At 30.9% G+C, this 72089-nt stretch overlaps 1 protein-coding gene across 1 annotated transcript; it reads right to left on the bottom strand.

Moving 5' to 3' along the window:
* Positions 1-22378: 22378 nt before the first annotated feature.
* Positions 22379-69035, bottom strand: LOC129216832 (transcriptional repressor scratch 2-like). The gene is made up of 2 exons (XM_054851052.1): positions 68879-69035; positions 22379-23325 (listed from the first exon to the last, which is right to left on the bottom strand). Exons 1-2 carry the CDS (start codon positions 69033-69035, stop codon positions 22379-22381), a joined length of 1104 nt encoding a protein of 367 aa, XP_054707027.1.
* Positions 69036-72089: the final 3054 nt, after the last annotated feature.

Genomic DNA, 72089 nt, shown 5'->3' with positions numbered 1-72089 from the left:
AAAATGAAACCAAATTCAAAAAATACTTTTTTCCCCCGAATTGGTCGCCAACTTAGTGATGTATTGCCAAGTAAGCGAGAAAATGGCTACCTAAAGCTTGGCAACTAATCGTCAAGTGCTCGCGAAATAATAATATCATTTGAGTTTGCATTGAAATGAACACTGATTTTCCCAAAAAATAGTGTAAAAGACACATTTTGGAACATCCGAATGCAACCAAAACAGAAGGTGCACAACTAGACCGAAGAGAGAGAGTGAGATTACTCGAAACAAGGAGTAAAAATATTAGTGTCTTAAATGATTTGATAGCGACAGCGTGATTATTTTTTCCCATACTAATAAGATTACATACTATGTGGGGAAGAAAGGTTGTATTAATAGCGTAAGTGGTCATGGACAAAAAAAAGAAAAAAAAAATCACGAAATATCTGCAGATTAAGCTAAATGTTTTGAAATATTTTTATACTTTTTGATGACTACACAAATAAATAAAAAAGATTAATCAATATAGTTTTAATATTCTTATATTGAAATCTAAAATATATTTATTATAAAAATAAATTGAGCCAAAATAAATTCTTAGCTCAGTTCCAGGATTAATACAAAGTTTTATTCGCCTGAAATTGAGACCAATATTCGTCACACATAATAGCACACATGAAGGAAATACTACCATTTTACAACAAATTTACCTATTAACAAATTCTACTAGGAATTGCATTAGACTGCTCTTAGATTCTGACTGTAATGAAAACCATGCTCTATATTAATACAAATCGCTGTTATAGCATTATAGTAATGAATCTGATTATGGTCTAGGGTGAATAAGATTAGTGTAACAACAGTGATAGCAAAAACAACAAAGTGAAGACTCTTGGGTAGACGAGGTGATAAATGATCTACAATTGCTATTTTCTCACACTTTAATATATGTAACAAAAGAAAAGCCGCTTACTTTGTTTAGGTTTTACCGCATACTTTTAAAATTTGTTTGCCAGGATTAATAATTCGATAATATTTTTAACTTAATAGTTACAGAAAGCTTTACAGTAAATTAAATGTTTTTCGTTCAGTAATATAAAGTGGATTTTATATTACTATTAAAGTTACTAAGTTCAAATCATTATTGTGCAGATGAAAGCATGGAAATTTCTAATGTAGTTGAATTGAAATCAATTGACATTTAATAATCACTTGAGGTGGAAAAAATGCTGTTAAATAGTAAGTCGAAATATCCTTATCTTACATAAAAACTTGTCACTTGGTGTTACTTTTTTGCAACAATTCCCAATCTTGCTAACCATACAGCACACATCATTTTTCACTGGTTTCACTGTTTCTTAAAAATGACAGCTGAAAATCATATTAAAATGTCATATAAATTCTTTTTAAAATGTAAAAGTAATAATAGCATTTGCTTTTTTCCAGAACAAAAATTACTAAAAGGAAAACAAAAATATGCACGAGTTTTTTACTAATGGCATCCCAACAAAATAAGTGCCAACATTTAGCTGATTGTTTCTAAAATATTTTCAATAAATGTAATGCCTTGACTTTTATATCCATGTGCTACATTAATTTTATAGAGCATATGAAAAACGGAAAATAATAACTTTTTTAGCAAAAAACCTCTTTTCCTTAACAAAAAAAGTATATAATGCGCTCCCAAATGTAGCTTTAAGTTATGAGGCAATTTATTGAAAATCCAAAAGCTACAACTTTTTCACATGTTGATTTATAAACAACCACATCACAGATAAAACGCTTTTAATCGGAATTTCACATCTTTCATTCCTCAACTTGGCATGCGCTTTATAATTGGAATCATAACGTTTTCTTTCTTGTCTCGGATCATCTCTTCAAAATGCATCTTGGGAAAAGCACGAAACTGTGAATAATGGTAAAGAAAGGAAAAGAAAAAAAAAAAAAAAACAATTCTTGAGCAGAAAAATAAATCACCTCCCTCAATACCTTTTGCAACTGATCATTTGTGTTCAAGCGCTCAATTAATTTCTTCTTGACAGCAGGATTTTACCTTCAGAATCCTTTTTACTTCGCGAAGCAGTTGGAGTAGAGGAGGCAGGTTTCTTCAACGATATCTATTTATTTTGGGGTCGTATGCATTCCCCAGCGTTTTGTGCGATTGTCAAGGGGGTATGGATCGATAAATGACTCTTCAAGACGACTAACAGGTAGTTTTCTTACGGCAAAATACCTCAAAAAAGTCAGTTTTGCTGGTAAAATAAGGGATCTTGCACAAAATGAGATTTTTGAGCAAACTAAGAGAAAGGGAAATATTATGCACTGCTTAATTATGTTAACTGTTTTCTGTGATTTTTAGGGCTAAATATATTAGGACGTAATAAAAAGGAAACGAGTGAAATTAGTGTACTTTTTTTTATATTTTTGGTTAAAAATGGTCCAGTTAATAATCTAAAATGCTTAAAAATATTGTGACTTTAATTTTCATTTTCAGCAGAACATTTATGAGAAATTTATTTATATAGTTTGATACAATGCAAATAAATGGTGCACAAACATATATAATTCTTTTTCTAATTCAACAAACACCGTAAAAAGAGCAAATATAAGTATTATACTTACAAGTGCGTAGCAAAGTAATCGTTTCGTGTTACATTTTTAAAAATTAATTAAACAATATTGCAAGAACTATTCACAAAATTTATCACTTTGCACACTGTAAAATATTGGGAAATTAACAACACTACCGTGTTAAGCACCAAAGTCGTCACTGCACTTTTTAACAAAATAGAGTTATGGCTACCAGTCTTTGCCATATATTTCACCTAAATACAATGTTTTATGGTTAATAGGAAATATTTTTTGAAAAAATCTGAAATGTTTTGTATGAATCAAATACTTGGAAGCATAGAACATTAAACGGAATTTCTCATTTTGTACTCGGCAGCAAATATGACGTTTGCGCTTATTACGGCAGCACAGTTATGGCATTTTGCCTGAAAAAAATACAAAATGCATCCTTACTTTTTGTTTGCAACTGATCGGAAGATCCTTTCTTAAACAGCACACACTTTAAAACAAAGTGATCAGTTTTTAAGTAATAGTTTTTATGTGACAAAAAAAGCTCTGATATATGTGTCGCAGCTGGATTTTTTGCATTGAAAAATTAGTTAAAAATGGATGACAAAGGCTTGAGGTAACACGATGAGAAACCTGATTTTTCAAAAAATAGTTGTAGAATAACTTCACCAACTTTGAAATTTGCCTTTAAAAATAATAGTAATATACTGAAAAAATAAATAAATACAAAACGCAGAGGCAACCAAGACGCAGAAGTTAAAAAAAAATGAGGTTTTCCCGCAAATATAGAAGGAGAAAGGAAAAACCACATTTACAGAAAAGTTTCGGCCAAGGTTTCTTCTATTTAACTGCGGGTTTTACATCATTGATTCACTTTATATAAGGTTTGTTTTACAAGATAAACTGTCACATTATCCATTATATGTAATGCGTTTTTAAGTTAATGCTAATATTTCATAGATTTAGAAACCTATCTGTAATTGCTTGAAACGGGTTCTACATTTTATTTGCCGGTAAAAGTTCGCGAATTTTTACGTAAAATTTTATATGTATAATGAACAATGCAGCTATACTGATAGTTGAAAAAAAAAAAAAAACTACTAGTTCTGTTAACAATTGTCGTTTTTAGCTGCTCTCATGAACTAATTATAATATGGTTAGCAATATTCATTTCTCCTTTTAATGGAAAATTGAGGTAAATAATACATATAAGCATATTTAATTTCATCTTTAATCTTAATGATCTATGTATAACTTAACTAAATATAAATAGTGCGTGCCGTTTCATTTTTGAAGACTTGCTGTGAGGCCCGTAAGCATTGAGCAGTGTTCCCAAGACATATTAAATTTTCTTTTCAACGAGAGCATTTTTTCCGACATGAGGCTCAGTTCGATGTTCTAGATTTACATCGCTAAATAAGTAAAAAAATTGAAAAACAAATCCCTAGAAAAAGGTTGATTTAATGATTTTTTTTTAGTATTTTGGAGAAAAATTCACGCAAAGTCTCCCAACTTGCTGCAAATGTTCATGCCTTTGAATTTTTATTTTTTTAGCTCCAAAAAAGAGTCTTAATGGTTAATATAATGCTCCGTTCTACTCTAAATAAAATTAATGGTTAGAAAGCTGAAGAAAACTGGAAACAATGGTAGGGGGGGAATAAGGGGATTGGAGGTGGTGTAGGGGTAAAATGGTGGTAATATTTGAATTCAGAAGTTCAATTTGCATAAAAATCCGCAAGAATGGTGTCAGAAGCATTTTTTTTTTCAATCTTTTGCCGCACAGTGTTCTTTTAGTATTATCAATACACTCCTACTTATATATTTAAAAGAAAAAGAAAAAAAAAACGTGTACGCAACTATATAATTTTACCTTAGGAAAAGTATAAATAAATAAGGTAACAACCGTTTTGATGGTAATTATTATCATAAACACAACTCCAATACTATAAAAATAAGGAATTTTTAGTTCAATAAAAAAATCTAAACACTGTCAAAAATTTACCTATATGTTCATTCCATGGCTAGCAAGGCAACCGTTAAGTTGATCTCATTAGTTTAAAATGCGTTTTCACTTGAAGAAGAATGTCAACGAATATGCATACAGCAACTGCCAAAAGAGACATTCTCACCACGGAAACACAAAATGGCCCATGGCTGTAAAAGTTTTGTCAAGAAGAAGGATTGGTATTACCATCACTTGAAAATTGTTCAAGATATTTCGCTCAAGTTATCTTAGTAAAACACGCAGTGTTCACATGTGATCCATTTTCCACTGCATGTAGTAACACTTCAAAAACAGTTCAAGGAATTAAATCATACTAAAATGCGACATATTTTACGATATTAAAATTGTTTTAAAAGTTCAGATTATTTCCTTTGATTCAAAGCTTTTATTTTTAACTTTTCAAAGCATACAAGAAATGACATGATCCTTATGCTCCAGAAATGTAAATGAGTGGATGCCCCCTTCAAGCCTGGAGGCTCTTTTTTTTCCTGTGGGAGTTGCACGTGAAAAGAGCATGGTGTGACGTTTCTAATTCCTCTTTTTAAAAGCTCTTTCTTTTGTTCTTTCAAGCATTCCTGTGTATTTGAATATATTTCTTTATTTGTTTGGGGTTTTTTCCATCCCTTTTTAACTTCTTGTTCGTTTCTGTGCAATTCTCTCTATAGGCCAGTTTAAAACTTCAGGGAGAAAAAAACAGTATGGGATTATTTTTCTTAGAGGGCCACTTAGTCAATCAAGTGATGACCTGCAATAAGGGATGGTCTCGAAATTAACTTTGATCTTAGAATGCTTGAAAGATATTTAAAGAAAAATTTCAAGTGGAATATTTTTTTAATGCTCAGAACGTTCTTTTGCTGCAATTATAAAACTCTTAAAAGTTTAGATTCTTTTGCGACGATGATAGAGTTGAGTTCGAGTATTTACTTACGTAGTCGAAAATAATTTTGATATTGTAGAGAACTATGCACTTGAAATATTTTAAAGATATTTTTGGAGTTTATATTCTTTGAATGATTTAAAGAGATCAAATAAAATTTTCTCATTAATATTTTTTTCAAAATGAATTAATAAACTATGTTTATTGATAAAAACATGAATCTAATCTTTTTTGAATATTTCGACTTACGACAAGTTATTTAACAAAATTTTTGACGCTTTATAAAACTTTTTTTTTACCGAAATAGAATAAACAAGTATTTATTTTTTACTTGTGCGTTTTTTTTTTGGAATAAAAATTTAAAAACTTTAATTATAGTAGAAAAGTCACGAAATGACTTTTAATATGTACCGCAAATGATACAAAATTTTAAACATGCTTACATTTTATCGAAGCTTAAAACATAACAAAAGTGTTTAATGTTTTTAAATGTCATGGAACTAAAAAGTAAGATTTATATATTAAAATCTCACTTAAAAGTTATTAAATTAAAATTGGTATAAACATTGCACCTCATGTGAGAATGTTGTGCACAAATTGTTGCGTGTAGAACTAAAATCGCTGAAGAAAGACACGAGTGTCAATCAATAATTAGAGAAAGAAATTTTTATAGAGAAAATACTGTTGGCCTTACTAATTTGATACATTTGGGATCTTAAGCTTACATTTGGTATTTGGGATGAGATCTAACTAGCAGATGGATCAAAATTGTTCTGTTTAAAATAACAAAATTAAAATTACCGATGTTGGGTCTTTTAGAAATTTTCACATTGGTTGAACAACGTTCTGTGATTAATTTTTTGATTGTTTTGATATGCGTGACCGTGGGAATATTTACAAGTTGGTAGAGCAGTTCAAAGTTTTTAAAGATACGGTGTCTGACGGTATTGAAGTTTTAACTTTTTCACTTCAAACTCGAATTGCCGGTATTGAACGTACAAATTGACAGGTCATAGTAAAAATGATTGCAGAAAAATTACAAGTTAATGTACGTACAGTTCATACTCAGAAGAGAGGTGTGATACTCTTGCATGACGATGCCCGTCCTCACGCTGCTGAGTTCACTTATAGAACCATTGCTTATGGCCCTAATTATCCACCCTCTAATTTTAATTTGTTTGGCCTTAGTTTTGACCTTTTTTGAGCTATTAAGGATAGATGTCGAGGGGACTCCCCCCTCAAAAAAAAAACATCTTTAAGCAATAGTATCCATGATACTGCGATTTATTATGCTGAAATAAACATTTTTCTCCCTTGTTTTAATTTAACTCTACAACTGTGGTTCAAAATTATACAATGACTTTAAACTATACAGGGTGTATCAGTGCAGCATTTAAAGACTTCCAGGGCAGATAGAGTACACCTATACGATAGGAATTCACATAGCAATGCATGGTCGGAAACGTTTTCCTGACGCGGTATTGATGAAACAAATCATAAGAAAGACAGGACAAGAATAAAAATAGAACCAGGTTTAGTATTTTTAATGCAGCAAAAAATTGCTGGTAAGTTTTTGTCTGGTGTACACGATAGATGCCGCTACGTAAACTAAAGCATCAGATGACGATGCGTACACGCGGTTTTTGTTGCCGCGCTCGCTCATTTCACTTGCCGACAAATTGGTAGTAGGATGCATCACGGCCCAGGGTCGTAATTTCGAACACCTTGCTTTGATGACAATCTTTGCCTCCTTAATGTTCTTTTCTCTTAGTTTTTTGTCTGCCCTGAAAGTCCGTAAACGCTGTCCTGATACACCCTGTATATTTGGATCATAATTATTCCGAGGAAATAAAGTCACTCAAAACGAAAAAACCTATGGCGGGATCGAGCTCACAAGTTTTACATTTTTAGCACAACGTTCTAACCAACTGAGCTATAAGCTCAATCTGAGTGCGTTCACATTTAAGCAATGACTATTAAAAACCAGAATAAATCGATTTTTGTAAAATCCGCCACAATGTGAGTGAGTTTGCCCTCTTTGTTTTTTACTGAGAATGGTGAAAAATATCTTGAATTTGATGCCTTTCGTATGAATTGTGATGATTATTTATGAAATTTGGCTCTGTCACAAAAAATACTTTTAAGAGACATTATGTAGAATTATATCATTATTGTTCGTACAATAATAGTAAGAATTATAGGAATTATATAAATATCGATAAGTGTGTGCCTGTGTGTGTGTATGTGCACGCAATAAATATACTTAAAAGTAATATTTTTTATATCATAAATTCATAACAAGAGTTTAAAACTTGCTTTTTTAAAATCTGAAATGTAGGTTATCTTAAAAAATAAAAATAAAAAATCCAACACACAACCTCTAACATACAGCACCCAACACACAACATCTAGCATTCAGCACCAAATATTAATTTGAATTTTGACGTCTTGAATTTAAATTATGTTTTTTGCAATCTTGAACTCCGAGAAAACTCGACTCGTTGGGTTTCTTGTTTCAAGAAAAGGCTCTTATCGCAATCCTAACTGCGGAAAAAAAGAATGCTTGTTGTTGTGTGTTCAATGCTGGTTTTGTCTAAAAATAATTTTCTAAATTCGGGAGGTTCAGGTTTAAATAAAGTCAATTCCGGGGGACATGGGCGCCATCTTAAAGGATGAGTTACACGTTTGCGGAGGCCAGTGGACCAGAGAAGTTCGATTTATTAGCTTAGAAATGTAAAACCTAAAGAAATTTAACTACGGTCAAGTGAGAGCAATAAGTGATTGTTTTAAAAAATATACATATTTTTGACCAGTTACAACTATTTGCTTTTCATGAAACTGTACCGTAAATTGCAAAAGATATATTTTTTCTAAGCAATAAAATTTCCTAATGATTAAACTGTTTTGATTCTCATTCGCATTTTCCATAAAAAAAATAATGTTTTATGTACCACAATGAAGAAAGGCAACTTTATATGACGTAGATTATAATGTCATTTTTGTACACATTAGTCGTCAATAGGTCGTAATTAGGTTATGCTTTCTTTAGTTATTTTAGGTAAAGTTTAGGAAATAAAAATTGTATTTGTTAAATGTAAGATGTAAGTAGAAATTTCTATGAATGATGGTATTAGCCAGTTTTTGGTTGCAGATATTCCAGATACTATTATATAATTGTTGGAGCATTAATTGTAAGTAGACAAAACTGGTTTATTCACGAAGCCAGAAGTCACTGTCGACAAATATAATCTCTGTATATTGCAATACACGTGTGAAAATTTAAGAATCCAGTTTTAAGCTAAACTATTAAACTTCTTTTTTTTAATTATTTTAAATGTCATTAAGTTTTACATAATTTTGCAAAATAAATGCAATGTCAGTATACATTTTTTAAAATGCTGGTTACGAGTGCGTTTTAAACTTTTGATTTACAAATGCCTTTCAACAAAATATTTTGTTTCAAATCAATATAAATTCTGTTGAATTTTTTTCTTTCGCATATTTTTAAGCACGTAACTTGAATGCTTTTCAGTTTGGATCCACAATCAACGATAACAGCTTTATGCAGGTAGAGAAACATTTGAGTACAGGAATACAAAAAAAAAGAAGATTAAAATACTTTAAAAGGAAAAAAGACATAAAAGCTTAAATACGAAAAATTAAAAAAAAAAACTAACTGCAATAAAGTGTACAACCATGAAAGCGTGCTCACTGTTCACAACGTAATTGACCACTTAAGAAGAAAACGGTTTTAGAAAGAAAACTACAGAACTTAAGGGATTAGATCTTCTAATTAAAAGGAAAGAATTGAATTGAGAATTGAGACCTTTTTAAATGCATCTTTTTAGATGTTCGGAACTTTTTTTATGCAAATAAAGAGGAAGAAGGATAGTGTGGTAAAAATTTTCTCGTTTCTTTCTTTCAGAAAAATTTCGCGGATCCTGTTTTCTAATCAGTTTAAACTTTTCAGACTTCTGGTGATTAAAATGTTACAACTTTGAAGGCAGAACTTTGCATATTCATTTAATACTTGTATGTAAGATTCTTTTTCAACTAAAAACTATATCCGTTTCAGAAGTTATAAACAGTATTTAAAGTTTTTTTTTTCTTCAATGGCTTTTTAAATGTTACTAAGCATATGTGCAGTAGAAGTTCTTAAAATTTATTCACTTTCAAAAATTGTCTCTTTATGGTTGATGCAGTGAATGCATTTCATTAGTAACAGTTATTAATTATTGTACTTGCTTTTCAAGTATATTTCGGTGTCCTAAATGGGAGAGGAAAAGTTTTTTTACAGATTCATTCTGTTTTAAGTTTTCAAGATTTTTTTTATAATGTCGTTTAGCTTAAAAAAAGAGAGAAAGCAGAAAGATTGAAGGTAAAATCATGATGTGTATAAGAAATTAGTAAAAACAACTTTTGGAATTAAAACTAAAAACAATAAAGCAAATTTTTAAAAATAGCATCTTTCAATACCGCATAATGTTCTGAGATATTCTGTGCTAATTTTTTTTGAATTTTAATGAAATGTTCGATGCACTAAATGAGTATTACATGTATACTTTTATCAAATCAGTTATACAGACGAATATACGTATTTAATTTCTTAGCAATAGTTTAAGCACTTAGCTTTTCAAATTCCGCATTCTCATATTTACTCACATAATATCTAGATACGAAAAGCAATCATACCAATCCATTTTAAAATCTCATGATCAAAATGAAATGTCAAACGTTCTCCTCGCATACTTCATGCCAAAATTTGATAAGGCCATGAATCATCAGGCTTAAAGTCAAGTTCAGATAAAAATGTTATGCCCAAGTTCCAAACCAAGTCAAACGCTAGTATTCTTTAATTTACCAAAAAGTTAAGATTTTCTTTTTCTGTTTTATCTGCCTTTTCCTCTACGGCATTTCTAAATAAAAATAAAATAGGCGACAGCAATTCATAAATTGCATTTTCAGTTTATCTCAAACAATTTCAAAGATTGTCCCCGGTCCGCGATCCATCATAAAAATGTATATAAAGTTTTTTTTATATATTATTTCGAGTTCTTAAATTTTATTATTGGAAACAACAGTTTGCTCAAACTCTAACAGGAGAGTACGAAAGAAAAGAAATAGATTTTATTTATAAAAGATGGGTAAAAGCAGGGCACAAATACAGATATATTACCATTACAAAATGAAATATGAATATAGATGTTTTCTTTTGTGGTGAAATGCTATCAAATCATATATGCTTTCCTTACGTCCGCGATCTTTCAAAGCTACATTATCAGCGTTTTAAACAATGATGTTGAAGTGATTTTTGTTTTATTATTATCTGGATCGTAAAATGTTGCCGCCAACGTCAAATTCCGTAAGTTTACGAGCAAAGAATTGTTGAATTTATAGAAGTATGGGAGATGAATAAAATAGGGAAACTTTTTCAGTGAAATATTAGAGTAAAAGTTTAAATGCGTGTTAGAACTTAAGATCGCATTTAACCAAATTAAATCGTATTATTTTTAAAAAATCATAAATTTATGTCTTATTTCGAAAAATAAAACACTTTTGCGCAAATAGCATTGTGCCTTCTAAATGATTTGGTATTGCTCGTGATTTTGATAAAACGAGTGTGTCGTTAAATACAAAAGGATATTCTAAGAAATGTGGCTCAAAAGAAACGGTGCACTGCCCACCGCTGGTCAAGGAAAAATTTTAATTAAAAAAAATTAATGAAAATTGTGTGCTATTCATGCTATTATTTCTATAAAAGCGTTTGAAACAAACATTCAAGGTAGGTCTTCCTAAAATAGTTTATCAGTAGTGCATGAGAAGCCTGAATAAGCATGGGCCTTTTATTTTAATTGTTATTGACTTTAGGTTCCTTGAAATGGGAAAGGACAGGAAAGCATTACAGTCTCAAACATCACTCTAAAACCTGCAGTTAATACATTACACCAGGGTGGTGACCTCAGGGACTATTTCCGGTTCTTCTTTTCAGTATCGACAAAATTAAATCATTAGTTGTGAGTTTTATAAATCCCAGGGGAAACTATTTTGCTGTCAATTAAAGTAACTTTGCTGCTGACCTGTGTGAAGGCTTCGCATTTTACACTAGCAATTCAAAAACCCGACTATATTACCATTATTATTTATTTATTTATTTTTTGGAAAAACAGTCATAATGTGAACTACCTATTTCTTTTTCGCCGATGGCGGTGAAAAATAAAATAAAATAATGCATTACTTTGGTAGTTTTGTAAAGCATAAAGGTTGTACCCACACACACAAGAAAGACTTAGTCAACACACTGGAATTTACCATCCTAAAACATACGTTATCTTTTCTGTATTTTAATGTCACAGTACAACTGCAGTTCAGATCATGCAATGATATCAGATTATATAATCTTGGAAATATGGATCAAACTAACCCGAGGAGGAAAAGTAATAGAAATACGACACATCATATGGTGGGTCTTCGCGTATTAAACACAACGCTCTAATCAACGGAGCCCCATGGCCACACTCGTAGTGCACTACAAATCAAAGCAATGTTTAATAAAAATAGAATGAACCGTGTTTTTTTTTTTTTTTGAAAAACCGTGACGATGTACGTTTTCTGTTATTTTTTGACGATATTTGCCAGTCGATACGGATGTAGGAAGATTTATATGTAAACCATATATAATATCAACAAAAAAAGAAAAAAAAAACATATTAATGAAAACGAAAGTTGAATTATGCTGATACGATTTTAAGATGGCATCGCAATTGCCAGGTGGACGATATGTAAAATGATTTATTTCGTAAGTAAACCAAATTCAGTTTACGCATAGTAAAGACAGTTGTCCTAACATAAACGCACGTCAGCAGAATGTGTTCCCAATCCAGTCTTAGTGATAACGCTGAAATACACAACATTTGAAAAGGCAAAATCTGAATAAGTAAAATTTGAAAATGTTTAATACGGATTTAAAATTTAGTTCCCACATGTTTTGGAAGTAATTTAATTTCAAATGTTGCATGAAGATGATTTCTGATTGCTACAATATTCATATAATTTGTGTTGGTATAAAGTGAGATATGTAAGATGAAACTGTGTACTAAGTAGCGTCCTGATAATGAAATATATATATAACTTTTTATTATATACTCAGTCATCTTTTTTTGTTTCGGACTTTCTTAAAACAGTAGTACGAGCTTGAAATATTTATTTAAAAATTGATATTGAATATCAAAAAGTTTTTCGATGCTACACGGGTAATTCTATGAATTAATTTAGGCTGACATTCAGTGCCTGCAGAAATACAATGATTAACTAAATTCGCATTTATTCAGCACAGTAAGCAAAACGTCGTATATGTTAAAAAATTCTAAAACAAGCTAAATCTGCCATAATCCCTGAAATCCTAAAATAGATAAAAATGCATGTGATACTAGTCTCAAGAAGGTTTATCTCCCGTGACAATGACGATTATTTATCTTTTTTACTTCATTTTACAAAAAAGGAAGTATTGTATTTGCGAACAAATTTTTACTCAAAAATCGGTCTTAATTTTCTCTTTACTCACCCCCAAATGAATGTTGAGTTTTTTTTTTTCGACTTGACCACACATGCATAACTGTCTAAGACCGTATAAACACGCGAAATATCCATTTTGACGATTTCCGAGTTAATTATAACCAGTTTTCTTGTGACGTCTGTATGTACCTATGGGGGGATTTATGTCGCATAACTCAAGAACGGTATGTCCTAGAAAGTTGAAATTTGGTACGTAGACTCTTAGTCGAGTCTAGCTGTGCACCTCACCTTTTGGTTGCACTCGGGTGTTTCTAAAGGGGTCTTTTACCCCTTTTTGGGGGAAATCATTGTTGATTTCGATGTAAACTCAAGTGGTGTTGTAATTTGGCGGACACTTGGCGATATATCGCCAGTCTGTTGGTCGCCAAGTTTTGTCGCCAACTTGGTGAAAATTTGGTCTTTTTTAAAAATCTGGTTTCAGTTTGGTCACTGTTGGTGATATTTAGAGAGTGTAAAATACAAAAATGCCAATAATGGGGAAACGACATTACATTGGAGTAAAAGGAAGTCATGTGATGCACACATCAGCTCGTTTTAATAAGAATTTTATGTAAACTTATTTTGGTAAGAGTTAGTCACGTAACGAATGTATGAAATCCCACCCGTTAACACTGTATGAAACTTTGAAACCATATTACGTATGCTTACGCAGGCATGTCACCTTCCATATTGGAAGATGTGCAGTGGGAACTGCAGTCCTGTCTGCAGATTTGTATTTGTGATGAAATGCCTCATATTTTACCGAACAGACAGATGTGATAAATGTCTGGTAAGTTTAGTTTTTTTTTCAATACGATCAAACAAAAGTGTATTTTATAATTATTATGTTTAAAAATAATATTTATAAATTATCTTTTCTATCTTAATTTGATGATGCCGCAAAACTTTGTAGTTGACTTTCTTTCTTGTATCTCTTACTCATTCTGAGATAAGAACGCTTGTTCCGAGTTTTAATACTAAGTGGCGCTGTAAGGAGGAGCTTCATTGTGTCGTACACGGTAATTTACCTAGTACCTAGAATCTACTTTTATGACTACAGCTCCTGCCGCTCAGAAATTTTCGGGGCGGCAAAGAACTTTAGCGAGCGTTCTGTGCTTGTTCATTAAAAATACATGAAATGCAGTCTTTTTACAAGAAATTTCATTTCTCTCACAAAACTACAATAACTGTTCACCTTGCTTTCTTCAAAACTTTCAATGTAAAATTGTGGTTTTTGAACTAGTTCCATCAAAAGTGAAAAATAAAAAAATAAAACTTCTTTTACTTTATTCAGGAAAAGATCATGCATAAGCGTAGAAGTGCTGAGGATCCTTTAACAATCCCCAGCAGTCCACGTCGGGAAGCTGTTGCACAGGCCCGGTTGGACATGATAGTCTGGTGGAGCATCTCAATCGAATAAGAGCTTTTTCAAGAGCTTCGTCGATGTTCATCTCTTTTCGGCAACTCAGAAACAACTCTCTACTGGTGAGCTCGAGAACTTTTGAGGCAATGACTGCAGTCACTTTTTTCCTTTTGTTCTTTTTGTCCTGTTATTTTTTTGTACTTTTAACCTTTTTGTTCTTTTGTTCTTTGCCTTGGCATTGGAAATTAAAAAAAAAAACCCTTAAGTACCAGAAATTTTGCAACAGTTATAAGTCTTCACAATTATTTTCTTTATCTTAATGGAAGTATGTATGATAGGTTCTACATAACCACAGTTCAAATTTAGATTAGTGAGACCGTGGTTAAATTTGCGAATCACCGGAGATTAAGTTATAAATCGTTTTTCAATGCGTTTGGATGTTTATACTGCTAGCTCGCAGGCTAAAAGCTGGGTTAGCTCTAAAAACGTTGATGATTAAAAAATTGGACCATATTAAAAAATAACAAGTAACACATGAAGAAATGTATTAGTACAATTCAACACCGTAAAAAAAGCAAGGAGATTCTCTTTAAAAGCATTTATTGCAGAAAATGAGCATATAATTACATAAATGTCTTTGTTTTTATTATTATTTTATGATTTTTTTTTTTTTTTTTTTGTATTTTTACACTTAGAAATTGCTGATGTTCGTGATATACATTACGTAAAAAAGCATAAAATCTTGGAAATTTTACTGATTCAGTAAGCTATAAAATAAAAAATAATAATTAAAAAAAACTACTTACAAACTTTTAATTTTTAATGCCTCTCCCTTCCTTCTCCCGAAAAAAAAACTGGCGTAAAGACGGATTTTATTTAAAAATTAATCAAAAACTTTATCTTAAATTGACTAAATAATTTTTAAAAACTAGCAATGTCTGATAGTTCACATAGAATTAAATACTTTAAATACTTTTAAATTGTTTCCCATGAATTTGTAATAAATAGATTTTCTCGATATTCTCCCCCTATATGATGAAAAATCAGTTACCTATATTTTTTTCATGAATTACTTTATTTTATAAAGTGCAAATCAGTAGAAATTTAAGTCAAATTACAAGCAAAGCTTTAATAATATTCAAAAAATTAGAAAAAACAATAATGATTTAAAAAAAAACACTCATAGAGAAAAATTCGTATTATCTATGTTGATTTTTAGTTATTTTTTCAAAGTTTAGCTCCCCCCACCCCCCAAAGAAACTGATTGTAAATAAAGAAAGTAACTTTTGTCACATATAATTCAGTTGAGTTTTTTTAAAAAACAATTTTAATTATTATTGCCTTACTATGTGTTTTTAAAATTCTTTAGGCAATTTATCCTAAAATAAATATGAAATAGATTTCTTAGAAGATAAATATATGTTTAAAATAGTTACAAAATCTATCATCACTCATTGTCTACACCAAATTCCAAATATTATTGAGCCCATAATTCACATCTTCTCTTTTCTGAAAGTAAGAATAAAGAAGATTATTCGTAAAATTAAAGTTCCTGGTGAAAGTATAAAAGATTACAAAAAAATTACTGAATGAGAATTTGCCAAACGACTTATATTTATGTGTTTTTAACTTAAAATGAAATATTTGATCCAATATCCATTCCGCATTTTACAGAGCAGTTTCTTTCCTCATGAATATGGAAATTAATTTATGAAACAAACGTACATGTTGCAAACAATTTTTATTCCATAATATTATTTGGGAGCATTTGAATAAACGTATTTTATTTAGTTTATTAAATGAATATATAGTAATAATTAGCTACAGTAACTTACTGTGTTTTATAACATTTTTAATACTTTTTTAATCTATTTAGTTTAGAAGCACTTGACTTTTTTTTGGTACTTGATTAAAGTAAAATCTTTGAATCGATGCATCGAATGTTGGATCAGTAATTTATTTTAATCTTTGGTTAAAAAAAATGCGCCAAACTAAATAAATTCTGAATTGGTATTAACATGTACAGATGAGCTGTAAACTTTCATTCACATAGGCATTTAGGAGAAAGACCTTGCTTCACAAAAGAGAAGTGTAATTATAGGCTGAAAATTATGGATTTCTAACTTAACTGTCAGTCCATCATCATCAAATGGCAGATCTGAAGAACGCTGTATTGCATAGACATTTTCTTCGCAACATTCTTCATATTATTGCTTTGTGATACACTTATTGCTCTAGGTTACTATTATTGCTTTTTACAGAGTTCACAGTCTCTCATTTTTCACTTGAAAGGCATCTAGCAACTATATGATACAATGGAATGTCAGAATACAATACCCATTTCAAACTGGGTATAAGTAATTTACAATAGTAAAGACAAGTCAAAGCATACTGTATCAAGTTTACTAACAAGTTACTTTGAGTTTATATACAAATATTTTCTGGCTGAGATTTTAAAATAATTGTAAATCCCAGACTACTCTTTTAAAGTGCCATGTAATATTTTTTAACTAAATAACGGTATTATTCGTTTAATAAACCTTTAGGTAAATTCACAAATTAAAATATTATTCTGTGATTCAAACTGTAATGCTGAGAAGAAAGTATGAGGTGTAATATGTTTGGAAATCTTGATTAAATATTGTTAAATGTTCTTTCATTTTCTGGTTATGAGTAAGTTTAAACGTGAAAAAATAGTTATTAAACTAAATAAAACGCAACTGAAGAAAAATTTATTTTGACTTTTACTAAAATCGATGTTTTGTTTCGATTTGCTAGTACATTTAATAAAATGAGTGTACATTTTAAAAAACAATAGAATATAACAAATAGCTCATGAGTCTAACTTTTGAACAAAGAAATATTTGAGTAGCATTTTTGCTAAAGACGTATCCTTTCGAGCAGAAGATAATACTATGGGTGTCAATTTATTATACCAAAAATGTGAGCCGATTCTTTTATTTTAGAAATGAATCGGCAATTAGCTATGAAATACATCAATAATTTTTAAAGAAAAGTTTCATGAAACAACGACAAATCAAGCAAAATTCCCAATCAACTTTAGAGCTCAAATACTTGATGTTGTTTTTTAGAATAAAATAGAAGATTTAAACGAAATTTTTTAGGATAACGTGATATTATGTTCTAAATAACTGTTATACGATATGTAACCTGCAATAAGATGCTATAAATAGCTGAACCTCATACGAAAAAAGTTTATACTGTCAGAAACTTGGTGATGAGAAACGAAATATCAACTGACTAATGTCATGTTATATATATATATATAGGTAAACATGAAATTTATGTACGTTATAAACGTGGTTTAGTAAAAATGATTACATGGCATTTTAAAAACAGATTTTATGTTTCCAAACAATCACCGAAAATGTGAAATTATAATTTCCTTTACGTTATTGTATATACATACTCACTAAAATTTGTAATATATTGAAATGAGTCATGTGCTTATGTGTTAAGAAGAAAACAAATCTTAAATAATTTTTATACCCATTTTTATAGTTCGATGCAAACTTTGTTATTAAATTATGATCACAACACAAAGTATGTTAGACATTAATTTAACATTTTGCTTTTTAAAAACAAACACAAATAATTGCAATATTGTGGCATTTCAATTCTTATGGATTTAAAATCAAAGAAAGAAAAACTAAACTTCAAAAGCGTTTTACAGAATGTTTTTAAGCGCAATTGAAAGACAAACACTAAAAATCATCAAGATTAATCGCAAAATATAGCACGAAATGGTTACGTAAATCATCTTTTTCAGAAAGATTAAGAAATGTTTAAGGCACTGGAAAAGTTTACTTGAATGAAGAAATGTTTAGAAAGACGTTAAGGTCTACAAAAAAAAAAAAAAAAAGTTTCAGCTGTAGCAGTGAATACGAGTTGTATGCTTGTACTTTTATGCAAATTCTGAAGTATTTTGAAACTCGCGGTTTTTGTACAATTTAATTTCTGCTCACGATAATTTATGTTTTGCTACTTGAATCTTGGAAAACAGAGCTTGTTATTAAAATATTAATATATTTTAGACACACTATTGCTATTTTTATTAAGTTATTCTTAATTGTCATATTTACTTGCATTTTATTACTACTGTTTGACCATGGATTGTATGTAATTTGGCAATCTGCCAAGTAAAGATGATTCCATCTGAATGAATCTAGCAGGGGAGAAGGGAAAATAACGATGGGATTTAGATGCGCGCGTTTTATAGTGTCACTAGTTCCTTATTCATTTATTGCATTCTCTAAAATAAAATAAGTGGAAACAAAAATAGTTTCCATGGAAACAACAAAAAGAAAATAAAATATTTTAATTTCGTTCAAGAACGTAAAAGCAAAATGATAAGCTCAAAACTTTGTTGTAAATAAATAAATCAATTAGTTTTTGGCGTGAGAATATAGATGAAATATACTTTAGATTTAAAAAATGTTGCTGTGAGCAAATTTTCATTTTTCCAAAACTAAGGCTAAAAAATAGAGAGGCAAAAGTGCTCATCTAAAACAAACCAACTAACATCTCTGTAAACTAATAGATGTGTCTATTTCCGCCTATAAATCAGACATTAGCTTTTCGATGCAAACGATGGTCAAACAGTGATGAAATTATTTACAAAGCATATAATACAAATGTTATAATTGACATAGAAAAAACATTGAGCTGTTAATTATTCTTTATGTATAATTTGGAAATTAATTGTCATAGTATATTAGTATAACATAAGTAGAAAAACATTAAACAGTGTTAAGCAGAATAAGCTTTATGAATGCATAAGAAATTTAGTTGTAACAAATGATTGATTACATTAAAGTTTTTATACATAAATATCAAACAACTAAGTCCTATACAACTAAAAACAATACTTCCAATGATTTGCAGAAAGGTTATTGCGTGGCTAAAGTATTTTTTTCCACAGATTAAAATATATTGGACAAAATATAAAATTTATATCGGAAAAATAATGATAAAATGACTTCTGCAAAATGCAAAGCAGTGTAGTTCATAAAGTGACACATTGAAAATAATGAAAGTGTGTCTCCTTCCTCTAGTAAATTTCGTGTTTTTTTTTAGGTTAAATAGTTTATTTTTTTGTAACTTTTTATCTGTAGAGACAGCAGAAAATTCGTTTCACTTATAGAACTTCACATAATATTACAATTCTCGAAATTATATCTTATTGCAAAATTTTCCCAGCAAATCTAGATTTATTCTAGATTCCGATTATTTATTCACAAGAGTTTAATTTACATTAACAATTTAATGTACTTATTTTCTAAATAATTCCTGCTTCTAATCAGAATATCTACTAAGTATCAATATTTACAAATTTATACAAAGATTTTCTCACTTCAATTCTTTATAAGCACAATAACTATCATTAAAATTGTAGCTTTTTTTAAGATAAAAGGAATTTTAATCTTTAACAAAACTTGGTACAGATGATTATAAATATCTTTCAAATGATAGATTTATTAAAATACACTATTTTTTTTTCATAAAGGTTGTACTTGAAGTAAATAAATGTTGGATATTTACACTCATAGAGGTTGTAATTTTAAACGTTTTAGCGATTTCGATGAATTATGAAAAAAAATTTATTAAATAAGTCAGACAGTATGATTTTTTCCCTGTAATTTTTAAAAATAATCTACAATTTTTTTTGTGATTAGTATTTTTCATAAAAACAAATTTGAATGCATATATATAATTAATTAATTAGTTAATATTTTTTTGACTTCATTTTGTTTGACAATATGACTTATTTCTCAAAATTCTTTTGTGATTGTTAAAATTTTTTGTAGAGCGATTTTCATCTATTTTTAGTTTAGCATGAGGAATCGCTAATGTCCTCTTTTACAGCATTAAACTTTAACGGTTCGTCAGCATTTTTACTAAAAGACCACTTTTTTTTTACGAGTTTATAATTTTTAAAATTCAAACTCGATTCAAAGGGAAATAAAACGTAAAAGCGCGAATAACTTTACAAAGTTTACACAGTATATTTTTAACCTGTTTAACAATACATTTCTATTTTTAACCTTTATGCATAAATACATTATTTTTTTGATGCAACTGCTTGAGAATAAAATTTCAATTTTAATGGCGACAAAGATAAAACCTCACATGACCGTGTATTATTGCTGATACGAGAAATATCTCACAAACATCAATTAAAGGGAAAATAGTTCGATCTTTTAAAAGTAATGACTCATGTAAGAGAAGCATGTTTGGAAGCTTATGAAGAAGTATACAAAATATTATTCTTAATAAATTCTAAAAATATTTTTTTTTTCAAATAAGATCAATATTATTGCTTGTGAACTAGCTTACTTTAATCTACAAGTATTTAAAGAAATATCTCACTATCTATTCCTCATTCACCATTCCCTTATTCTTATGCATCACTGAATCTAGGCATCTTTCGTTTAAAAGAGTCCTTTATTGCTATTCTATGCTCTGGAGTTATCAGCAGTTTCGCATACGCATCGGCTTTTATGTTGACTACGTTTAATAAAACTATAAAGTTTCTACTCTACAAGTCAGTTTTTCTAGGAAATATAAACAGTTTGTTTCGTTGTGACTGTTACAAAGCCTATCAAAATTGAAAAGTTTCATTTTCTTAAATTATATATAGATATTACAGCCATAGAAATGGCATTTAGTGATTGCACGCCGAAACAAAAAACAAAAAAACTAAGCAATATATTGAAAAATTAACATACATGGAGAAATACACACATTGTAAAGAACACTAAATACAAAAGTGGTAAGGTGATTATTTCAAAAATATTACTATTTTGCACTGGATATTATGTTTTAAAAATTTAATTCTGTGTATCACGAAGTTACACGTAAAATAAAAATGAAATATCAAAATTTACTAACTCTGGTAACTGTGAAGTAATTTATATGTTAAAAAAATAAAACAAACAGGATATGGGCATTTAAGCAATGTTCATACCCTAGTGTACTTGTTCTAAACCAATGTGACTAAGTCCATCAGAGTTACTGAAAAATAGCCTTGTTAGGAAGTAATTGCTTAATAATAAGTAAACTTAAAAGCATATATTTTGCATTTTGGAACTTATTACAAATGACAAAAAATAAACTTTAATCATATTTTGTAAGTTTTTGATCGGATAGATATCGTAGAGAGACCCTGCCAGTTCTATCAAAGGAATTATTGAATAGCTGTAAATTTGCGTTTAAAATTCACATATTACGCAATTATGCCAAGCTACACTATTAATATGTGATATTTTTAAGCGTCATACTTATTTAGGATAAATTTTACTATAATAAATCATAACGATTTTAATTGTAATAGTACATTGATTATCTTCTCTCTGATCTATTTATATGCGGTCTATTTCTTAAAATTATTGCTTTTTCGTTACCCTCTGATGTTACAATCAGGCACTTTTCATTGACTTATTTGCGTGACAAACCCTTCTTTACCACACACATATATTTTTTTGACTAGACATGTAAAATTCCTGCAGAAAAACATAATCTAAAAGAAGTAAAAATTTAACATTATAAGATTAGACTTATTAAAGTATTAATTAAAGCAAAAGTGTATCAAGTTATCATTGAAAATATGCTTTTTAAAATGGAATCTTTAAAAAAATGTTTTTCAGTTCATTGTTAAGCTTGACGGTTATTTCACAAAGGTGACAAATAAACAAAAGTACATATCTGTATCTCAGAGTCAGACTAACGGAAGACTAAAATGGTAATTTTCAGTTATTAGGGCTTCATATGTAGAATCTTCTTTCGAGTAATCACAACGTAATTTTATAAGATAAATTATTTTATAATTATTCACCAGTAAAAAGAGCGCGAGCGCCATCCTTTGTATGTACCTGACCAAAGTATTTTCACTCTCCTGAAAAGTAGATCAATGTGATTTACGTTAGTCAGGCTCTGAGGTGCAGACATTACGTATGGTAAAAATAATGCATAAAAAGTCATAAACAGAAATTAGGCAGTTTCAAGGGCTTTGTGCTGTTCCTATTTCCATCAAATCAGAGGAATTATCGCTGGTGTCAAAGACATGATGACAACCATCAACCCCATCATCAGCCGATGAATCTTTGTTACCGCCCTCTTTGAAGCAAGAAGACTCGTAATGCTTGTTGAGGTAGGACTTGAGGGCGAAAGACTTGTTGCATCGGGCACACGCGTAATGTTTGAAAGCAGAGTGAGTCTGCATGTGTGCCCTTAGGTTTGACCTGTCGGCGAAAGCTTTCCCACAGTGTGCACAACCAAATGGCTTCTCGCCGGTGTGCGAACGCATGTGACCTTGCAGCAGCCAAGGCCTCGAGAATGCCTTGCCGCACACGGCACATTTGTGGTTCAGATTGTGTGTCAATAAATGCATGGCCAGAGCAGGCATGCTCACGTACACCTTCCCACAGGTTTCGCATTTTTTCGCTTGCTGGGAATCTGGGCTGCGGTGAGTTTGTTTGTGTCTGGAGAGATTCGAGGATGTAGCATAGTGCTTTCCACACTCTCCGCAAGTGTACCTAGGTCTGTCTTGCGAATTCACAGATACAGTGTGTCCTATTTCGTCTTGCTTTGGAGGATTTTTTCTCCTCCTAGAGCGGCCGTCTGTGATGAAGAAGGCTTCGTATGTGTATCCCACGGTAGGAGTGTGACTCCCATCTCCTTGATCGTAGAGATAATGTGGCGTACTCACAGTTCTCGCGTCGTCACTGCTGACGTCACTCACACTGGCGTCACTGAGGCTTCCGGATGGGCTTGGGCCGGAACGCTCCATAGTGATAACGTGGTGTTTAGTTGCTGCTTGGGGCATCTGGGTGTCGGGTTCGACTGTGGTCTTGATCTCAATACCTCCGACAACATCATCGCCAACCACCTTGTCAATGTAGACATAGTCTCGAGAAGATTCAGGGGAGGATAAGTCGCACACATATCCTAAAGAAAAGAAAAAGTAGTATAATTTTATGATGAACATTCTGTCCTTTTTTCGTGCGTAGTTAAAGATCTTATAGAAATTAATACTAGAAAGACGGGTGGGCCAGTGTGTCCCCTCGCGTAGTTTGTCGTCCCATAACTCGAATAATTACTATGGGAACTTAATGATACTTTAAGACTTTAACATTATGTGACTTTATTTAAATGCTTAATTAATCATTTAATCATTCGCTTCAAAGTACTGTAAAAATTTATCTTTATTCCTAGAAAGACGGGAGGGGCAAAAATGACCCCCAAGTTGTTTCAAGCCAAAAAAAAAAAAAAGATTTTTTTTTTCATTTCTCCCAATTGCTGTAGATTAAAAAAAATACTATTCACTCTAGTTTAACCTATGACTTCCTCTTTGTGAAGCCGGTTAGATACCCAAATGCTATAAACAGTATACAGTACGTATTGCTTACCAACCAAACGGCAGCCATTGCTCTTGGAAATATAAACTAACTGTACCTTTTGGCGAGTAAAGACAGAAAAACTGAAAATATTTACGTACTATTTTTTTATTAGTCATAAAAAAAGGTGCATTGAGCAAGTACACCCACTCAGGAAGAATTTTCAAAAGATTTTACCATACAAATGAGTAGGGGTCACACTGGTCCCTTCAGTCTTTCTAGGTATACAGAAAGTTTCAGTCTTTCTGGTGTTAAAACACAATTCTTTCTAAACACAATTTAGCATTCCTTTTTTTTCCTATTAGATAAAATCAGAATTCAACGTTAGGATGGCTTCCAAGTATCTTTTAATAGGTAACTACACCACTTGCAACACATATTACTTATCAGAAAAACATTACCTTTAACTCGCGATTCATCTGAGCATCTCTCAACATTTATTTTCATAAACTTTATTTTGTTTGTTGTTTTTTAATTAAAAAAAAAATCTTTAATGTTCAACTGTGCATCTTGAAATTCTTTTGTTTCATTTATAATTTCAATATTAAATATTATAATATATTTTTGACTAAATGCATGTTATTTTAGTTCTTTATAATCCTAAAATAACAAAGTATAAAGCTACTTAAAAACTAATTGAGTAATTGTTGAACACAATTAATTCAAACGCTTTTTAATTTAAGTAATTATCTTACTTGTGATGTACATGAAACTGCATTTTATATTTCTAGCAAAATTTTCATTTCGTTTCATTTCATTTATTTATTTTTTTTTCAAGTTTGTTATTTTTACATAAATTTTGCATATCACACACACATTGAAAAAAAAATCATTTTGAGTTTTTACGCGTTCATCATTACTTTAGATTGCCACAAAACTATCATTATTTAAATTTTTTTTCGACGAAAAAATGATCTACCGTTCTGCAGCCAAGAATTTGAATAAGTTAATAGATACAGGAAATAAACTTTTTATCTACGTTTATTTTTTTTATTTTTTTTTTTTTTGGTTGAGTTATTGCAAAAGCAAAGTTTGAAAAAACATTACACTGCTTCAAAAATTATTTAAAGCTTAAATAAATGATAATAAATTATCCATGTATTTTAATTAAAAATTTTATTTCATAAAAGAGGAGCCCCCTCCCTATTTTTGGAAAACTGTACGACCGTGATGTTTACTTAAACATTAAAAGATTTTTTTGGAGAGGGGGGGGGGGGTTGACACCACACATTTCCATCCTGGGTGAAACGCATTTTAAGAACGCCACTGAAAAGAGTCATAAATGAAAATGTTAAGAACTAGAAATTAACTCACTATATTTATATTATTTCAACTAAAAATACTTAATTTTACAACGATACAAGAAATAATTAAGATTTAAAAAAAAACATAAAAAAAAATAAAAAAAACTCGTCACGATAAAAGGAAAATTTCTTCATTCTGAAAACAAAACGAACTGGTGCTGTTATGATAAATGCAAACAACATTTCAGTTCAATTTGGGTTCTAGGAAGATATTTTTTTTAAATGTAAGTTTGTAAGTGGTTACCATTCAAAATCAGAACACTCAGAAAAGCATCTTTTGAAGAGGTGCTTTTTCTTAGTCGTGACTTTTCGTACTGTTGTTCTCCGTAGTATCACACATTTTAAAGCTTTGTTTTATGCGTCTAAACTTCGTTTGGGGAAGTAGCTGAAGACTTGTCGAGTAGATTAGATATCTACCGTGGCTCTCAATACGATTGAAACAGTAAAACTATAATATTGATCGTACGTTCTTTCTTAGAAACTCTATCAAACCTTTATTTGCTCATTAAAAATATTTCTAAATAATTCAATTAAACAACTGTAGCTTTCCCAATGTAATGAAAAACGTGCTTTTTCGGGAAAAATTAGGCTTATTTACACCTCATATTTGATATAATCTACATCAAACTTTCAAATAAATAAAAAAATATAAATGAAATAACATTAAAAATAAAGTGATTAGTATAGTTGCATCAAATTTATTATGTCTCTGTATGGCATTTCCAGGCTGCCATAATAGAGGATTCTTGTGGTAAGTGTACGTATAGAATAAAAATGCGTGAGAGTTTTTAGCATGTTGTGGAATGAACGCTGCTCTTTTCTACCTTACTTTCTCTTAAAAAATGAAAATCATTAAAACAATTTGAACATTCTTCGGATACTGCTCAGACCAAGAAAGAAAAATGCCGGAGATTTAATTATTTTTTACACGAGTAGCAGACTCTAAGTTATTTTACATTTTGTGGAAAAACAGTTATTAGTTACGGATATGTGACTACTTTAATAAATGACTAAACAAGGAAATAAAGGATAAGCATCCGATACGTTCTACCTGTCTCTCAATGTGAGTAACTTGCACCAGATCGAAAATTCAAATATTTTTTTTAAATAGTTTATTTTCTGCATTCCAGCGCTCACTCATCCTCGATAAAGAGGGCATCCTTGAGCGTGTACTTTTATTACAATGAACAGAGTAATTAAAGAAATAGTAGCATGTGGTTTAAAATAATGTTACATACGTATAATTCAAACATTTGAGAATGATTCTTGAAAATAAAAGTTGCCTTTATTTTTACGGATTACTCACAGTAATAAATCATTATCTCGTGTGTCGAGTGTTTCCATCTTCAGGTTATGATAGAGGAAGATACCGTGGCTCCCAAAAGTGTTCGAAACACTTACAACTTTCAATGAAATACGCCCGCCCCTATCCATTGGTGAAAATGATTACTTTGGAATGGGTATTTAATTATAAGATCTATGATGTATTTTCTACAAAATCTACATGAAAATAGTTAGCAATCTAATGAACTTGATTTTTAAGAAATAAATTATCCAAAAGTGCCAGAAACTTTATTTCACAAAAATCTTCGTACACTTTGAAAAAATATCAAAAAATTAGTAAAAAATCTAACTTTTTACTGAGCTATGTTTGAAAAAATGGGTTCAAAATCTAACTTACTTCTTTTTCGTTATAATAGGGTAAGCGTCAGCTTAATATTCGCATAAATTTACCGTTTTAACCCTTTATCATATTTCAGGTAGATTCTACGAAAACAGTTCTTACTGAAAACGTATTTTCATGACAAACAAAACATTGTAATGTTTTACGACATTTCTGATTATTTTAAGAAATATTAGAAATGTTATTTAACTATATGTTGATTTTTAGAAACGTAGGTAAAATGCCCTTACAATTTTTTTCATAGTACGGGTATTTTTTATTTTTTAATGTACAGAAAACTAAAATTTGATTATTATTAAAAAGATGGTTTAAATTTGTATTTCTAAGAATCGATTGTGTATTTTTGTTAATAAAACGTTGTTAGCTATTTCAAAAATATGTATGGTTCATTAGTATTTTATTGTCTAATATTTGATAAATTTCTAAAATCAAGCAGTAACAAGCAGGGAAAATAAATTATTGTCACCAAGCCATAAAACAATGCATCTATGTTAACAGAATGATAACAACGGGATTAAGTTAAATACAAAAACAGCGGTAATAAACAGCGAAATTTGCAAATAATTGCATACACGTGTTTCACATTTACAAGTGGCGTTCTTACAATATGGAAAACGTGAGCATTTAAATTTCTAAAATATCCAACTTAAATTTCTGTCGAAGGATCTTTCATGCAATGATTTGCTGATTATGTATTTTATTAACGTTGTATTTATCACTTTTATGGATTGTACATTTTAAAATTATATTTTTTTTTTTGTGGGGGGCACAACAACTTTAAAAGTGAAAAATTGGAACTTCAGTGCTATGGCAACACAAGTAACTGTAATATTTTGTATTTTTAGCAATATCAAGACCGAAAGCAAATGTCCCTAGAAGATAATAAATCAACAGTATGAAAATCATTGCTACTTTACTAGCCATCATTACGGCAAATGGTATCCAAAATCATTCTAAAACGCAATCGTATTCTCTTCACGTGCGCCCAAGTTCCACAAAAGGACTTGTTACATTACTCAAACAGTTTATGGATGTAATAACACACTGCCATTAGACGCAATAAATCATTTTTCCCTTTTAAATCTAAAAATATCGTCCTAGCACTGCAAGGAAGGACATGCTCTCGGCTTGAGCAACTAAACGTAGTGAACCATGAAACCACAACCTGCTGCAACAGCACCGAAGCGTTAAGGGCTCCACGCTGTAACATACGAGCCTGAGGTAGAGAATGGCTATTAATTCGATAAGCCCTTTCGCGCATGTACGCCGATGTTGCGCTGTGATTAATACAGTATTGCACGAACTGCATAATGATTGGATAATAGACAGCCTTTGTGTGATGGAATTGCACAAGATTCAAGGTGTTTTCATTCTTTTTATTTTTTGCCTTTTTTTCATGTTTCATGCTGATTCTAAAAGTTAATCAAAGTAATTGACCAATAAAGCATCGTGTGTATCTTCATGTTATGACACTATCTATTTCATTAAAACTATGTCACGTTTATGCCCCTTTTTTGATTATTTATTCACCCTCAGGATTTTAATCACATTGAAATCGTAGGGAGATAAAAACCTTTTAAGGGAAAGAAAGTTTGTTTTAAAATGTTTAATAAAATTCTCTGACAATATTAAAGCTTTTTTTATTTTCGAAAATACAGCATTGAGTCTTAAATAGAATTCATAAAGAATGATAAGAAAGATGGTCTCTCTTAAATATTCCAAGGCAAATCGAAAACTACCGATGATATTTGAAAACATCATTCAACCATTGTTGAAAGTTACAACTGTCGCTAAAAAGCTTAACTCTATCGACAGAATTGATTTTTTCAACTGAAACACTGAAAAACATAACTGGCATATGTTGTATTAAAAGTAGGAAAAAAGCTCATATATTAGTAAGAAAAGGATTTTTTTTTTAATTTTCTCGTTTGCAACTAGTATAGGGCTTAAAATATTTTGGTCATCAACAAATGTAAATGTTATACCTATTTTTACTTCCTTTTACAAAAAAGGAAGTATTGTATTCGCGTAAAAATTTTCACTCAAAAATTGGCCTTAATTTCCATTTTGCTCACCCCCGAATGAATGTTGAGTTTTTTTTATCATCCCGACCACACGTGGACATATGCCTAAAAACGTACAGACACCCGAAATATTCATTTTGAAGATCCCCGAGTTAATTACAACGAGTTTTCTCGTGACGTCTGTACGTTCGTATGTGTGTCCGTATGTGCGTGTGTGCATATGTGTGTAGGTATGTCGCATAACTCAAGAATGGAATGTCCTAGAAAATTGCAATTTGGTACGCCGACCCCTAGTGGAATTTAGTTGTGCACCTTCCCTTTTGGTTGCATTCGAAAACTCCAAAGGGTTTTTTTTTTTTTTGCCCTTTTTGGGAGGGAAATCTTTGTTAATTTCGATGTAAACTCAAGTGGTGTTATAATTTTGCGGATAATTGATTATATATTGCCAGTCTTTTGGTCGCCAAGTTTTGTCACCAACTTGGCCGCAAATTTGGCAATTTTTTTTATTTATTTATTTATTTTTAATATATTTTTTTCATTTTTATTTCATTTTTTTAAAAATCTGGTTTCAATTTGGCCATTGTTAGTGATATTTAGAGAGTAAACTATTGAATCACATTAAAACTTCTAATAATGAGAAAATGACATTAAATTGGAGTAAAATGAAGGTGAAACTGATGGTGCACACATCAGCTCATTTAAGAAAAATGTTGACTTTTTTTTATAGTACTTTATTCATTAAAATGTATTAAATAGTCTAGAGATACTATTACAAAAAGCAGTTCAGTGAATTTACTTCAGTGCGGCATTTTCAGCTTAGAAATCTTATCTAATTAGGTTCTTGCAAAATTTAACCCTACATATTTTTTTTTTCTATTGTAGCACTTAATTCAGCCTTTGGCTTGCTTCTTGCGCCTAATTTTGCTTCAATGTTTTTATCATAAACGTTTGAATAAAAGATGAATTTTAGCATGCTTAAAAAAAATGTGTTCATTGACGGCATTAAAACAAACCTACATGTCAGACACGCAAATCAAGAACCAAAATAACCAATCAGATTAAACAAGAATCAGTTTTTTAAACACCAGAGTCTATTAGATGACATATGCTAACTTACAAAGTGTTCTCTGTCAGCTGAAATGAGATTTGAACAACTTTTCTGAAGTATTTCAAATTGATTAGTTCTACCACAGCTTGATACAATAATTTTGGTACGGATTTCAATTATTGCAAGGAGAAATCTAAATTGAAATAATTATGAATTTTTAAAACTCAATTAGTAAAAAACCGTTTGGGTTCCTTATGCGGTTAAACACTAAAACTTGAGGTTATAACTATGGTATCTAAATGTGAAACTCATTGTGGTGCTACACTGTAAAAACTACAGGATGCATTCGGCACCTTTCAGGAGTGAAACGCTTGTTCACCAGCGGCACCCAATACGGAGCCGAAATCGCACCTCTAAATAGGGTGAAAAACAGGCACCTTTTAAAAAATAGGCAGCCGGGGTGAAAAGAATGAACCTTCGGAGAGAGAAATGGCACCCTTACTGTAGATCCCCCCCTCCCCCGTATTGTGTGCGTTTTTGAATACAGTTTTGTATTTTTCTTTTTTTTAATAGTTTTGTTTTGATTCATGATAGTCTACGTTTTGCACTCTTTTCACATTGCATGAATTCAGTACTGGAAATGATTAAAACTTGTAATTACAGCATTTGACCATATTTCAGAGTTTTCAACATAGTTAAGAAGTGCTCACGGCTTTAATTCATCTGATCGTTCTCTACATCAGTGTTTCTCAACCTCTTTTGACCCACGGGTCGGTAAAAACAAATGAAAAACATTGCAGACCTGTGAAATTTTTATCCTTTTCTTAAAAATAAATAAAATAAATAATAATTATAATAACTCTCGGCGCTGTAAAAAACTTGTGAAAAAATTCTGCGTACTGATGAGTTTTTTTTTTTTTTTTTTTGTCTTACAAAGTAATATTAAAATTGAATAAAACAATAAATATCTACAGACTTTATTTGGTATCAAAGAGTTGTCACAAATACATTTAAAGTTAAAGACGAGTAATTATTTGAATAATCATAGTTAAGTTAATGATCATTTATAACCGCACCGAAAATAAAGTGTAGATGTACTTATGAATTATTTACATGAACAGCCAAAAATATTCTGGGATATTCAAGTTACGGAAAAACAAAATCGTTTCTCAAACGTTCAAAATTTCAATCAAAATAACAATAAAATAAAATGCGCATAAAATTTTTCGACAGTTAAAAATTTAAAGAAATTCCTAACACTATCGAATAACCGCTAACAGGAAATGATTCAAACACTTGAACGAAAAAGCAAAAGAAAAAGATAGACGGAGAGAGATTTCTTTTTTATTTTTTGCGCTCGCTACACGAAGCACAAGAATCATTTTTATTTAGGCTCTCACTTGTTGATTATTGCAAATATCATTGCGGTTACTATTTCAGTGATTAAATGTTGCTTATCGAGTACTCAAGAAAATAATGATAGATACATTTAGTAGCGTTTTGAATGATGGAATTTTCACGACAGTAACGGTAACCTGAAAATAAACAACTAACGGTACTACGGTATCGTAACGGACTAACGGTAACTAAAAACCATTAAACGTACTTTTAACTATGTTTGAAAGCCCTAAAAGCTCCAAAGTGATCAAAAGCTGTACTTACTTGTTATTTTAAAGAATTATCCTCCAAAAGTTGAGATTTAATCCAATAATGTACTTCATTCAATGTGAAAGACGTAGAAGCCACGCGTAGTGCAACCTATCATTCGTCCGCCATATTGAAGTGGTTGAATGGTGAATGTATGCCGGAAGCGCATGCGCCAGCAAGTCATTTAGCGATTGCTTGCTGTTTTGGCACCCCTGTCTACGACTGTCTGCTACTTTCGCACCTCTGCTTTACTTCCTGGCCAGTATGGCACCCTTGGTCACCATGCTTTCACCTTAGGGGGAATATATTCACTCGTCTGGACCCTCTGGTTATAACAGTGTAAAGTAATAAAATGCAAAATATTAAAACAAGTCAAAAAGTTGATTTCTCGTACAAATTTTAATGATTTTCTGGTTTAACTGATAGGCAGCAATTTGCCTTACACAAGCATTACAACTTGGTAAAATATTTGCCGCAATATTGAACAAAAGATATTCTACATTGGCTAATGAATAGCAAGGATGATCTATCAAAAGTTGTAGGAGACATTAAAATGAGGCTTGTTGGGGATCGAATCGGTAATTTAAACCTTGTGAAATGTAATTAAAATAGTTTTAAAACTACGTAACATTGTTTCTGTAACAATAAAAGGACAGAATTGTCTTTGCCCCAAAATAAATGAACGTTATTTCTCTTTGAAAATTGTTCCCCATACTCAATGAATAGCAAAAGATTAAAATTCTTCCTTCTCGCCATTTAACAAATTGAAAGTCAATATCCTGAAATAAAACCAACGAAGGGATGTTCAGCATTCTCTGAATGATTCCATTTAAATTTTCCAGCTCACAGGTCGGAAGAATATAGGATTCTTCTTAATGTTTTCAGTTTTAACATAAGTCTTGCAAAATGCAATATTATTGATCCAAAAGCAGGTAAATGCCGCATTTGTGCAGGATAGAGAGTAAGTTAAGATTTCAAGTGAATTATATCAAAAATAAAAAAAATAGTGTTTGGTCTAGTTTTCACTTTCTGCCCGTACAACACTTCAATTTGGAAAACAAATTTATTATATGATGCTTGTACCGCATAGATTATGCTAGACTATGTGTCAGGTTAACCCTAGCGTCAATGACCAAACTTTTCCCTTACTTTCAATAACTGGGTACCCGGGTACCCATTTTGGATTTCAAAGATTTAGAACAGAAAAATAATTTTTTTCTGACACCTCTCCTATTTAATTGAAACGTTTTCTTCCACCCTCATTTGGGGAAGTTTGTGTACCCTGTTTTTACCAAAAAACAAAATGGTTTATTGTTTTCCAGCGTTTTATGTTTCCGTTTCACGCTAATTTGTCTGTTAGAAACAAATGTGTTTCTCCAGTTTTTTCGTAAGACTGGATGTATTAGAGTTTACACTTTGGTATTTTATAGCGAATTCGTAATATTTTATTTATTTATAACAGTGATGTTCAACTTACGACCCGCGGACCACATGAGGCCCGCGAAACTCATACCATATACACATAGGCATGTTGTACCAAAAAATATTATCTGCAATTTTATCCCCACTATCATTTGCTCAACCTTTGCTGTCATGCCGTCAGGCATTCGTAGGTATACTAAAAAAAGAAAAAAGATAGATAATATATTCTAACTGAAATATTACTGTCTACATATTGAGGGAAACGAAGTTCCTAATTCGGTATCACTGATGATGTAACAATATGTTCGTACATCAACAAAAAGAGAAAAGGCCGTAATATTGTTTTCCACTTCACATCATAACGAAGGAAGTTCTGGAGCAACCAAAAGTCACAACTATTTCGTTTTATAACAAAACAAAATGTAGTGTTGACACGACTGATCAAATTTTGATAATTTCGAAGCATTTGATCGAATGGTGAAAACCAACGGGTGTAGTGCCCTGTGAAATATAATTATGAGTATACTTCATTTAATTTAAAATCTTAATTATATCTGTAAATGTAATTCGAATAAATGTAAATTATACGGAAAACTTTCTTTGCTTCTACGATCTGCAATGTGACTCGTGTGTAATTGCAATGTTTTCAAATGTTTATTAATTTTTATTTATTTTACTTTTTTTGCAGTGCGAAAAAAATTTCGGACATGGAAAGCGAGTCCAATTTTTTGGTTTTACACCAGAAAATAAGTGAAAAAATTGAAAAACGAACCTTTATCGGGAAAAAAATCGTTTCTTAGGATTTTTTAGATTTATTTATTTTTTTGTGTGTGTGGGGGGGGGAGGGTACGCGCTTGAGTGTCCCAACTTGCTACAAATGTTCATGCTTTTGAACTATACTCTTCTCTAACCCTTCAGAAGAATATTAATGGTGAATACAATGCTGTTTTCCCTATCAAATATAAATAATTACTATGTAATTGCCGAAAGCGTTATATAGTTTGGGTGCGCAATGCCGAAGGGGGGGAGGGGGAGTGAGGGGGGAAAATGGTGGTCATAATTTGGTTCAAATGCGCATTTTACATGAGAATCATCAAAAATTGCTGTCAGAAGCATTTTGAAGGGGTATTTTTTGACGTGCAGTGGAATGGGTACCCGGGTACCTGGTCATTGAATCTAGGTATAAAATTTTTAAAGACTAAAAAACTCCCCCCAAAAAATTGTTTGAAAACACGGTTACAACTTTCTTTAGTTCAGATTCATGTAAATAACAAGGATTAAAAGCAATTTTAAAAAGACCTTGTTACAAAGCGTAAAAATTATGATAAAAGTCGCAAAAAGGTACCCGGGTACCCGGTCATTGACGCTAGGGTTAATTTTGACGTAGGATGTTCTAAATATACTCTCTTTTTCTATGGAAAATGTTTACAAACATGCTATGAAGTATATTCAGTAAATTACCGCCCTTGCTTCGGTCACTAGTCTGGTCTGTGTTAATTCTATATTAGCTACCAGTTTGTTTGGCACTTTTGGCTTCCTTAAGAGGTTTTCCATCTCCAGCTCAGTCACTTTCCTATGCCGAGATGATGAGTGCTAAGAAGCACGAAACTGCAGTCCGCGTGTGGAAATGACTGAGCTGGCGGTGTATTTTATGTATGCTATAAAGTAATTCAAACCTTTCGGTGTCATCAAAACTTTGAATGCCCCTTTTTAGTTTAAACTGGTAATGCATTACAATCTAAAATGGCATTCTAAGTAAAATTTTTAAAACATTTTAATCTAGCTATGTGTTTACCAATTTAATCAGTTAAATTGTCTGCGGTTTCTATTTTTAACAATTAATGCTATTAATCATCGTATCTTATTTATTCTAAATAACACATACATCAAAAGTTTACGCAATTGAAATTCACAAGCAGGTTCAATTGAGGGGTTAAATTAAGCTTATGATTTTGAAATTTAATGTCGAAAGCTGCAGAAAAACATCGTACTTTCATGTCATAAAAAAAGAGTTCTTTTTTTCTTAACTGACAAAGAGTGATTCTTGAGAAAAAAAGATATTGTGGAATTGAAAAGCTTAGAGAATAAAAAAAAGAAATGCATACACGAATTTTTGCTTCAAAGAGAAACGAAATTACTAGCAAACATGTATTTAAATTCAGATGTTATATTTGATTATTAAAACGTGAGTAAAACTATTTCAGAATTTTTTAAAAATAAATGGCAAACCCCTACATTTACAAGCGTTGAAATTCATCCATAATGCTGATCGTGATCTATTCACAATTCTTCAGAGTAGACAAAAAAATCGGACACAAGTGTAGCAATATATGCACACCATTCTAAGTTTTTTTTTCTTGAACATATTAAAGATACCTTTAAATAAGTTAAGAAATATACTAAAAAAATAACTTCTTTCCCCAACAACGGATCTGAAATTTAAAACCTGGGAAACAGATCAAACAATTAGTCTTCCTAAATATCATTGGGGGACGAACAACCTAAATGTATTCCAGAAAAAAATATTATAAATTATTCTTTATTCTTTTTAAATATATATATATATATATATATATATATATATATATATATATATATATATATATATATATATATATATATATATATATATATATATATATATATATATATATATATATATATATATATATATATATATATATATATATATATATATATATATATATATATATAAAGTATTTTTTTTTTACTTTAATTTACTAATGCAAGTTCTTTTTTTTTCTAACCACTTGATTACATAATAGTAAATACTAAAGCGGAAGATTATATAAATGATAACAAAAATTCTCACAAATTAGTTAGCAATGAAAATGAAGTTTCAAATAACTTTTACTGGCAGAAATTGCAGATTACTGTATACACGTGCTTTTGGGGTCACAAGGAACCTCTTTTTAATGCAAAATACTTCAGCTTGTTTATGAAAGACATCCAAAAAAAGCTGAGTTAACTCACTTATTCTGTGTTGGGGCGGGTTCATCGTAAGCCCAAAACACGTTTCTGCAGTAATCTGCAATTAGGGCAATTGAACGATGTTATTCATTTTTTATTTTCCAAGTACAAAAGTTTATTCAACTTTAGATGTAAATTAGCATTAAACGTTCAAATTATGCTCTTTAAAACAATAAGTTTGTGACATGAAAAGAGATCATGAAACAGCTGAAATTTTTAAATGAAAATTCCTAAAATTTTCAAACGTATTCAATTTTATTTTCTGTCACTATCATAGATACCAAATTTTACGAAAGATTTAAAACTTGTTGTGACTGTGTAATAAAAACTTTACCAATGAAATGCTAAAAAAACAGCCGCTCGAGTTGTAACAGAGTTTCTCTTTGCTATGTCACTAAAGTTAAAACTTTCTTGCAAATGCAATCATCTGTTCGAATATAATTAGCAGGATCTGGGAGAACTGATCGCAATATATCGAAAGCATATGTAAGTGCTGGATAGTTCTTTCAGTTTTCTTGGAAGATCCAACGCAAATGGTCGGCTCCAATCTATATAATGACCAATATCTCCATCAAGTAACAACTTTTTTTGCGGAAAAGAGCGTAAGTGGACGAAAATCAACGATTGTTTCTGTGCCCCCGACGTTCCCCGTAACAGCGCGGCTTACATAATAACATTAATGCCTGCGCCGTAGTCCTGGTAATGCAATACCAATACACTAGAACCCAGACGTAGAACTAGGACCGTTAGTCAATTTGGGGCTACGGAAGCGAGAAGTCATCAAGAAATCCTTCCACCGACTTCTGGCAGAAGGCCCAAGCACCGCTCGATGATCAATAAGTTCCATTGGGTTTTTTCGACCCCCTCCACAGGTTGCTTTCGAACGAGATGGAAGGAAAGAAGAAGAAAAAAAGACTGAACCAAAAGAAAAAGAAGCAGAAAAAAATGGGGAGGAAGAAAAGGCGAGATTGATCACCACTCCAAGTCGAATGTCACGCCTCTGATTCGACTGCAACGTCATTTATAAAAAGGAGGAACGTCGAAACGCATTTGCTTCATGCGCGATGGTGCAGCACAAGCCCGCGTAGAAATGTAGTGCCGATGAGAAATCAGGGCATGGATGACACGAGTTTCTAGTTTTGTGAGCTTTAAACTCGATAAATAAAGATAAACACGCGAGTCTTCGATGGAAATATGGATTTGGGAAGCGATGGGACGAGATAGGAGAGAAAGAAATTTAAAGTTTTGTACAGGAGAGCAATAAATAAAGCATGGATGGATCAACTTTCCAATGATGATGTATGTTGTTTCTAAGAAATGTTTGTTTGAACTTTTATTCTAATTTCTGCGCTTCTTTACATGAACTTTGAACATAATTATTAATTAAGTTAAAAAATGGACCCCAGGAAAATTAACTAAATCCCCCAAAACTAATAACCTCAAAATGAGAATTTAATTTAATGGCACAAAAAGGGAAAAAAATATTTTTCCTTCTGGTAAATATCCAACTAGCAACACGTTTTTCCTTTTAATATTATTTTTTTAAATCTATGTTATCTCCTCCACTGCACTACAAAATTGAGCAACGGTAGTTGTGAAACAAAAACTAATTAGCTTTTACATTCTTAACTACAAGAATTGAAAGTAAAAGAATAAAATGCAACGTAGTAATGCAAAAGTAATCAGGACATGCTTATAAATGCTCATTTTCTGCTTATTTGTGCATTAATATGTCGTTTACATTCATTTACATTCCTAACCACATTTTAATTCATTTTAAGAAATTTGTTTAAACACCGGCTTTTTGTTTAAAGCAGCATGGCTAACCGTGAATTTTAGATACATCTGTCAGTTGTAGTTTATATTATAATGCATATTTTATGGGGCTTAATAACTGGTTAACATTTGTTTTAACGTTACAAATAAGATAATAAATATACTGAGCGAATTTCTTAAAAAAGTTTTGAACGTAATCTACTTGATTTTGAGCAAAATCTTTCTTACCGTCTTTTCCTTATAACAGATATGTTTGATGGCATTACGATTGTTTTATACTATAGCTGTTTTTGAGCAGTTTGAGTAGAAAGTAACATAAATGATTAATTTTATTCTGAAAAATTAATCATACAAATATTGGTAAGCTCAAAACTTGCATAAATTATTTTATACAGAAGTTACAATGTTTTAAAGACTTTTTTTATGTATGCAGGACAAGTTCTGAACTTCCGGAGAAAATCAGCTATTTGCAAAAAAAAAGCAGAAAAAACACCTTGTTTGCTCTTGGCTCTGCTGCTTAGCTTTGTGCCATCAATATGTTTTTAGGGTTGATTGAATAAAGATGTACATGTGACCTTGAAAATCAGGTTTGTTGTACATGTTTTAATAACACTGCCTTCATAACAATGATTTTTTTCATCAGCGTACCGTACCCAATAGTCTATGCTACAAGTAACTTTCTCAAGGCCACCAAATTTGGATATAATTCTTAATCACTACTCGTACTGAATGGGATTTTACATTGTTTTCACATCGCTCTGAATAAAGGCATTTTTACGGATTACATATGAAGCAGTGAGAAGCAAAGGGATGTAAGTGGACATTTTCAAGTTTTGAGTAAAACGCGTTTAAAGATACATCCTAAGTAGACTTTCATTGCATTTTTTTTCTAAATCATGCTATACAACAGCAACTACCAGGGCTACTAGTATCATCTCTCTCCCCAAGACAGAGGAGAGGTTCACGTACCATGTGTACTGGTTATCTCCAAATTTTCAATTTTTCCACTTGAATCCTTTTGCTTCTCACTGCCTCATATGTGGTAAATGAAAATATTTAAATTTGCTGTATCATTCATTCAAGGTGAAACAATAGTGAAAAATTATAAAAGGTCCCTTTTCAGAACTAAACAGCATGTATATATCAGCAGAATATGATAATGTATTTTCAAATTATTTTAAGCATCAATTTTAAATTAAATTAAACTATTTTGTGTCTCTTTATTTCTTGTAAGTACTACTATATGACACAAAATTGTTGATCAACTATTCAGTAACAAAAATAGTTAAAAAATAAAAAATAATATGAATAAATATTTTACAATAGTAATACTAATACTAATACTAATAATAATAATAATAATAATAATAATAATAATAATAATAATAATAATAATAATAATAATAACGATAACAATAAAACAAAAAAAAAATACAATAAAAATAATAATAAACAAATAATTCACAAACTGGTTATAGAACACAAATTGTTATAACTATTTACGCATAAGGACATTCGAAGATTTTTGTTTGTTATCCATATACAAGATTAACATTGATGCCTATAAAATAATACACTAAGGTGAATAGTATGGAGATAGTATAGGAACTTTTCACTTTTGCCCCTCGATGTTTCCATCACAAGTACCCCATTATCTACCTTAGAACTAACTTACAAAAATTAAGAATTCATAATTTAAAGCACAGTTTCACACATAGTCAAAAATTTACTTGAATGTTCTTGTAATGGTTTGGAATAGTAGGTTTGGGGTAGTTGGTAGTTTTGCAAATTAGTTCAAAATATGTTTTGACAATGATAAAATCATATGCGAAACCTGTTGAAAGAAAAAAGTTTTCATCACAAAAACATAAAATGGCTCATTGTTCGACCAAAAGGTAGTACTGGTACTGCCATTATTTGAGTTTTTTTTTTTTTTTTTTTTAAGTTTTACTTGAATTTATCTTAGAAGTAACCCTATCCAAGTCTGAATCACCGATTCGAATAAAACTCTGTACATCGACAGAAAAATACAAAAATATTGAATCCGTGTTTTAAAAAAAAAAAAAAATATTGCCAACAGACACCTTTAACGGGTATAATTTACTCCTAAATATCGGAGAAGTTAGAGAGTACAATGAATTCTTTTATTTTAAATTTTAATTACAAAAGATCAAATAATGATTGAAAATGTGGAAAAAAACTGATCAAACTTAAGTTGACTTGCTTCAAGATTTTGAGGAAAATAATATTAATTGGGGTAAACCATTCTTCGCAATATTACTAACCCAATCCAAGTCTGAATCACCGATTCGAATAAAACTCTGTACATCGACAGAACAGTTAAAAATACAAAAATATTGAATCCGTGTTTTTTTAAAAAAAATTTTTATTGCCAACAGACACCTTTAACTGGTATAATTTACTCCTAAATATCGGAGAAGTTAGAGAGTACAATGAATTCTTTTATTTTAAATTTTAATTTCAAAAATTCAAATAATGATTGAAAATTTGGAAAAAAACTGATCAAACTTAAGTTGACTTGCTTCAGGATTTTGAGGAAAATAATATTATTTGGGGTAAACCATTCTTCGCTATATTTTTTTGTCACGGTGAATGACCCTGAAACTTAAATCTATCGTAAGAAAGTCATGTAATAGGGGCACCCGGGGTAAAATGGGTAGCCGGGGTAAAATGGGTATAGTTGCCTTTTTCTTGATTTTATTCCACTGGACAACATTTTTTGAAAAAAAAAATATAATGAAAATGTTTACATATCAGGCAACATTTTGACTTGAGGAAAAAAAATCTAGCAACTCATTTACCAGGCTTAGCAACAATTTTATTTTTCAGAACACAAAGCAATGCGTTTATAGTGAGTGATAAACTTCTTTCTTGAAAAATTTACAGGAAGAGTTATGGAAGTTTTTTATTTGGATTTGATAGAAAAAGAAATTTCCTATTAGAAAACTCAAAAAATAAGTAAATTTCAATGTTTACAAAAACTTTGTAGTACTTTTAGTTGCACGGGGTAAAATAGGTATAGCCAACATTTTCGAGTTAAAGAAATTGAATGCATAAAGATTAAAAAACTTAATTATCTTTGCAAGACAAATTTTAGATATTATTCATCAAACTAAAAGTATGTTTTTAAAAAGTTTTATAAATAATTACTCTTCATTTATTTGTTGTATTTTAATTACTATAACTTATGCCAATTAGTACTTAAAGGTATTATATTTTTTGATTATTATCGATATAGTTCATGATTACTGTAGGTTAGTAATTTACTGTAAGTTTATTATGTATATGGTTCATTGCTACACATTATAAAACATAGTAAGTATTGATAGCTAATATGCTGTCTTTTTAATTTCCTTTTAAAACAAACCAACCCCATTTCCAGAACATAGTCTAAGTACAACCTCACATACAATCACAACAGAATCCTTATGCCTCATAGCAAAGTTGTACTGAATAACTTAATCCTCCTACTATACCTCTTGGTTCACAGCCATTTTTTAGCACTGGTAAGGAAATTAAAAATTTACAAAAAAAAAAAAAAGTAAGAGTCTGAACAAAGGTGGGAGATGTTGTATTTACAGAGCAGGTGGCTGCAAGATTGTACACAAATAGGCAAGAGACAAACAACAGCAGAAAAAATAAATAAATACACATAAAATAAATAAAATTAAAAAAAAACATTAACAATAATTGATAAAATAACTAATGAAGTAGAAGTGAAAACTAATGGTTCTCCTAGTTGCTAATTCCAGCAATTGGCAACAGGGCGGTTGTTAAATTTGTGGAAATCATAGGTTTAATCACTGAAATCTCAGCTGAAGGTGAATATACTGAGAAGTTTGCTACAAAATCATCTGCTAAATTATTCTATGTGCTCCCCAAGAAAGATGACATTGATGTTGTGCAGGCATCACAAAGTTGTAAAAATACTACCTCAGCCAAACCGCAAGTCTTTGCCAATGTGCCTTTTGTTCATAAATTTGGTTCTGTAATCATTTTTTGTGGTTGTTTTGGATTACAGTTTTTGTCCTCCAATGCAATTATACTCAATTTTTAAAAAAATTCTCCATTAGTAACAGTGTAGTTCAACTATAAACAGCATATACTCATTTTACCCCGGTGTATACCCATTTTACCCCGAAGCACGGGGTAAAATGGGTATACACAGGGGTAAAATAGGTATACCCCGTTACACTAAATTTAAAGTAAAAAGTGAACACAAACTATGTTCAAGTTAGACCTAAGATACACAATGTATAGAATATTGAAGAAAAACACAATTATATTTCATGATATTTCTGCTATGAGTCACTGAAATTAAAAATGCTGTTTTTTATACCCATTTTACCCCGGGTGACCCTATATAAATAAAAAGGTTTATTTTTTAGCTTTATAATATTTTTTGAACTTTTCTACTAAAATTTGGAGATAAGTTATAGTCATTTGTAAGAACAAACTTTTCATCTTTTTCGCACATTTTGAGTTTTTTTACAGGCTTTTATTTCAAACAGTTTTCAAAATAGAAATCTAAAAATCGGCAGGATTACTTAACTCGTCATATGTATCCTTCATGCTAATGTTTTTTAGAAGCGGAAATGGTGAGGTCAAGAAGGTGATTTATCTCATATAGAATTGCTCATAGGAAACTATCCGCGCGACGGGATAAGATTGGAAGGGATGGTTTACACCTATAAATAGCATTTTCAGAACAATTCTAAAGTTTACTTTGCTAAGTTTTTTCAAAATTTCAATCATTAGTTAATTTTTACCCCGTCCCCTTATGTACATCATTATTTGGAGGGTATTTTTGATGCAAAGCAAAGTAACATTTCCCGTTTTGCATTAGATTACAATAAATACATATATTAAATGAGACTATTAAAATATTTTTTCCTTTCAAAATACGAAATAATGAAAATTCATTTAAAACTACTGTATCATTATTAAAACAATGTTAAATTTTCATATGTCTAAACAACACATGGTTTTTGAAGTTATTAAATGGGGTTTTACGTATGCATAAAAGGTTGTGACTAGTGATTGTAATACCAGTATACCGAATACCGAAACTAATAGAATATCATTAAACAAAAGTAGCGGAAAGATTGAAAAATCATACTGTCATTACTAGATGGTAAGATGAATCGCATTTTCGTGCGCTTTTGTGCACAATATTTCTATTTTTTACATTTAATTTATTACTTACTTTTTCCAATTGTGAAAATTAATTTAGAGTGCAATTTTGAATGCATTTGTTCTGTGAAAAGTTTTTTTCAACAATCAATTGCAATAATACTTTATGATTTCATTTTTAATTATCTATTTGTCTTAACTGTACTAAATTTTGACAAAAACATTGTCTTGTTAGCATAGCAAATGGTAATTTGTTGTTATCAGTATTGGTTTGTTGCTCTGTCTCACTATTTGGGTTTACACGTGGCTAGATAATGTTTGGAAATTATATAGTGCCTTGAAAATTTGCATAGAGGTAAAGCATATCAATTAAATGGTATTTTTAGATAGATACATACAAAGACATCTGAAAAGAAAGCGAAAATGAATAAGGGGTCATTCATTTATTACGTAAGGATGATTTTGGCAATTTTTGACCCCCTCCCCCCATGTAAGCATACGTAAGATTTTTTAAACCCCTCCTGACTGTTCTTACATAAAATTCCATTTCGTTTTTCAAAAAATAAATAAATAAATAAATAAATAAATAATAATAATAACTAACCTTACATCACTGGAGTCATTAAATTCACTCTTATTAAATTAAACCTTTTTGTGTGGAAAATATTTGCTAAATTAGAGGAATCTAGACTAAATATTTTTTCGAAATTTTTTTTCGTATATGATGCGATACTATTTAAAAATAAAACATGCTATACAGAGTGCGATTCTTTTATTATATTTTATACTATTTATTCTTTGAAAAACAAGTAAAAAACAGCTCGTCCTAAGCCTCGTCCTTCCAGACGCAAATGAAATAGATGCCTGCCAAACCACTTGACCGCGCGATTTCTAATATAAAATATCAACTTGGAAAATATTACGTAGGAATAGGTTTGAACCCCCCCCCCCAAAAAAAAAAGTAAGGATATGTAGAGATTTTTCCAATCCCTTTGCCCCTCGGGATCCTTACGTAGTCAATGAATGGCCCCTAAGAGAAACTAACAAAATCAAGTTTAGTCAAATTTATAGTAAATTTCAAACCAATGGGCTAATAGAAAGCAAACACTAACGTCTCTTGATCAAGAGAAAATGATGTAAATATTGGAAAAATAACGTTTCTTGAAAATAAGTTACAACTAGCTATAAATTGAAAATAATAATAATATACACAATACAAAAGAAGCACACACATTCACACACACACACACGAAACGATTTATCAGAAAATAACATGCAAGAGACAGAAGAACTAGAAGATGAAATACTTCCAGACAATAATTAGAGGAAGTGTATCGCGAATTGTTAACAGTGCCACCAACCCGCGTGAGTTCAGAAAGAGTATTTTCAACTGTAGGAAAGTAAAGCACTAAAATGGGTTCCGGGCTCAGAGACATTTCAAAAGATGCATTATGTTTTTCCACAATGATTGATTTTTTTTATTATAACGTTTGTTCACAATACGTTTTCATAAATAATACGTTTTTTGCACAAAATTGTGAAATGTGGCAACGGAACAATATGTTTTCAAGCATTTCTTTTAATTATTTCAAATACCGGTATTCCGGTGTCACGTTTTAAAAATACCGAATACCGGTATTGAATTTTTGGTTTCGGTATTCAACCAAGTTATCCCTAGTTTGTGACAAAAGTTTTGAAAACTCGTAATTGTTAAAGAATTAAGTGATTTTAAAAATTTAAAGAAACTAAAACTAAATGATTTCAAAAAATAATTTTACGCTCACATTGTTTGTAGAATTTTTCGTCAAAAGACAATTTGAGCTTCATCGAGCAGTATCTCCTGAAAAATTTTGAGCACTATCGATGACACTTTTTTCTTTTATTATTAAAATGTGTTTTAACTGACAAATAGTGTTTATAAGCGAAATTGATACAGAGACAAATACACTATAAAAAGTGATATTATTTCTGAAGTGAATCGTACTTATAATGAACTTAATTGCCGATCAGAACTGTAAAATTTCACTACTCTTTCTTTTAAGATAAGTCTTTTTCACACAACTTCAATTCCGAATGCGAAAAACAGGCTAGAAACATGCTTCTTCGATAATAAATGTAATGGGAACAAAATTATGCGCATAATAAACATGCGTTTCAATTTAGACGCTTAGCCATCTGTTTCAAATGAGGTATAGGTGGTTGGAAAAGTTTCTTAAGTATCAGAGGTAAAATATGACTTCCTCAAATGAGCACCCATACAGTATGGTTAAGGGAATTAGAGTAATTTTGCCATTTTAGTGGGTTTTTTTTTTTGAGACAAATTTTCGGGCTAGCACGTTTGCTAGCTTAGTAGTTGGATATTTATTAGTTGTGGAAGAAGGCATTTATAAAGTTGTTGTTTTTTTCCTTTGTAAGAAAGATTCATTTGTTTTATCTTCGTAATTAATTAAATTAACATGTTGGTCATTAAGGATAGCTCTATTTTATTTTTCTTCTTTTAGACTTATTGCTTGCATATTTTTACAGTTTATACTTTGTACGTATTTAAAAAAGAAGCAAAATAACATATTGCACTTACAATTTGGGAATTTTCCAATTTAAATAAAATTTCGTAACAAGTTACACTAAAGCTTTGGTAATACGGATTTTTTAAATATTTTTTTATCTCAATGAAATTTATAATATTTTATCTTGTAGGCAAAATTTAAAAACGTCATGTGTTGAAAATATTTTGTTAAGTATGATTTTTAAGGACAAAAGTTTTTCTTTAAAATTTTTATAATATGAACGGAAAAAAAATTAATTAACTAATAAATTTTTAAAAAAACAATGCACACAGTTACAAAAACGTTTGCCTTAAGTTCTTCTGCCACTTAAGCTCTAAAAATACACGTAATTTTTTATTTTTGTTTGTGATCGGTGTGATAAACGAGATGAATGCAAACATGTTGTCCGGAAAATGAGTTAATTCCTCATATTAAACTATAAAATAAAATAAGTGATATTCAAGGCAAACTTCATAAATGGTATGCATTACTGAATGTGTCAAATGATAGAAAAAATATTTATATGCTCGAAATATTACGATTTTTCAGAGCTTTATTGAATTCGAACTTTTTTACGAGGTTTCAATGCATTTGTTCTAGCAGATATTTGAAACTAGGACTATCACCCCCCTCCCCCTTACTTTAATTGGCATTGATTTAAATCTATTTCTTTCGACTTGTGAAAAAATATGCGTAATTATTATCAATCTTTCGTAGATCTTCATCTTCATCATTAAGTCAATTTGAATAAGAAAACTGACATGAAATAACTAAACATTCAAACACTTTGATGTCCTTAAATTATTTTTTACATACTTAAGAAAACTCAAAGAAATAAACAAAATTATTTAGGAAAATCTCAATAAATCCCCAAAATATCGCAGAAAGGGAGTGGATTTGTCTGTGTGTCTGTCTCTATGCCCCCTCCCACATTAACTTTACGTTTGAGTGAAGAATTCTAAACGAACAAACGTTTTTTTTCCCCAAAAGATCTCGGCCAACACAATTTGCTCCGCGATTTTACTTTTTGATTTGAACAATTTTTTGCTCAATTTTGATCAGTTCAAAAAAATTTGAATCTAGTTTGAAACTGAATGTCGATTTAGCTTAAGCATGAAAGCGAATTTACTTCAAATAAAAATTGTTGGAAAAAGCTCTTGATGAAAAACCAAAAAAAATTTTTTTTTTTAATTTAATTACTAGAAAGTCACCCGTCAAGGTAAGACGGAGGAAAATTGATTCTGCATTTGAACGAAGCAATTGCCTGTTTGCTAATATTTTGATAGTTGAAATTTTAACCCAAACTCAAGCGATAGTGAAATTTTAACCCTAAACTACAAAAGATAGCGTTTAAGGTTGACTACTTTTTCTTTTCTTCATTCCCCAGAAGTGACACAGTCTTACCAGTAAAGCAGTTAAGTTTGCGGATCCAATTCAGCCTTGTCCCAAGAAAGCCTCTCTCTGCATTTTTAATGTTACTAAAACATATTATTAAATTATCATACCGTAGCGCGAGTTTCATTGTTGATGACGTCAGGAGCGTTACTCTATCATTCAATATTATATAAGGATTTAAAAGATATTTTTTGAACAATTCAAAAATTTTAACATTAACAACATGAAAAATCATTTTTTTACACCAAAAAATAATGCATATTCTAAATATTTTTTTTAATTTTTGCTTTGAGAAATAGGAAAAAAAATATTAGTAAAAATTGAAATGTACCAAGTCCCGTTAACTTAACATTGACTCATGTCAGAAAAAATATGAATGAATCAAAATGAAATGAATTTAATATTTAAATGTTTTTACTGGGGTTGTGGAGTCGGTGGTAAAATGATTAACTACCGACTGCAACTTTTTTAACTTTTGGGTATTCGACTCCAACTCTTTTACCTCAAAATGATTTCACTCCGACTCTGACTCAGCAATTGTGTCAGAAATGCCGGGAGGAAAAGTGACAGACTCCGACTCTTGGGAGTTTAAATCTTTTGACTCCCGACTACGAACGTTTACTACAAGATCAGTTTTACTCTGAATTTGCAGCCCTAGTTTTTACTATGAAACAATGATTGTTGATATGACTTTACTCAAAAATGATTCGACTCCGACTCTGACTCCGCAGCCTTGGCCGAAATGCTTTCTTGGGGGGAGAATTACAGACTCTGACTCGTGGAGTTTTAAAGCCTTTGAATCCCGCCAACGAATCTTTAGCCCAAAATAAGTTCGTTTCCGAATTTGCGGCCCTCGTTTTTACTGTGAAACTGGTTATTGAGATGAATTGCTTTTATTTCTATTCTAAAGTTTAAAACAATGAATTTTAATTTTGACAGCGGAAAGTAAAAGAAAAATCGGGGTGCTTTATTTTTTAACGGATATGTCCTGACGATTTTTTTAATTGAAGAAAGTTATTTACTTAAGATAATTATTTTTTATTTATTTTAATTTTTGGCAACAGGGGAAAATAAAATCCTAAGCATTTATTTTTATTCAAAAGAGCTACAAACGTTTTTGTAACATAAAATGTGCGTGCACGTCACTTTTCGATGTGCTTTATATTTATTTATTTATTTATTTATTTGATTTATATTTGTAAAAGCGATTAAAGATTCTTTTGTGGAAATTAATATATTAGCTGCATAGTTAAGAAAGAGCTTCTACTTTATTTGCTCGTTTATTTATTTTTTACGTATCTACTTCATCAGATGAGAGGGGAATATATTTTTTTCAGATATCAGCTGTAATGTTAAAACGAAATAACAGAATTATGATTAGATGCTAAAAAGTCGATACGGGAAAATTGAGTGGTTTAGTTTAAAACGGAATTTCTTGCTATAATTAATATATTGCTGGGATAGTTTAAAACGTCTTAATATCAGATTTGCAGTTAAATAGCTTAATAATATTTTTAATTTTTCAAATTTAATATTGAAGCAAAATTGCATTAAAAGACAATATTTATGCCAAAAATAATACATTTTCTTGTTGCCGTAAATTTTAAAAGCTTTAGTTCTTTATAACATATAACCAGTATCATAAACTCAGACTTTAAAACATGGATTTTTTGTAGAGACATCCAAAAGTTATTTCTTGCTCGGCGCGCACCTAATGATATCCGATAATGATATTCTAATGATGTGCGATGATTTATTAATGAAGTTTTCGATAATGAATTTGCAGTGATATTTAATTATCCTTTGGTAAGAAGAACTACATGCTAAGATAAATGTCTAATACAGAAACGCATATGATGTCAAAGCTATTTGATTTACATTGTATTACAAGTCATGGGATCTGTAATCTCTCTTCCGTAGTAATAAACATGGGAACAGCTAGTCATATTGCCTCAGCTTATTGATCATGAACAGTGGGGTTGATAGTCCAAGAATAAATTGAAAAGCTTCACATTTATGTGTATATATATTATTTTTTATCGATAATTTCGTGTACGATTCGAACGTTTCTATTTTTTTTTTCAAAGTCACACAAAAATGTCTCTCATTTTTAATTCCGCAAAATGTTCTTTTTACAATAACGTACTTACTGAGAAACTAAAATGCAAAACCCAAGCTAAATTTTTAGAAATATTTATTCGTTTATGAAAGTTACTACTTGTTTTAAGTAACAGAAACAATATGCATAAGAATATTTTTCCTGTGATAGTTTATTCAGTTACAAGTGTTACTCAATTATTAAAAGTTACAAGTGGTTAAAATGCTAGTGTTCCTTTATCATGACATAAAATTGATGTTAAAAGAATCGGTAGAATGTCATGTTAAGTTGAAGAACTGTGTCAATTGCTCTAATAATTTTCGCATCATAAACAAAAAATGATAGTACAGTCAGACTTGCTTAAAACGAGCACGAATTGACTGTGGTATTTGCTTGTTATAACCGAGTGCTTGTAAAAAACGATATTATGGGGGAAAAAACCAAAATTGAAACATTCTTACTTTTTCGAAGGAAGTTAGCAACTTTGTTTTAAATAGTTCTTATTGTATCTATCTAGCGTATTTGTGTGTGTGTATTTTCAAGGAACACCAATGACCCGGGAAAGATGGTCATTTGCACCCTGGCTTCGAAAAAATTTAAAACTCTTCTGTACGTTGTTCTAAGCCATTATAGAGCATAAAGGCTTGTCCATCAGCTTCTAATTCTTCACGGCCAACGAGAGGTCATGTCAACCTAGTCGGAAATAGACCCTTATTGGCCAAGCCTTTGGTGGGGCACAGATTTGAATCGGTGTGATTTACGTTTTATAAGCTTCAGGGGTCTGGAGACCAAACTGACCAGGGGCCCGCCTTGGTTCAAGGCGGCCTTTAAATTTTTCACACTTTTATTTATAGTTTTAATCTTTTTTTTTTTTTTTATATCAGCATAGCTTGAATTTGAGCTACAATACCATTTGGAAGTATACTTACTTATAACATAGACGTTAACAATTATGTAAATATCAAATACTTCCCTACCCCAAATCAAAACAGAAAGCCATAATCAGTTGTGTTCGTGATTTAGGACCAATTTTTAACTTTCGGTTCACTTCAGGATGATAAGGGTTTTCTTTCAAGAAAGGATATGCGGAACTGGAAGTCAACAGAAATTTTATGACTCGCAAAAATATTGTTCGCTTTAAGCGGAGTTGGGTTGTTAAAAGTGAGTTATTCACCAATAGACTTAACATTATACCAAATATTTTATACCAATAATCTTCACTAAATCCGAGTTTTAATTACATCCGGGCTCGTTATAGGTGAGTTTGACAGTGATTAAAACATTATTTTACCATACTTCTTCTATTTCACTTAATACGACTTTAAATTCATTAAGATTTATTCCAGCGGCCTGAAGCAGTCGGTCAAATTTGCATTGAATCTCAGACGGAATTTTGAAATACTTAACCAAAAGTGCTTTGGTACAAAGTGTACTATGGTAAAGAAAATCTTATAGACAAAATTTCAAGTTTATAGGTGAGAAAATAAAAGAGTTGTCACACGTCCAATAATCCGGACATATATTACTGAAATACATATTTCAGATAATAAAACGATGAAACATCAAACAAACTTCTTTGTAAAATATTCTCTAAATAATAATAAAACATAATATAAGCGTGTGAAATGTTTAATATAAGATTATGTATTTTTTAAAAAATCAGAAAAAAAACCCTTGTTTTTGCGACGAGAATCCGTGCTTGAGGAAAATGAGCCAGTCCCATTCTCTCTCCCATCCCCTATTTCTTTATGTTGTCAATCCCAAAATGAAAAATTCTTGTACAGATAATAATTAGCAGACTGTAAAGAGTCAACTACGAAAAAAATCGAGTAATTTATTCAAGTAATAAATGATAAGCAGCTTTTTAAAGTTTATGTCCGATATACCCGACGCCACGTCTGAAAGGGCTAAGGAAATTAACTCATTAGAACAAGAACTCATTAGAATTAATTCCTTGTATAAAACTAGGTCTGATTTTCTAATAGAATAATCATATGTCAAATGCTTATCCCTTAGTAAAAGGTTCGGTCTGTTCCCTTAAAGTATACTAATATAGCATTCTAAGAAATACATTGTTTTTATTAACTATTGCTATACTTTCTCTGTAGTTGGTTGTTTTATGGCAATTGCTTTTTAATCATTGCAAAAAAAGAAACAAAATAAAACAAATAACAGTAATTACAAAGTTTCAATAAATTAATTTAATAGTTTCTAAACAAGCATTTATTAGTGAACTTTGGGCTTTTAAACTTTTCAAGTAGATATTTTTGATGCTTTCTGTATTCAAGTCATCTGTTAAAAAGGGTTTTTAAAACTTTTTTAACTTACCTTCTTGTATTTGTTAATTTTTATATTCCTGGGGAGATCAAAATCGTGAGTTTTTTTTAATGTCTCATTAATACGAAGTCATTACAAGACCTAATAAAAAACACCGGAAAAAATAAGATAGATATAAGGCTTCAATTGATGTTAAATAGGAATGATCTCTTACGCGATTCAAAGTTTACATTCCTTTGTTTAGTTTGTTTTATTATTTTTTATTTCCTTACCTGTGGGCGAAGCATTTATTTAGTGTTTCTACTGCGTTGCATGTACGTATCATGTGGATAATTAAAAAGGACATATTTCTGTTTCAAGCTGTGTTTTTTTTTTTTTTTTTTTTTTCTGTTTTTATCTGAAAAATAAATCTTGAACTTTCCGCCAAAAATTGTTTCATCACAATTTGAAAAAAAAAAAAAAAAAAAAAAAACACACATAGACGAGTTAAAAAAATATAGTAGCTAAATTAGGCAAGAGCGAACAAGATAAACAGCCTCCCACTTCTTCCTAAAGTCTTCTACTAATGGCCATAAGAGGGAAAAAGGAAGCAAAGAGTTTGATGGACCTTCCGAAGATTCGAGGCCGTCTCTGCGATTGGATTCGATCCTTACATTTTGCTCAACTTGTTGATCATTAGACACCCGAGGGCTGATGGGAAATACTGGTTTCAGTTCTAGGGTGATTTGTTCCCTCAGGATAACCTAATGACGCAGCTGAGAAAATGGTTCTTTCGTTTTGTTCTAGATGTTCCTTTCCTTCTTCCAAGGGATTTCCGTTCTACTTTTTTTTTCTTGTGTGGTTTTCGTATTGCTCCAGGAGTTTTGTAAGTAATGGGTTTGCTCGTTTGGATATAAAACAGGAGCTGATTTGGCGAACTGAAATTTCGGATAGATTGTTCTATTTTCGTTACCTTTTATTTTCTCCACACATTCTGATTTTGTCATCAGAAAATGCACAAAAATTTCATTTAATTATTTTATTCTTAAAGATTATTTCTGTTGCCTGTTTTTTGTCACTACGCAAGATCTTCCTTATTTCTTGAGCAAATTCAATGATTTACCCCTCATTTTAAAGCTTATCTTGCCGGCAATGACGAAAAATAGACCCACGGTATATTTTTTGTCTTCAAAAAACAAGCTGTTTAAAAGTGCCGAACCGAGTTTTTTGGTTAAACTAATAAGTTTACCTTGCGTTGTGGCCGACAGAGCTCAGTAGCTCAACCGGTAGACCAGTGTTCTGGCCCCACCTGGATAATCTGCCGGAATAGAAAAATTATACCTTGATCTCGCTTTACATGTACACTTAACATACAATACGTAACCAATGTAAGGCACTAGAATAACTAAGAATTTTAAAAGACGCAGAAGCATCTTTTGAAATTAACTTTTGAAGCACGCCAAGAAAAACGAAAGACGCAAGTAAGAACAATTTACTCGACATAACATGTCTGGCTTTTCACCCCTTTGTATCTCAGCCCCATAATCATCTCCAAGGTCGATTTTTAGCATACTTAATTTACAGTAGGGCGTGACGACATATACCAAAATTAAGTTCCTGTAATATCAGAGGGATGAGCAATAAAAGTTAGAAAATCGTTTTTTTTTTTTAAAGTTTTCGTCTTCCTTGACAGGGCTACAGCCCAGACGAAACAACGTATCAATCAGAAGTTTTGTACACACATTTCTTATGCCCCAATGGTGTGTTTCATTGTTAATAAAGTGAAAATAAAGGATATAGAATCCTCATCATGTTCTACACTATCTACAAGTATGTAACAAGAATTCTGGAACACCCTGCATAACCTTACAAAGGAGCATTATTTTAGTTTAAAAAAAAGAACTTTTTCCCCTAATTCGTGACTTGCTAATGGTGTCCTGAAGAAACGCGATTGAAACTTTAAAATTGTATTTAATTGCTTAAACTTTTAAATAGTTGTGCGAAGAGAGGTAGGATATTAGTAATTTAAAATGTATTCTTAAAATAAAACTTAGCGCAAAAAGTACGCTAAAAAATTATAATATTTAGTGTTATTTACCTAGATAAAAAATGTTATGTTTCCCCATTGTTGCTTTTGTATTTTTTGTATTGTTCAAAAATATCTCTTTATCGTCGCCAACTCAATAAAAATGCTCTTAGCCAAAAATTCTATGCAACGAACTCATTTCGAAATAAATTAGCTTTTGTATTATCATTTACATAGGATTTGAATATTCCTGTCGGCGGATACAATTTTTTTTATTCGTTCAAAGTAGAACAGTTAAGGTCAAATAAAAAATATATATGTTACAAAAATTTCCAACAATACTTCTTTTGGAAAACATAGAAATATCGAATTACTTTATCGATTACTATATCGTTTCTATTTCCTTAAAAGGTATTAGGATGAACACCCAGACAGTTCAACACATATTTTTCTCTTTTGAAATGTGCCGTACAATTTAAATTTTTTTAAAATATTTATTTTGTGATGAATTTCTCTTTGTTTTTTTTTTTTTTTTTTTTTAGTTTTATTTTTAGCTATAATTTGTATGACATGTTAAGCCTTCTGTTCAATGTTTTTTCCCTCCAATTTTAAAGGAAAGTTCACTGATAATACGCGATAGTTAAGATAAAGTTATCTATTTGTTCAAAATACAGAGGAGAATGCATAATATGTACAATTTACACATTTGAAATGAATCCTTAGAGAAAAGTAACATAAGAATGAATACAGACATTCTGAATAATTCAGATCATCGCCATTTTCTCACATTCCGTTTCCTGAGTTATATTCATCTGTTGCTGACATCAAATACGTTTGAAAAAAAATAATAGTGGTAGGAAAATTCGAAAGAAAAACCTGAATTTAGGATATTTGGGAAGCTTCCAAGTATAAACTCAATACACAAGCGAGAAAACTTATTGAACTAAAAGCAAATGTAATTCTTTGTATGTTGTCTTATTCCTTAACTTTTAGGAAAAAAATTTAAATAAAGTGTTTTTGCAAAAAAAAAACCTTTATGAAACAGTAAAAAATAAAATAAAATAAAATAAAATAAAACACGTGTTTAAGTATCAAATACCTAAGCAAATGGCGTCTCTAGTATTGCTCTTGTCTTTTGTAAATATTTGAGGAGTGACGCGATCCCCCAAACGTATGATTGAGTTAGGTCTTACCACCGCAATATGAAAAAAAAATCATAAGAAAAACTTTCTCATTTAATTTATTGGGTGTTACGAAAGCTAAAAATAACTATAGGGCTATCTATAACAGTATGGTTTGCTTCCTAATACCCGAGTTTGTTGCGCTCACCAAGCAAAAATTGCCCACTGGACACTCGACCTAGAAAATGGCTTATCTTGATTACAGATTGGGAAACACAAAATTGAAAATGGAATATATGTGAATAGTTGTGTTTGATAGATGAGATATTACTTAAAGCTTAATGATGAGATGTAAACTTGCAGAATTAAAGAACGAGTTGTTTTTTTTTTTTTTTACTTACATTTTGTAAGCCTTTGGCCCACGGCAGCTAGTGACATTACTACTCAAAACTTCTCGCATTATAACTAAAGCAATTTAAAAATACAGAAAGTGTTCGTGAAAAAATATCACATCCTGCTTTAACAGTTACTGTCCTCGCGCAGTTAAATAACAAGTGCATGTCTGCCGTGTGCAGGTAAAGGGCAGTAACTGCAAATTTTTCAATTTTCACTTTTTTTTCCATTTTTTTCATCTATTGTACGTTAGTTTTATTGTACAAGCTCGCTTATTTTTGTTCCGCTGAAAATAAAAATAAAAACAAAAAACCCCGATTGCTTAAAAACCAAGAAACAAAAAAATAAGCCCAGTAGTTTAGAATTTTATTCAGTACTACTGAATAACTACACCAGTGTTTGAAACAGTAAAATCTCTTATGTATGATTTAAAAGTAATAGGCATTGTACAGAAATAAACAAATTAAGAAGTGCAAACTGGTTAAGTGAGTTGCGTTTTCTATCTATCTTCTTTTGTTTTATCTTAAGCTATTTTATCGTTTGTACTTTTCAACTACAAAAAATAGAAGCTTGTTTCTGATACATTTTTAAATAATGTGTTTAACTTTGCTATGTAAGCTTTAAACTGTTTCCAGTTGCAGTATTATTCCTATTTTTCCTCACATTATACATCATACTTATATTTCCTTATTTTCGAACGAAGTTATCAGAAAACATAAAATATTTTGATATCGAGATTTTCAAAGATTCCTTTTTATAAGTAATCATAACAAAAAAAAGCCAATATTATGAAAGTTTCGTTGCAGAGATCCCGTATACGAAAAGTTACGTCTGTTATTTTTCTTCTTTTTTTTCAATTAGGTGAACACGATAGAAAGTAAACTAATATTAATTAGTTGCGAAAAAATTATACTGGATTGAAAACTTAGATATATGGCAATAAATATCAAATACTTTTTATGGATGAACATTTTTCATGCATAAGTATACGAAAACATGCGTGAAAGTTTTTTCTTAGTTTTAAAAATAAGTTCTTCTACCATTAATCATAAGCAATTTTGCAAACATTTCGCAACAAATTCGGACTGCATATCAAGATTCAGACAGTTTTACATCTTACGTATATTCATTTCAACTTTAATAAATGCTATGCCTTTTAAAACAAGTTTTTACGCTTGGTTTCTTCACCAAACAAATGCAATATCCCTTCATTTTGCCGCACTCTTCAATAATAACCAAAATGATTTTTTTGCAAAATCTAATTAATGAAAATGAGTCAAAAGCTCGGAAAAGCCAATTTTAATAACTGTAATGAGTAAATTTTGTTAAAACAAATATTTCTCATTGTGTTGTATTGAATATAAATTAACTTTAGTCCAAATGAAAAAGTGAAGTCACATCAACAAAAGACATTAATGCCGAATAACTAATAACAATAACTGAAAGCTCTTTGCCATTAGAAGTAAATAATGGAGTTCTTTAAACATCCATTACAGTTCTGATGGTCTGAAATTTTATAGGAAACAGCCCGCAATCTTAATGAGTAAAACAATCATTATTTGATAAGATTTTTAATCAACGTTTTGAGAGGTGCGAAATTTATTCAAAATATTTTTTTTTTTCTTTCAGATTTTAAAAGCTAACTCACATTATTTCATCGATTTATTTTCACTTTTGCTGTGTAAGAATGTTATTCAACCTGAGCCTTAGGTTTAAGTTGAAGTTGTGAAAAAGTATAAAATATATGTATGTACAACGTTAAAATGTACAAGAGTACAAAAAAATAGCAGACACGTGATTCGGGGTCAAGGTGTTACAGTTTTTTTTTTAGATTTTTTTTTTGTACAATTCATTTGTTATAGCAAAAATTTTGGAGTTTTCGTCGTTTAGAAAAAAAAATATGAATCTCTGAATCACTATACATTTAAGTTTTTTAAAAGCATTCAAAATAGCTACTGGGTTAAGGAATCAGAAAAAAAAATGTGACTCCATAATTAAAATAATTTATTAAGTCGATTTCACATTTGCAATACTGACTGAAAAATGAACTGATGAGTAGTCGAAAGAACAAAATATAAATCAAATAAATAAAAAAATAACACTTTTAAAGGTCAATATTTTAACTTCTGCATAAGATTTTTTTTTAGTAAGAACAGAAAACATTTGTACAAAATTGTGTTTTAATATCATTTAAATAGAAACTTCATGATCAAAGATACCTGAAACATCAAACATTTAGTTTGATGATACGAACTTTGATGCTTTATACTTTGATACGAAAATGAAATGTATGAATTATAAATAATGTGTTCAAGTCAGCACAAAATTTGCAAAACATTGCGAGAAATAATATTTTCGGCAAAAAAGTTGTAAGTATATACATTTGAAGACCCTCAAAAAAGGCATTTTTTATTGGATGTTTTGACATCAGATATGAAAACGAGAAAGGTATTTCAACAAGGAAGAGAACGATGAAAATAAGCTAACCGAATTCAAGAATCCTACGTACAGTTAACCGTCAATGCGGTGTTGAAAAAACATTTTTTAAATATTTATTTCAAAGGAAAACTTAAATACCATTCTAATTGCTATTAAAAGTGTTTTAACCCTATGTTTTGCTTTAAAAACATTGCATTTTAACTCTTCACAATGTAGACTTTTGTGGTAAACACTTTTTAAACTGCAATGACTACTTTAAATTTAAGAAAAAAAATTAATGAACATACAACCATTAACATGAAAAGACATATTTCAGAATAGACAAAAGAACTACATTATTCTAAAAGAAAATATGATATTCTGTCTAGGTCATTTTCATTAAGGAACATAAACTACCAACATTCAACATTAATTTCAAAAGGCTCTTTTTTTCTGGTGTACTTGCAAAATCATTCAAAAACGGGCAAAGTATAATAGAAGCATTTAATACGAATTTTCTTTGTATTTAGTAAAATTTTTAATGCTTATTTCTGTAGTAATTCACGAAAAAAATACAGTTGCTAACTCATAACTCGTTAATTTTTAGTAACAATGCCCCAGTGACATTTGTTTTTTGAGATATCCATTGACTGTCACCATTCTGTGGTAAGAATATCTTGGAAAAATAATAGAAATTCAGAAAAAAAATAAAATTCAAAGCTAGAATTAAAAGAACACTTCTTTACTAATATATATTTTTCAGTTAAGATAATAACTATGTATTCTAAATGTATTTTTGTACATAAGAAAATCAAAACTATAATCACCAAGAGCTGAAGAGGTGAGTTTTGTCTTCAAATAAATAAATACATAAATAAAGTAAAGAAGCGAGGAAACAGAAATCACTTGCAATTTAGTTTTTCAACTAGAAGTAGAAAAAAAATCTATGCGTAGCAATTAGTAACGTGGATAGCACTATCCCTGGCTTATTTAAAAAAAAAGAACCGAGCTGTAAAAGAAATACTGTTCGAAACATTACTCGCTGAAAAAATCACTATGTGACACATACACCTCAACGCCATTCGACATTTAACCGCTAGCTAATCTAAGTAATTATTTGCTCAAAACATTTTCAAAGCTGAAGTTAGCGATTAAAAGCTGTTAATTACTAAGAATATATGATCGAAGACGTAGAAACAGCAGTGACTTTAAAGCACATGTTTAACATGAAATTTCAAAAAAGAATTTAAGTCGCATCTGTCAACAACAGGAGATCTTGATAATAAATGATAAAAAAAAGGGTTGGTTGGGGAAAGATCTTGTTAAATTTCATCGCAGTGATTGGTTTTGCACATATATGGGATTCGTGGTTTCTTTTCTATGTCATAGCGAAAAATTCTGATTTTTTTTTCTTGCGAGTTCAAGCCACTTTTTTCAAAGAAGTGCTTCCAGGTTAGTTTTTTAAATTTTTTTATGATCAATAATTTATTCCGTATAGTTTGACTTAAAGTTCATACTAAAACAAGAATTTTTGCATAAAATATTATTAATGAGTGTTTAAGAGGAGGGGTCCTACTTACGCTTTACGTTTTGGCTGTAAAGGGTAAGTGGGTCCCCTGGCTATGGGGTAAGTGACTATAACAATGAGGATTTCTAAATCAAAAGCAACTCTGGTTAAATATTTGTATTAGTGAAATACAAGACAACTATGATTAACTAGTAGGAATTGATAATTCAGCTACAAAAACGGCTAAAGCTGGTGATTATGTATTTGTGAAACTTACATCAAAGTAAAACACAAATTATTATGTAGGCCTAATATTGGAAGGTTGATGATACAAATTTTTAAAAAAATATTAATACTGTTGCAAGAACGAATATAAATGGTGTGTTTTTACTGGTCTGGTTCATAGGATGATGGGGAATTATTATTGAGTAGTCCAGCATGATGGTAGTCCTTCCTTAGCTAACTTAAAACTGTTGCAACCATATAATGTTCCCAATTTATTTTTCAGCTTATAGTTTTGGCTAATTTACGGAAATTGATCTCAAACAATTACGTTTATTCAACACACCCTTATATGTTAAAATTAAAATAGGTACCTATAGACTTTCAATACATTTCACAGACGTAATTGTTTTGCTTTCTGTTTAAAAATGTTCTGTCATACAGATTTACAAGACAGTAAATATCTCGTGACAAGATGCGTTTACAAAAAAATATTTCACACCGAAGATTTACATACTGTATCAAGTAGAACCTCCTTACCCCTTTTTTAGATATGCTTGATTTAAATTTAAATAAAAAGGGGGCGGGCACTTATCCCTTATGATAAGTTAGGTGGGACACCCAGTTGATTTTTTTTAATATAATCGTTAAGAATATTAAAAGCATTTTTTAAAGCAAATAATGATACATTTAAGTTCATTAAAAATGTAAAAGATAAAATAAGACAATAGGTTTAAATATTTTGTTTCGAAACTTTTGTACAAGGTTTCAAAAACGAATTGTTCTCAAAAGGGGTCCCACTTACCTCAACCATCCTTAACTAAGAATTTACTTATGACATCATTACTCTAGGACGACATGATAATTATTCATGTTTAGAGGACTGTTTTTCAAATGTTTTTAAACTTTGACACTTAGAAAACAAGCTTAAAGTCAGAGTTTTTTTTTTTAATTTTTTTTTTTTTTTTTTTGAAAAGTTAGGAGCCCCTTATTCCAACTCATTACTTTATGTATAGTGTTATTTAAGCAGTTTTTTAATTTTTTTAAACAATTTTCAAGACATTGAACTGCATTTTTTACATTAGTTGCTAAATAGAGTTACTTATTTAGTCACTAACTATAATGTTTATTTATTTATTTATTTACATTTTTCACACGTGTTCAACAAAAATGTATCTTATATTGCATCTCACATCATCTTTTTTTTTCAAATTTTAGCATTGAAAATGATTCCTGAAAGCTTTGCAAATTTTAACTCAAAAAATTGAGATTAAAACCAGGAAAATGTCTGAAAAATAAGTGAATTTTTCAAATAATTGTTAATATATTAATGAATATCAGGGATAGTGTTTTATGACAATAAAGATTATTTAAACACAGTAATAATGTATATTTTCCAAAATTACATATTAAAATCTGTGTTCTACGTTAAATGGAGAACCTAGGAGTGAGCACCAAGGATTAAACTTCTTTACCAGTATACTACAAGTTTCGCAAGTAAAGAATCTTAGTATTAAAAGTTTTTGAACGGTTACTTTTAATTTTTTAAAAAATTCAGTGAATAATTTTAAGTATCTTTTAAAGAAATTCCATACGGTAAAGAGTTAATACTTTTTTGGTCAAACCTTAATTGTTTAATGTTATTTTACTGCAACAATTTTATAAGTTTGTTCTTAAGTATTTTTTAATAATTAGTATTTAATGTCGATAGTTATTTGTTGTCATGTATGACAAAGTATTAGCTCTACAGTTGTTATCATCAAGCACGTCTTCACGACCAAGTTTAATACTACAGTGTGGTAAACATAAATTGCGTCATGGTAAGGCACATGGTAGAACATAATCAAATGGTTAAACAACTACGATAAGTTAGTAGCTTCCTTAAGATATGACTTTTAAAATTGAGCGTCGAATAATATCAACGCTTTGTAATTTTTTAAGCAATAAATTAATAAGAGAAGGAAAAAACTTGCGGCGTTAGTACTTGAGCTAAACTGCTTAAGATGGACTTGCCACAAAACATTTTCTATTGACTATAATTGTTGCATTCTTCTTTTAAAATACGAAATTTTTTCTTTGCTCTATTTAAAGTGGGTAAAGTTGAAGCTAAAATTCAAACTAAATATTCCTAATATGTTAGTTGCATATTATCAAGACAGTATTTACTTCAATGGAAAAAAAAAGAAAGCTCAGTCGTCACAATTCGGGGTTATTTTCTATTTTTAGTCTCTCCAGCGCATAGCTCATGCATATGTACCTAGTATATACAGTACAGGATTTGATTCTTCAACCGATCCTAGGTTTCTTGAAAAAGATCGGAGTCTTAAAAGAGCCCAAACATTGCGTTATTGGAATACAATCGACTTTTCAAGGGTTATAAAATCACAGAAGAAAATGACTGTACTCAGCGAAATTTTTCTTTTTGAATTCGTCATCTGCATAAATTAGGCTGTCTACAGTTAACGCCTTTTTTATATTACTAAACTACATTGATTTATGAAGAAACAAAGTTTACTCTAAAATAGAATCAGGCAATTTTAACAAGACGACATCGCTTTTGTAACAACTGTTTCTACACTTTTGCCCTTAGATAACTAACTGATTGTGGCTAACGCTTTGTCATCGGTTAGGCTTTTTGATGACAAAGAAACTAAATCTAGCTAATTTTTGCTATTTTACATGAAAAAAATTAAGGATTGGCCTTGTTAGACTTTATGGTCCAGGTTCTCCCATATAATATTTTCTATGCTGCAATCGTAGTATATTTTCGTAACTATCACTATAAATCTCTTTCGTAGATATATTCTAAGCAAATGTATCTACGAATTAATCTGAGATGGAATAAGTCATAGATATACTGCAATTTTATTCTAAATATAATATCAAAACTCCTATTGCAAGGCTAGTGTATTTTCTTAAAATGTTAAAAACTAGTAATGAAATTCAGAACGATATATCATACGAAAAAAAAAAGAAAAAATATGGACAAACGAGGCAACACGTATTTTGCTATTGTATGAAAAAAGGGAACATTTTACTTTTTAAAATATCGCAAATATAATATAATATCGCAAATATATATAAATCTGCATTGCAACTGATTTTGCGTAGTACCGAAGCGGGGTATAAGACACTTCTACTGCTTATCTATAACTTGCAAATGTATTAAAAACAAACCGAATTAAAAAAACATGTAATGCAACATTTTTAACATGATATTTAGATAAAAATAAAATGTAAAAAGATGGGGAGGGGAGGGCACAGTGAAACGAAAAATATGAAGTTCTCCATAAAAAAAAAAGTCTGATTGCAAATTCTATCCGAACTTCAAGTGTCCCACGATCTAGCTTTTCAAACCCAGGAGGTGGATTTTGACACATGTCATTATGGTCTGATAAAATATCAGATCCGCCATTTAATTTTTCTGCCTCATCAGTTGTGTCAAATAAGCCTTTTATGCTCTTTCTTCATTACTCAACCTTTTCTCTCTTCGGTTTTTGGACATCCTCTGAAACTTTATAGTCTAAGATGCGGCTGCAGAATTCTGCACTCATCGAGTATAAAGTCAAAATCCAATTTTTATATTACATTATGAAAGAGGCAATGTTTTTTTTTTTTTTTTGGCTAGGTTGCCGTGCAAGAAGTGCCCGCAAGCATTTTTTTTAATCAAACTAATATTGTTTTGACATTTTGGGGTAAAAATGACGCATTTCTTATTAAAATAAACTATACTCTATTCCAAAGAAATATACCTAAAGAACTTGAAAAGTTATGGTTGCCGTTGCGCAACTGGCCGCTACCTATTCGTAGCCACATGTAAACGGTTGCTATTGGGGCACATTCATGTACTCATAAAGTATAGTCATCATTTATACATCAAATTAAAGCTATTTTTTCTGTACGTGATAAACTAAGGTTGCCTATGCAAAAATGGCCGCAAGTGAGATTGCCAGCTTTAAAGATTGTTTAGAATGCAAGAGTTAGCGCTTCACAATATTCATTCGACAGGGATGGCGACAGCCAGCTCTACGCATGGGCGTACTCAGAGGGGGGAGCAAGGTTGGACAGTCCCCCCCCCCCAACTTCAAAAATAAAAAATACTTAGAATTTTAAAAAAAAATTACGGTTGTTTCAATTTCTAAATTTATCAAAGAGTTCAGATGTAGTAATTTGCTCCTGAGTTTGAAAGTGTATACATCTTCTTTGGGAGCTCATTGAAAAGGGAAATTAAATGGTGTTTAGTTGTGTTTATACCGCACTCATTTTAGAATTTCATTGCTTCCAAAATCTTGAAATAAAAAGGTGCGGGGGGGGGGTGCTAAAAACCAGTCTCCTAACTTCCCAAATGATGGAATTTTCAGATGCGCCCCGAACTTCAAATTTTATCGGGGGAGGGGGAGGACTCTCAATGGGCCGAATGGAATTCCAAATTTCCCCGAATTATTATAATTTGCTTAATGGAACTCCAAATTTTGCCGAATGATATTTTTACCTAACGTCAAACAAAAATTTCCGAATGGTGATATTGTCGCCATATCGTGAAACAAAATTTGCCGAATTAGCCCATCAGGGCTCCCCTTCGCTGCACCCCCCCCCCCTTCTCTTTCATGGTTGAGCTGGACACGCCCTTGGTTGTACGAGTTTTTAAAGTCATCGCGCATGCGTCAATTGTTAGTGTTCTCAACCAACGATGCAAACGGTGGTAGAAACAAATTTCAAACGCTCCAAAAGAAATAAAATTAATAAATTTTTGTTGGTTAGATTTAAAATCCCATATACATATAACATGCATTCCTCAATAAAATGTAAAATGTCTTTCATCTATAAAATTAAAATAAAATATTAATATTTGTGAAAGAATATGACCCAGTTATTAATGAAAAGTCAATTATATTATACAGAAAATGTTTCCGAAAAACAAGAAAATTATTTAAATATTTTTACAATACAAATTAATTTTACCTTTTATTGAGGAATGCATGTTATATGTATATGAGATTTTAAATGCAACCACATAAAGATTTATTAATTTTATTTTTTTGGAGCATTTGAAATTTGTTTTTACTACTGTTTGCACCGTTGATTGAGAACACTAACAATTGATGCATGCTTGATGACTTTAAAAACTCGTACAACCAAGGGCGTATCCAGCTCAACCATGAAAGGAGAGGGGGGGGGGGCAGCGGTAGGGGAGTCCTGATGGGAGGTCACTGTGACCTCCCAAAAATATTCTTTTTAGGCAAATTTTGTTTGAATATGGAAAAAATATCATCATTCGGAAAGTTTTGCTTGACGATATGATAAAAATATTATTCGGCAAAATTTGGAGTTCCATTAGGCGAATTATCATCATTTGGGGGAAATCTTTAGTTCCATTCGGTCCATTGAGAGTTTTCAACCTGGTAAAATTTGAAGTTCAGGGCGCACCTGAAAAGTCCCATCATTTGGGAAGTTGGGAGACTGGTTTTTAGCACCCCTCCCCCCCCCATCTTTTTTATTCCAAGATTTAAGAAGCAATGAAATTCTAAGCTGAGTACCGTTTAACCCAACTAAACACCAATTACTTTCCCTATTAAATGAGCTCCCAAAGAAAATGTATACACTTTTAAAGTTAGGAACAAGTTACAATATCTGAACTCTTCATTAAATTTAGAAATTGAAACAACCGGCAATTATTTATTTTTAGTACTAAACATTTTTCTTTTTCGACGTTGGTGGTGGAGGGAGCTGCCCAACCTTGCCCGCCTCTGAATACGCCCATGCATATAGCTGGCTATCGCAATCCCTGTCGAACGAGTGTTGTAAAGCGCTAACTCTTTTATTCTAGGCAATCGTTAGCAGCTGGAAACCCTCACTTGCGGCCATTTTTTCGTAGACAACCTTAGTTTATCACGTTCAGAAAAAAATTAGCTTTAATTCGATATATAAATGATGACTATACTTTATGAGTGCATAAATGTGCACCAATAGTACCCGTTTACATGTAACTGCGAACAGGTAGCGGCCAGTTGCGCAACGGCAATCATAACTTTTCAATTTTTTTAGGCATATTTCTTTGGAATAGAGTATAATTTATTTCAATAACAAATGCGTCATTTTTACCCCAAAATGTCAAGCAATATTAATTTGATAAAAAATACTTGCGGGCACTTCTTGCACGGCAACCTAGCCAAAAAGAAAAAAAAAAAAAAAACATTGCCTCTTTCATAATGTAATATAAAAATTGGATTTTGACTTTATACTCGATGAGTGCAGAATTCTGCAGCCAGATCTCGTACTATTGAGAACCTAAGACAACAATCACTGCTACGCTAGAACAAGAGGCCTTTTTGAATCAGTTTTATCAATAATTTACAGATTATAATGATCTACTCTATCTGAAATATCACTTGGAATCAGACGGTAAATTACAAATGAATTTACCTTGGAGTCTCAGAAAATGACCCTATTTTTAGCTTACGAGTGTTAATTTGCATTTTTTAAGTGGTAAAAAAAACCTGTAAAGAATTAAACAGCAAGTTGAAAGTTTTTAGATCATAAAATAAATTTAAAAGAAAACATCCCTTTCGAATCAGAGTCCAGACTGGAGCACAGTGAGACAGTCTCACTCTGACCCAACTACGTCTGTCTCACTGTACCCGACTCCGCTTTTTTCTTCTAATTAAACATTTTAAGAAGTTCATTTAAAGCCGATTCTGAATGTTATTAATGGTATATTTAGCTGCATGAGTGGAACAAAGAAAATGATCAAATGGCTAATTTATATTCATAAAAGAAAATGTTATAAATCGGTACATGCGGCCTGAAATCATAGAAACAACGAGCATTGGATAGCAAACACGAGCAACAACTTCATATCCCAGAATCCAAAAGGTCAATTGCTGCAGATTTATGTTTACTTAACATCATTTCCGGATTAAAATTTAAAAATCCAAGAAAAAAAAATACTTCTGTCTCCCAGTACCCCGCGCCTCACTGTGCTCCACCCTCCCCTAAATATTTGTCTGTTGAGTCTAATATGAGTGATTACGTACTTGCCCTCATTTTGCAGAGACCATCTTGAAATTCATAAACATTCCGTTTTTAAATACGCATTTCCAAAAGAACGGTCTGGTAATAAGAGAGATATATGGATGAAAGTGTAAATAGATTTATTATTTACTAAATAAAAAGATCCGATTTTGCGGTTATGTGCTCTCGTTTGTTTACAATTTTTTTTTTTTTTTTCAAAATAGAAAGATGATTTAGATTTTTAGCTTGGGTCATTCCGTGGAAAAATGTAATTTTTTCTGCTCGTGACAGCTCTGTGTTTATGTAATAAACAATACTTTAATTTGTTATGATTTTTGTTTTCTAAGAAATCAACCTACAAGAGTAATAAATAACGAGGAACACAAAATTTTGTTTATTACACATCCTCATATAAATAATAGCCCAAGATCGAGTAATCCGCGTGTTTCAACGAAAAACTCGCGGCAAGGCGTGATAATTTGATAATATGTTTTGGTAATGTTTAATACGCATGGAAAAGCTTTATCGTGACAAGGTTGAACTCGATCCGGTAACTTAACTGTTTTATTGGTAAGACTGTCATTTCAGGGGAATAAGGAAACGAAAAAAAAGGTCAACATTGAACGCTACCTACTGGAGTTTAGGGTTACTCCACTAGAGTTAGGGTTAAAATTTCAGCCATCAAGTACCATCAAATAGGCAATGGCTTCGTTTAACTGTAGAAGCAATTTTCTCCCGTCATACCTTGACGTGCGATTTTCCAGTAAATAACGATAATCGCTGACATGTGAACATATTGAATTTCCCCTTTGAAATGACCGGATTATTAGTCAAACACGTAAATTTTGATTCATTTACTAATCAAAAAAAAAATGAAAGGGAAACTGATTTTGAGCTGGTTCCGCAGATGAATCCATGATACTTCCTAGAAGATACATCCTGGTCTAGATATTAAGCCATTAGAAAGACGTGCCAAGGGTATCGTGTCCTACTCCAGAAAACGCTTATTAATTTAATCCTTTTTATTACACAGTGGTACCATAAATATCATCCTTGAATGAAAACCTTTTTATCTTATTACCACCTTAGAGTTCTGCTGTCCTTAAAGTGTACTAGACATACAGTGGTTGTAATATTTGAGCAAGATTAATTTTTAATTTCGAATTAACACAAATGGTTTAAATTCACCCAGTTAAATTCCTCAATCACTCAATTACATAAATCGTTCACATCAATCACTCAAACTTAATAAATTGTATCAACTGTCCTCATTCCCCATAACATTTTACCCATGAATGTTTGTGCATAGGATAGACCGATCAATAAAGGAATACTTAAATGTCAGTTTAATGTTTGAAAATTCATATCATCTTTAAAACCTGCAGTATTTGGCACGTGGCATTGAAAATAATTTAAATGATAAACATTATAGTTACAAAATATAGGAACATTTTACGGTTTTGCATCAGGCTTCTTGAGTTTTTAAAATTATAGGTAAAACCAAACCAGTTAAGGTGTTTAGTCAAGTAGTAGATAAACATAGCATCCTCTATAGTTGGGGAAAACCTAAACTAGCAACCGCGAAATGCTGTAGGATCTGCGTGGACTTCACAATGCTGCAAGGTTAGGTCTGCCCCAACTATAGTTGTTTTTGTATTGTAATTTTTTACGGAATTAACATTCCCCGGAAAAAAGGATACCACGTCCAGCTCACGACGGTTCATATATTAAATTGAAAACAACAATTTAAAAGAATGAAGAGTAAAATTTTGCTGCTTAAGAAATCACTAACGTATGTGCAATCCCTTAAGCAAACATTTTTGTTCATTGCTATTTAAAGTTATTACTTTTTAATGAGCTGTCATGTACAGGACAAAATGTTGGGTTTTTCGTAGAATTGCCTAAAAGGAAGTTAATACTGTCAATTCACAAGTGAATTTTTTTTAATCTTCATTACTATAAACCAGTGTTTCTCAACCTGTGGGGCGCGCTCCCTGGGGGGGGGGGGTGCGAGCACACTTGAGGGAGGGGCGAAAAAATATCCAAGAGGAAATATTATTTAAAAGAATTCATTAACTGACTGAAAGGAAAAGCAGACAGATAAATAGAAAAAAAAATACATTTCAACATATTTAATAATTATTTTATTAAAGTAAGCAACTTCTGAATCAAAACTTACTTAATAAAAACATACCAAATTAAAAGGAAATTTCGTAACTATTATTGACTTCCTTGGGACTATCTTGAATATTAGATTTCTTCGAATTAAGGCTTAGTATTAGAAATAGCCACTCTCAGTTCTGTTTCTATATAAAGTCAAAATTTATATTTGTTTTTAAAGAAGCCACTGCAGAAAATCCAGTTTCACGAAAGTAGGATGTTAAAACTGGTAATAAAATGCGAAATGCCCTTGTTTTTAGTGCGAAAAAAGAATTCTTTTGGTTTCGCCACTTGTTTATGAATTTTTCTTCTTCATGAATGGAGAGTCCTTCGGGAATCTTATGAAATGGATCTCGAACTCACTCGTAACTTGCTATCAGTTTGTTGTCAACAAGAAAATACTTTTTAAAATTCTTTGCCAGCATGGCTAAATGATTTTAAATGTTCACAAAAACAACTTTTACCTGCTCTGTAGCTTTATAATTTTTAGTACTCTTAGAAGTTAATAATCAACCTCATCTAGATCGTAGATTGCTTCCTATTTATTTGCACTCAGTTCTTTAATTTCCCATGTTCTAAAAAGACTATGCTCAAAACAAAGTTATGCGTATTAACATTAAATTTGTTTATGAAAATATCAATATTTTTTTTTAATAACCTGATTTAGCTATCCAAACTAACTTCATTTTCAAATGTTGACTGTTACCTCGTATTGACAGGAGGTGGGGGGGGGGGGGGAGGGCATGTGAGCTCCCGTCAGTGTTCAAAGGGGGACGGAGAGGCTACATGGTTGAGAACCCTTACATATAATCTTTAGTTTTTTTTTTTTTTTTAATTTACTGTGGAGGGCTCATTCACGGGTCGGTTTACTCTATATTCATATTAATGAGAAGTAGCTTACCGTTTGCATAACGGACGGTGAGGCAATGATGCGTCGGGGAGACCGGACATTGGGGCGCAACGGCCCCTTCCGTGGGGCTGGATGGTTCCCGATAGTGCCACCGGTTCCCATGATCGACGGGGTACTTCGCTTTCTTCACTAGGAATGATCTCGGCATTTTGGCCTCATCCGGCTACGGGAGAGATCCCTCATTCTCCGCGGCGGTCTCCCGGAGATGAAGCGGCATTTTCCCCGTGGGAGAGAGAAGACCGGCGATCGTTTTCTCGGAGCCCGGACCACGTTTCCGGATAGAAGGAGTCCGGTAGGGTGCGCAGTTGTGACCGGATTCCAGCGGGGGTGTGCGAGTGATAACCGTTCCTGGAGAGGGGGAGTCGACGGGAGAAGAGAGAAAGGGTCGGGAAAGGATGATAGCCGGATAGTGGCGCCCTCTATTTTAGACCTCTACTGCAATGCCAGCGAGAAAAGCGTTTTGGTACATAACACATTCTAGTCTGGAAGAATGCTCATAGACGCAAACAAGTCAAATAGCAAGTTAATTAAAGTCATAATACAATTTGACTTGATTGACGTCATTTAACTCATACAGATCTCGAAAATACTTATATTGTTCTTCCGATGATTAATTTTTCTTTCTTTCTTTAATGGAAACAAGATTTTTTAAAAAAAACTATAGTAAATTCAGTGCTAATATTCACACTATTACGGGTTTTATTTTTTATTATTTTTTTTCAAGAATTTCGGTTCCTACCTTCTCGAAATACATATGGTTGTAATCAATCAGTTTTGATTATCATTAGCTTGATTATTTTTTAACAAACGTTATCATTCAGTGACATAAATTGAAAAAAAAAAATATTTTTTTATAATTTCAGAAAAAAAAATATAACAGGAAAAAAAAAGAAATTAAATTATAAAATACAATTTATAAAGATTGTAATTCTTTTTTCATCCCGTACGGTAAGCGAAACATTAAAAAATTTGTTTCCTTTGAATAATATTTAGAGAGTTTTTTATTAGGCATTTTTGTCTTACTTTTCCGTAAAGATGAAAAAAAAAAGAAAAACTACTAAATTTATATTTCCTGTTAATATTTCTTTCGTTAGTGAAAAAAGGGGTTAAAATCAGTCCAGTAGTTATGGAGTCTATTCGATACAAAACAAACATACGTATACAAACAATTTCCTCTTTCTAATTGTAGTATACCTAAGAACTATAAGTTACTGCGCAGCATGCTTTTAAAGTTTGCAAGTATGTTTGTTAACGTATAAAACTAATCTTCTGGCTGAGAATGTATTAGTAGTTGAACCTTATCGAAACGCTAGCCCTAAACTACTGCTTAGACGTGTATCGAGGAGAACTTTAGTTTTCATTTTAAAATACCTTAATCTAAAGAGGAAAAATACATCCACATTTTGTCGATAGGTTGCTTTTTCTTCTGAAAATCTAGATTTTTTTCTCTTAGCTCTGAATCATGTGTATGCAATGACCTGCAACTATTGCGCTTCACTGTCACTGTTTTTATCAATACTAACTGGTTTAAGGTATTACAGATTTACAAGCTTTGCCGGGGTAAATGTCTCAATGATTCTTGTTTACGCCAAAATTGTGCACTGGTTGGAATTTTTAGAGGCAGTAGTGTACAAAGAAGTGACTGGACTTGATTTCAGCAATTTTCTACCTGTAAGAGTACGATTTTTAAGGAAAGCTTAAGTAAAGTGACTTTTTTTACCATTTGATCTGAATTTTTAATTTGAAAAACTCAATGAACTTTCCAACAATCTTTGGATTTTTTTAATTAAACGATACGAAAACAGCCCAAGAAAGGCTGTGAACGCTGTCTCCGATCACAGTGGATTGTTATTTAAACAATAATTGGTTCAGTGTGTAACCTTGACATTAATAATAATGTTCCGCCTGATAACAGGTGATTTGCCTCGCTGATAACTCAACATCGTGGTATTCCCTGAACTAAATAATATCTTTTAGTTCAAATAAATCAAATATTCAACTTTATTTAAAGCATTTTGAAAAAAAACTGTAAATTAGCAATTGTTGTGGTATATGACATTGTTCAGACGCTTCTTTTTTAAATACAAAAATTTTAATATAAATAGTCTTCCGATGTTTGTAATAAATACTATGCAATCTTCAGAGAGAGAGAGTCTGTTTAATAGAAGAGAGTGAGTTTAATAGAAGAGAAGAAAAATAAAGTGTCAAACTACTATGCAATGGCTATAAATAAGTTGAAAAACAAAAACGTATCAAAGTAAATTAAAAGTTTATATAAAATATTTTAATGTTTTGGCTCATTTTTTATTTGATCTCTTAGTGTTACTCATGTAATAATTCAAATTTACTTACCTAATGAATACCACTTGTATTGATTATAGTTTGTTTTATGATGTAAGTGAGGCATATAACCCTATAGAATTGGAAGAATTGCTCTAAAGTTACAATTTTATATTTTTATAATAAATAATTTATTTCATATTGAATAGCACTGATCGATTTCACACAGCAGCTAGGAGTTTATAAACAAGTTTTTAAACAGTTTTAGAAGAAAGAAAAATTTTTTGCTGAAATGTATCTTCTTTATACCATGTTTTAACTAATAAACGATGGGAAACTTGCGTATCCCATCGTTGCTCTATCTCCCCCTAGTATGTCTTTCTCAATTTAGAGCTAACAAATATTCTTTAGATTCTATTTCTTTGTCTATGTGGAACCTTGTAAAGGTTTTAGGTGTTGTATAAAATGTTATACTTTTTTATCTTTACTATGTATTTAAACCCGTTTTACTTCAGAGTGAGCTCAATCAAACCTTTTACCGTATCGCCATTGTAAAAACGTACGGTTAACGTCTACAACATCACTATAAAAAATTGTTTCATCAACGCATATTTTTAATTGCACAAATTATTACCATGACCTAAACATTGGAATACACATAAATTTAAATAGAATTTGAATGGGAAATCGTAAAGCAAAAATAAAATAAGGCCTGTAAAGTTCATAACAAGTTCAGTCAAACCTATTTTTATCTTTAAACACTTAGACAATACTTTAAAATTAAAATGGGGAAGACAAAAATGATTTCGTTCACCAAGTGTTTTTGATTCTGTACGCTACAATGAGAATTGTAATTCGTTAATACACCTAATAGAGCTAAATTTTGAAAAAAAATCGAAATGTAAAAAGTACCCAAATATTT

This window comes from Uloborus diversus, chromosome 1, assembly GCF_026930045.1.
Source record: "Uloborus diversus isolate 005 chromosome 1, Udiv.v.3.1, whole genome shotgun sequence".
Taxonomy (NCBI): Eukaryota; Metazoa; Arthropoda; class Arachnida; order Araneae; family Uloboridae; genus Uloborus; species Uloborus diversus.
Note: the sequence above shows the minus strand (reverse complement) of the source record. Positions and strands in the feature narration are given on the sequence as shown.

Excerpts from the sequence above, each read along its gene's own strand:
- LOC129216832 (XM_054851052.1), bottom strand. The coding sequence starts at position 69,035 with ATGCCGAGATCATTCCTAGTGAAGAAAGCGAAGTACCCCGTCGATCAT. Across the intron at positions 23,326-68,878 it reads CACCGTCCGTTATGCAAACG|GATATGTGTGCGACTTATCC; the intron begins GTAAGCTACTTC and ends TCTTTTCTTTAG.